General features: G+C 35.7%; 7 non-coding genes across 7 annotated transcripts; 6 read left to right on the forward strand and 1 right to left on the reverse strand.

Annotated features, from left to right (window-relative positions):
• Positions 1 to 1,683: 1,683 nt before the first annotated feature.
• On the forward strand, positions 1,684 to 1,754 carry Trnag-gcc (transfer RNA glycine (anticodon GCC)). Its single transcript has one exon. It is a non-coding gene; the product is annotated as a tRNA-Gly (tRNA).
• A 5,136-nt stretch (positions 1,755 to 6,890) lies between these two features.
• Trnag-gcc (transfer RNA glycine (anticodon GCC)) lies at positions 6,891 to 6,961 on the forward strand. Its single transcript has one exon. It is a non-coding gene; the product is annotated as a tRNA-Gly (tRNA).
• A 5,232-nt stretch (positions 6,962 to 12,193) lies between these two features.
• Positions 12,194 to 12,264, forward strand: Trnag-gcc (transfer RNA glycine (anticodon GCC)). Its single transcript has one exon. It is a non-coding gene; the product is annotated as a tRNA-Gly (tRNA).
• A 5,222-nt stretch (positions 12,265 to 17,486) lies between these two features.
• Trnag-gcc (transfer RNA glycine (anticodon GCC)) lies at positions 17,487 to 17,557 on the forward strand. Its single transcript has one exon. It is a non-coding gene; the product is annotated as a tRNA-Gly (tRNA).
• Positions 17,558 to 22,783: 5,226 nt separating this feature from the next.
• Positions 22,784 to 22,854, forward strand: Trnag-gcc (transfer RNA glycine (anticodon GCC)). Its single transcript has one exon. It is a non-coding gene; the product is annotated as a tRNA-Gly (tRNA).
• Positions 22,855 to 27,418: 4,564 nt separating this feature from the next.
• On the forward strand, positions 27,419 to 27,489 carry Trnag-gcc (transfer RNA glycine (anticodon GCC)). Its single transcript has one exon. It is a non-coding gene; the product is annotated as a tRNA-Gly (tRNA).
• Positions 27,490 to 36,674: 9,185 nt separating this feature from the next.
• On the reverse strand, positions 36,675 to 36,745 carry Trnag-gcc (transfer RNA glycine (anticodon GCC)). Its single transcript has one exon. It is a non-coding gene; the product is annotated as a tRNA-Gly (tRNA).
• Between the last annotated feature and the right edge of the window lie 35,344 nt (positions 36,746 to 72,089).

Consider the following 72,089-nt stretch of genomic DNA (forward strand, 5'->3'; position numbering starts at 1 on the left):
GTAATTATGTTTTGTTTTATCATTTTTATTCACAATATTCTTTTGGTGAATTTAGCACGTGCTGATGACAGTTGATAGCAGTTGTTTTCAGGCGGAGGCCGTCGATGCTAAGTAGAGATGTCCGGTGGACAGTGGACAAGAGAGGACAGGTGTTGCTTGGTTGGAGGTCAGGTTCTGACTTATGACTCTGTAGTTCCAAAAAGTAGTTCTTTAGGGGACCGATGAATCAATGCGCCCTGTCAGCCGAACAGCTTGGGGAGGGGGCATTGATTCACAAGAGAAACTAGGTCTTTGTGACTGCTACATCTTTGTTTAAAAAAACAACTAAATTGAAATTTTATCGGTGTAAGTTGTCGACAGCCATTTTCGATCTTATTAAGGTTAATTGACAAGCAAAGGAAACATTAACAAGGCTAATTACTTCTTCTCATGTTAAGAATGGTTTTTAAAATGTGAGTTGAATTTTTAAACAAATTGTGAGGAAATTCCACACATAGGTTTTGCCTCTGGCAGAATGAAAGGAAACCAATCAGGATTACAACAGGCTCACCTTTTAGACTCCAACGTAAATTTGATTAAAGCAAAAAGATCCAAGTTGCAAAATATGTGTTATCTTCAGCTATCTGCCGTTCGTAATGAGCTGATAACATTCCCAACGGGGTAATAGTTCATCTTCAATAAAAACTGGGTAGAAAACTCCACCGAAAAAGAACGCTGCACAGGTTGAAGAGTTGAGTGATATCTTCCAAGATGATTATTGCAAGTCGGGTAGCTTCGCGGAGTCCTCTGTAGATAACTGTCCAAATGACGGACAAATGACTGGTCAAACTGTTGACCTTATTTTCGTCTCTGACAGATATTATATTGTAATGATGAAAGTCAATTGATTCGCAAAGCACAGCAGCAGCGTGCAATAATAATTCGCACAACAAAAGGGTATTAGTGTTTGCAAATGATAATAATATTTCGCCCCACATTAGGGCATAAATACGTCTCAAAGAGACAAAGTAATTTTGAGGCTACAAGCCTCGAGTGAATTTCAAGTGTCCATCTTCAAGCGAGTCTGTATCGGAACTGATGATCTGAAAGGTAAATTTGGCGCCAAGCACATCCTCGGCAATTAGTAAATAACAAACCATCTGAATGGTTGAAACAAAATCGTGGGCGGACAAACCGACCAATAAGGAGCCTGCTTATTTCTGCAAAATTTCTCACAAAATATACTGGCTGAATTTCCGTAAATATTGGTGTACGGCTTCTTCTTTTTTTTTTTTTTTTACCTAGCAGGCAGTAAAAACATATTAAAGGTTTAGAGCATTTTACCTTTTAGGATATAATATTAATCTAGCGAAGTGAAGCAAAGCACTTCTATTCTCAGTAATTCATAAAATACATTTCTGTCGATTTTTCTCATTCAGCAAGAATCGCATTTTAATTCTCAACATGAATTATAATATATTTCTAAAACAACACCGTGGTTTATCTAAGATCTACGCTACAAATATTTTGAACCCGAAATTTCCGCTGTGCGACTTATACATTTTATACTATTCGTTTTAACTGCATATTTTTGCTTGAGATTTGATTCGTGTAATGCTGAAATGCATCACGCCGTGTTATATTTCTATTTACATTTTTCTACTGACTAAATAAGAGTTGATGTATTACGCGACCAATTGTCAAGCATCGGTGGTTCAGTGGTAGAATGCTCGCCTGCCACGCGGGCGGCCCGGGTTCGATTCCCGGCCGATGCATTAGAATTTTTGTTTTCATATATAACGTTTATATGCTCGTCGGCATTAAACGAATCAATTTACACGTATACCATGCATAAAAATACACGGTAAAATCTCTTATCGTATTAAGTATGAGAAATGACTAAAGTTGAAATTTGTACGGTCTTCCGGCGTTAACATTGTCTGACATTCGTTGCTCTTTCATGAATGAATAGTTTATCTCACTATGTGACTTATATTATTTGTATAACAGGTGCGCTGTTAAAGGGCTTAACTTGTGGAACATCAGCGGTTCGTTCACTGGTAGAATGCTCCCTTGCTACTCTAGCGGCTATGGTTCGGTTCCTTGCCGCTGCAGTTGCCTGTTTTTAAACTTGTTATATAGTATGGTCATCAATTAAAATAGGTAAATTAAAAAAACTTAATTTCAGGAAACGAAACATTAAAAAAAAAAAATACTTTTCATAAAATCGCATCTCATATATTTTTGTGTCCACCTTTTACTTTTAAGCTATTGCAACTCGGAACGTGAAATTCTTTTAAATGGAAATGGCTCCAGACAAGGCATGAAGTCACTTGATGTAAGGAGCTAAAAAATACTATTGCTTGAGATTTGATTCAGGTAATGCTGAAACGCATTTCGCCGTCTTTTATCTCTATCTACATTTTTCTATTGACTGAATAAGAGTTGACGTGTTACCCTAGCATACCATCAAACATCGGTGGTTCAGTGGTAGAATCCTCGCCTGCCTCGCGGATATCCCGGTTCGATTTCCGACCGATGCATTTCACTTTTTTTGGTTTTGTTTTTATAGATATGTTTATCATTAAAACTTCTGGCCTTGATGGAAGGGAGACAAAAACTTCATGTTATGGTTTCAAATGATCTGAAATAATAGTAAGGGAGACTTGATTTCTAATATTTCTCCTGTGTCATATCTTCCCCCTTTTGGAAATTGAGTACGATTCAGTGTCAAATAAGCCTTATACATTGTGAAATTTACTTTATGTATGAAAACCAAACAGGGGAGATTTAACGAATGGGAAATATTTGGAATTAAGTCTCCCCTTGCTGTTATTTCAGATCATTTGAAACCATAGCAACAAGCTTTTGTCTTCCCTCCATCAAGGCCGGAGGTTTTGGGGAAATATCAGATATTTTGTAATTTATATACAAAACTAGGAAAACAAATGACTGATTGAAGTATTAGTAAAGGTGCAGTATCTTTTCACCCAGGAAAAATCCTTTCAAATTATCATTATTATAGGTTTTCGATGATGCTGAAAACGAAAATAACAGGAAAACCCACAGGAAACGAGTAATTTCCAAGATATAAAAAAATTATAATTTTAAAAAGTGAATGATTACTTTTCTGTATTAATTTGACGTAAAATTGACATCCACTTTATAGCCAAGCTGGCTATAAAGTGGGTGCTGATTTTACGTTAAATTAATATAGAAAAGTGATCCCCATTTCTTAAAATAGTAATGTGCGACTTTGAGGGCAAAAGTCTCATAGCCCACTACAAAATTCAGGTTATTAGCTTTCCAACGAGCCTTCACTTGTTAAATTCTGATCAGTAGTTGTTGAGATTTAGAACTTATAAAATTGCAAAAATATTGGTGTATCTATATATGGATATATCTATACTCGTCGCCAAATTGAATATTGAAATCTTTGGTTCTATGGGCCGAAACTACATGAAATTTGTAGGCTTATAGAAGTTTATAACACTATTCTATGGTTAACATTTTATGACAATTGGCTAAAAAGAACCTATATTTTCAAACGAATAAAATATGCCCAAATTAGGATACATTTATATATATAGTGTCCTGGCACAAGCCAGCTTTAGTTTTGCTGCTTTGGAACGAATTTTTCTTTGGATTCTTTTGCTTGGTTCTTTCCCTTGTATCCTTGCCAGGCCACTAATATATATATATATATATATATATATATATATATATATATATATATATATATATATATATATATATATATATATTAGTTTATTTAGGCAGCATTCCTTCATTCAGGCAAACATTATTAAAAATAACAGAGATACCTTGCTTAATGATTCTTTTTTTCATTTTTTTGATCTTTCGTAAGATTTTTTTAACTTCAAGATGGAAGGTATTTACAATTGTTCCATGGTTCACACAAGCGCTTTCGATTCTTTCTTGAATCATCATCAGGTGGAGATAAAATATTAAAAATAGAAGTGAAATATATAGTTACGAATGATAAAAAGAGTCAATGAAAAGTCGATTAAAATATACATTTACAAGTGATAAAAAACTCGATTAAAAATTAGGATGATAAAAGGCAATGTTAGTAAAACCAGTCGTATACTGGTTATGTTAAACATTTCAGCACATTATTGCTACTTTCAAAATTAATGCTATTTATAGATGGGTGCTGGGTTTTTATATATAGTGCTTCAAGTATTTTAAATTTTTTTACAACAACCAAGATGAGGAAGTCAGTCCGACAATCTCAATCAATGAAAACACCTCATCTCAAAAATACAGACAATTACTTTTTTCTTTGTTCTTTGAAAAATCGGAGTGGTGAGCTGGTACATGGTGACAAAGTTTACACTTGCGTCGGCAAACAAAGCAACGTCCTCTTATTCATTTAATAAAATTTGGACTAAATCAATTTACTGTCCGGGTGTAGTTTTCATTTGCTCCTTTTTTATTCGGCCCTTCCTTTTATTAATCTTTTTTTTTTCTTTTTTTTACCATTTATTATTACCAGGAGATAGATATTGATGAAAAAGTTAAAAATAAAAGTAAGTTTTCTTTTTACTTTATAAATCTATATAAAATAAGAACGAAAACAAAATGGCTGCACATAAGCTCTAGATGACGCCCCTGGATGATCGCTCAAAAATCGAAAAATAAACCAAATACTAGTGGAACTTTACAGTTTCGGGTGCTTATGCAGTTGAGCAAGGATATTAAAAAACAAAAATTAAGAAAAATCTCTATTATTTACGCACCTGTTATGGAATTACATTATCATAAAAGAAAAATTGCTGAATTTGATCAATTATTTTTTTTACAGAGGAAAATTAAATTTTAGTTAGACTCCTCGCGACGAAGCTATCTTAACAATTTTAGCTTTGAGGTAGGGGTTGCTAGGGGAGATAACTCCATCTAATTCTTCAAGTCATTATATATAAAAAATATTTTTATGAAATCAACAGTAAGTTCTCTACACTGCAATATAGACTTCAATGTATTGTGGATTAAGTCACTGCAGAGGCACGTGAAGCTTCCTCTATGTGCACTGCAATGATCGCCAACTAGAGCAGGCAATCAATCGATTTGATTGAACAAAAATGGTCGATTTCACTGATTTCGATGACAATAAAAATATGGGTGTGTGAAACAGTCGTTGATCATCATTCAATCCCGAGTAACGTCAGGTCTCCCTGCTAGTAAACTCATAAGGATGTTTTGTTCAGTAATTATGTTTTGTTTTATCATTTTTATTCACAATATTCTTTTGGTGAATTTAGCACGTGCTAATGACAGTTGATAGCAGTTGTTTTCAGGCGGAGGCCGTCGATGCTAAGTAGAGATGTCCGGTGGACAGTGGACAAGAGAGGACAGGTGTTGCTTGGTTGGAGGTCAGGTTCTGACTTATGACTCTGTAGTTCCAAAAAGTAGTTCTTTAGGGGACCGATGAATCAATGCGCCCTGTCAGCCGAACAGCTTGGGGCGGGGGCATTGATTCACAAGAGAAACTAGGTCTTTGTGACTGCTACATCTTTGTTTAAAAAAACAACTAAATTGAAATTTTATCGGTGTAAGTTGTCGACAGCCATTTTCGATCTTATTAAGGTTAATTGACAAGCAAAGGAAACATTAACAAGGCTAATTACTTCTTCTCATGTTAAGAATGGTTTTTAAAATGTGAGTTGAATTTTTAAACAAATTGTGAGGAAATTCCACACATAGGTTTTGCCTCTGGCAGAATGAAAGGAAACCAATCAGGATTACAACAGGCTCACCTTTTAGACTCCAACGTAAATTTGATTAAAGCAAAAAGATCCAAGTTGCAAAATATGTGTATCTTCAGCTATCTGCCGTTCGTAATGAGCTGATAACATTCCCAACGGGGTAATAGTTCATCTTCAATAAAAACTGGGTACAAAACTCCACTGAAAAAGAACGCTGCACAGGTTGAAGAGTTGAGTGATATCTTCCAAGATGATTATTGCAAGTCGGGTAGCTTCGCGGAGTCCTCTGTAGATAACTGTCCAAATGACGGACAAATGACTGGTCAAACTGTTGACCTTATTTTCGTCTCTGACAGATATTATATTGTAATGATGAAAGTCAATTGATTCGCAAAGCACAGCAGCAGCGTGCAATAATAATTCGCACAACAAAAGGGTATTAGTGTTTGCAAATGATAATAATATTTCGCCCCACATTAGGGCATAAATACGTCTCAAAGAGACAAAATAATTTTGAGGCTACAAGCCTCGAGTGAATTTCAAGTGTCCATCTTCAAGCGAGTCTGTATCGGAACTGATGATCTGAAAGGTAAATTTGGCGCCAAGCACATCCTCGGCAATTAGTAAATAACAAACCATCTGAATGGTTGAAACAAAATCGTGGGCGGACAAACCGACCAATAAGGAGCCTGCTTATTTCTGCAAAATTTCTCACAAAATATACTGGCTGAATTTCCGTAAATATTGGTGTACGGCTTCTTTTTTTTTTTTTTTTTTACCTAGCAGGCAGTAAAAACATATTAAAGGTTTAGAGCATTTTACCTTTTAGGATATAATATTAATCTAGCGAAGTGAAGCAAAGCACTTCTATTCTCAGTAATTCATAAAATACATTTCTGTCGATTTTTCTCATTCAGCAAGAATCGCATTTTAATTCTCAACATGAATTATAATATATTTCTAAAACAACACCGTGGTTTATCTAAGATCTACGCTACAAATATTTTGAACCCGAAATTTCCGCTGTGCGACTTATACATTTTATACTAATCGTTTTAACTGCATATTTTTGCTTGAGATTTGATTCGTGTAATGCTGAAATGCATCACGCCGTGTTATATTTCTATTTACATTTTTCTACTGACTAAATAAGAGTTGATGTGTTACACGACCAATTGTCAAGCATCGGTGGTTCAGTGGTAGAATGCTCGCCTGCCACGCGGGCGGCCCGGGTTCGATTCCCGGCCGATGCATTAGAATTTTTGTTTTTATATATAACGTTTATATGCTCGTCGGCATTAAACGAATCAATTTACACGTATAACATGCATAAAAATACACGGTAAAATCTCTTATCGTATTAAGTATGAGAAATGACTAAAGTTGAAATTGGTACGGTCTTCCGGCGTTAACATTGTCTGACATTCGTTGCTCTTTCATGAATGAATAGTTTATCTCACTATGTGACTTATATTATTTGTATAACAGGTGCGCTGTTAAAGGGCTTAACTTGTGGAACATCAGCGGTTCACTGGTAGAATGCTCCCTTGCTACTCCAGCGGTTCTGGTTCGGTTCCTTACCGATGCAGTTGTCTGTTTTTAAACTTGTTATCTAGTATGGTCATCAATTAAAATAAAAATTAAAAAAACTTAATTTCAGGAAACGAAGCATTTTTTTTTTAAGAAGAAAAAAAAAAATACTTTTCATAAAATCACATCTCATATATTTTTGTGTCCGCCTTTTACTTTTAAGCTATTGCAACTCGGAACGTGAAATTCTTTTAAATGGAAATGGCCCCAGACAAGGCATGAAGTCACTTGATGTAAGGAGCTAAAAGATACTATTGTTTGAGATTTGATTCAGGTAATGCTGAAACGCATTTCGCCGTGTTATATCTCTATCTACATTTTTCTATTGACTGAATAAGAGTTGACGTGTTACGCTAGCATACCGTCAAACATCGGTGGTTCAGTGGTAGAATCCTCGCCTGCCACGCGGATATCCCGGTTCGATTTCCGACCGATGCATTTCACTTTTTTTGGTTTTGTTTTTATAGATATGTTTATCATTAAAACTGAAAAAAAGAAAGATTATTTTTCATGAAAAACACATCTTATATATTTTTTGCGTCCGCCTGTTACTTTTAGTCTATTGCAACTCGGAACGTCCCAAAACTTCTGACCTTGATGGAAGGGAAACAAAAGCTTTCTGTTATGGTTTCAAATGATCTGAAATAATAGTAAGGGAGACTTGATTCCAAATATTTCTCCTGTGTCATATCTTCCCCCTTTTGGAAATTGAGTACGATTCAGTGTCAAATAAGCCTTATACATTGTGAAATTTACTTTATGTACGAAAACCAAAGAGGGGAGATTTAACGAATGGGAAATATTTGGAATCAAGTCTCCCCTTGCTGTTATTTCAGATCATTTGAAACCATAGCAACAAGCTTTTGTCTTCCCTCCATCAAGGCCGGAGGTTTTGGGGAAATATCAGATATTTTGTAATTTATATACAAAACTAGGAAAACAAATGACTATGATTGAAGTATTAGTAAAGGTGCAGTATCTTTTCACCCAGGAAAAATCGTTTAAAATTATCATTATTATAGGTTTTCGATGATGCTGAAAACGAAAATAACAGGAAAACCCACAGGAAACGAGTAATTTCCAAGATATAAAAAAATTATAATTTTAAAAAGTGAATGATTACTTTTCTGTATTAATTTGACGTAAAATTGACATCCACTTTATAGCCAAGCTGGCCATAAAGTGGGTGCTGATTTTACGTTAAATTAATATAGAAAAGTGATCCCCATTTCTTAAAATAGTAATGTGCGACTTTGAGGGCAAAAGTCTCATAGCCCACTACAAAATTCAGGTTATTAGCTTTCCAACGAGCCTTCACTTGTTAAATTCTGATCAGTAGTTGTTGAGATTTAGAACTTATAAAATTTCTAAAAATATTGGTGTATCTATATATGGATATATCTATACTCGTCGCCAAATTGAATATTGAAATCTTTGGTTCTATGGGCCGAAACTACATGAAATTTGTAGGCTTATAGAAGTTTATAACACTATTCTATGGTTAACATTTTATGACAATTGGCTAAAAAGAACCTATATTTTCAAACGAATAAAATATGCCCAAATTAGGATACATTTATATATATAGTGTCCTGGTAAGCCAGCTTTAGTTTTGCTGCTTTGGAACGAATTTTTCTTTGGATTCTTTTGCTTGGTTCTTTCCCTTGTATCCTTGCCAGGCTACTAATATATATATATATATATATATATATATATATATATATATATATATATATATATATATATATATTAGTTTATTTAGGCAGCATTCCATCATTCAGGCAAACATTATTAAAAATAACAGAGATACCTTGCTTAATGATTCTTTTTTTCATTTTTTTGATCTTTCGTAAGATTTTTTTAACTTCAAGATGGAAGGTATTTACAATTTTCCATGGTTCACACAAGCGCTTTCGATTCTTTCTTGAATCATCATCAGGTGGGGATAAAATATTAAAAATAGAAGTGAAATATATAGTTACGAATGATAAAAAGAGTCAATGAAAAGTCGATTAAAATATACATTTACGAGTGATAAAAAAACTCGATTAAAAATTAGGATGATAAAAGGCAATGTTAGTAAAACCAGTCGTATACTGGTTATGCTAAACATTTCAGCACATTATTGCTACTTTCAAAATTAATGCTATTTATAGATAGGTGCTGGTTTTTTATATATAGTGCTTCAAGTATTTTTAATTTTTTTACAACAACCAAGATGAGGAAGTCAGTCCGACAATCTCAATCAATGAAAACACCTCATCTCAAAAATACAGACAATTACTTTTTTCTTTGTTCTTTGAAAAATCGGAGTGGTGAGCTGGTACATGGTGACAAAGTTAACACTTGCGTCGGCAAACAAAGCAACGTCCTCTTATTCATTTAATAAAATTTGGACTAAATCAATTTACTGTCCGGGTGTAGTTTTCATTTGCTCCTTTTTTATTCGGCCCTTCCTTTTATTATTCTTTTTGTTTTCTCTTTTTTACCATTTATTATTACCAGGAGATAGATATTGATGAAAAAGTTAAAAATAAAAGTCAGTTTTCTTTTTACTTTATAAATCTTTATAAAATAAGAACGAAAACAAAATGGCTGCACATAAGCTCTAGATGACGCCCCTGGATGATCGCTCAAAAATCGAAAAATAAACCAAATACTAATGGAACTTTACAGTTTCGGGTGCTTATGCAGTTGAGCAAGGATATTAAAAAACAAAAATTAAGAAAAATCGCTATTATTTACGCACCTGTTATGGAATTACATTATCATAAAAGAAAAATTGCTGAATTTGATCAATTATTTTTTTTACAGAGGAAAATTAAATTTTAGTTAGACTCCTCGCGACGAAGCTATCTTAACAATTTTAGCTTTGAGGTAGGGGTTGCTAGGGGAGATAACTCCATCTAATTCAAGTCATTATATATAAAAAATATTTTTATAAAATCAACAGTAAGTTCTCTATACTGCAATATAGATTTCAATGTATTGTGGATTAAGTCACTGCAGAGGCACGTGAAGCTTCCTCTAGGTGCACTGCAATGATCGCCAACTAGAGCAGGCAATCAATCGATTTGATTGAACAAAAATGGTCGATTTCACTGATTTCGATGACAATAAAAATATGGGTGTGTGAAACAGTCGTTGATCATCATTCAATCCCGAGTAACGTCAGGTCTCCCTGCTAGTAAACTCATAAGGATGTTTTGTTCAGTAATTATGTTTTGTTTTATCATTTTTATTCACAATATTCTTTTGGTGAATTTAGCACGTGCTAATGACAGTTGATAGCAGTTGTTTTCAGGCGGAGGCCGTCGATGCTAAGTAGAGATGTCCGGTGGACAGTGGACAAGAGAGGACAGGTGTTGCTTGGTTGGAGGTCAGGTTCTGACTTATGACTCTGTCGTTCCAAAAAGTAGTTCTTTAGGGGACCGATGAATCAATGCGCCCTGTCAGCCGAACAGCTTGGGGAGGGGGCATTGATTCACAAGAGAAACTAGGTCTTTGTGACTGCTACATCTTTGTTTAAAAAAACCCCCAACTAAAATGAAATTTTATCGGTGTAAGTTGTCGACAGCCATTTTCGATCTTATTAAGGTTAATTGACAAGCAAAGGAAACATTAACAAGGCTAATTACTTCTTCTCATGTTAAGAATTGTTTTTAAAATGTGAGTTGAATTTTTAAACAAATTGTGAGGAAATTCCACACATAGGTTTTGCCCCTGGCAGAATGAAAGGAAACCAATCAGAATTACAACAGGCTCACCTTTTAGACTCCAACGTAAATTTGATTAAAGAAAAAAGATCCAAGTTGCAAAATATGTGTTATCTTCAGCTATCTGCCGTTCGTAATGAGCTGATAACATTCCCAACGGGGTAATAGTTCATCTTCAATAAAAACTGGGTACAAAACTCCACCGAAAAAGAACGCTGCACAGGTTGAAGAGTTGAGTGATATCTTCCAAGATGATTATTGCAAGTCGGGTAGCTTCGCGGAGTCCTCTGTAGATAACTGTCCAAATGACGGACAAATGACAGGTCAAACTGTTGACCTTATTTTCGTCTCTGACAGATATTATATTGTAATGATGAAAGTCAATTGATTCGCAAAGCACAGCAGCAGCGTGCAATAATACTTCGCCCAACAAAAGGGTATTAGTGTTTGCAAATGATAATAATATTTCGCCCCACATTAGGGCATAAATACGCCTCAAAGAGACAAAGTAATTTTGAGGCTACAAGCCTCGAGTGAATTTCAAGTGTCCATCTTCAAGCGAGTCTGTATCGGAACTGATGATCTGAAAGGTAAATTTGGCGCCAAGCACATCCTCGGCAATTAGTAAATAACAAACCATCTGAATGGTTGAAACAAAATCGTGGGCGGACAAACCGACCAATAAGGAGCCTGCTTATTTCTGCAAAATTTCTCACAAAATATACTGGCTGAATTTCCGTAAATATTGGTGTACGGCTTCTTCTTTTTTTTTTTTTTTACCTAGCAGGCAGTAAAAACATATTAAAGGTTTAGAGCATTTTACCTTTTAGGATATAATATTAATCTAGCGAAGTGAAGCAAAGCACTTCTATTCTCAGTAATTCATAAAATACATTTCTGTCGATTTTTCTCATTCAGCAAGAATCGCATTTTAATTCTCAACATGAATTATAATATATTTCTAAAACAACACCGTGGTTTATCTAAGACGCTACAAATATTTTGAACCCGAAATTTCCGCTGTGCGACTTATACGTTTTATACTAATCGTTTTAACTGCATATTTTTGCTTGAGATTTGATTCGTGTAATGCTGAAATGCATCACGCCGTGTTATATTTCTATTTACATTTTTCTACTGACTAAATAAGAGTTGATGTGTTACACGACCAATTGTCAAGCATCGGTGGTTCAGTGGTAGAATGCTCGCCTGCCACGCGGGCGGCCCGGGTTCGATTCCCGGCCGATGCATTAGAATTTTTGTTTTTATATATAACGTTTATATGCTCGTCGGCATTAAACGAATCAATTTACACGTATAACATGCATAAAAATACACGGTAAAATCTCTTATCGTATTAAGTATGAGAAATGACTAAAGTTGAAATTGGTACGGTCTTCCGGCGTTAACATTGTCTGACATTCGTTGCTCTTTCATGAATGAATAGTTTATCTCACTATGTGACTTATATTATTTGTATAACAGGTGCGCTGTTAAAGGGCTTAACTTGTGGAACATCAGCGGTTCACTGGTAGAATGCTCCCTTGCTACTCCAGCGGTTCTGGTTCGGTTCCTTACCGATGCAGTTGTCTGTTTTTAAACTTGTTATCTAGTATGGTCATCAATTAAAATAAAAATTAAAAAAACTTAATTTCAGGAAACGAAGCATTTTTTTTTTAAGAAGAAAAAAAAAAATACTTTTCATAAAATCACATCTCATATATTTTTGTGTCCGCCTTTTACTTTTAAGCTATTGCAACTCGGAACGTGAAATTCTTTTAAATGGAAATGGCCCCAGACAAGGCATGAAGTCACTTGATGTAAGGAGCTAAAAGATACTATTGTTTGAGATTTGATTCAGGTAATGCTGAAACGCATTTCGCCGTGTTATATCTCTATCTACATTTTTCTATTGACTGAATAAGAGTTGACGTGTTACGCTAGCATACCGTCAAACATCGGTGGTTCAGTGGTAGAATCCTCGCCTGCCACGCGGATATCCCGGTTCGATTTCCGACCGATGCATTTCACTTTTTTTGGTTTTGTTTTTATAGATATGTTTATCATTAAAACTGAAAAAAAGAAAGATTATTTTTCATGAAAAACACATCTTATATATTTTTTGCGTCCGCCTGTTACTTTTAGTCTATTGCAACTCGGAACGTCCCAAAACTTCTGACCTTGATGGAAGGGAAACAAAAGCTTTCTGTTATGGTTTCAAATGATCTGAAATAATAGTAAGGGAGACTTGATTCCAAATATTTCTCCTGTGTCATATCTTCCCCCTTTTGGAAATTGAGTACGATTCAGTGTCAAATAAGCCTTATACATTGTGAAATTTACTTTATGTACGAAAACCAAAGAGGGGAGATTTAACGAATGGGAAATATTTGGAATCAAGTCTCCCCTTGCTGTTATTTCAGATCATTTGAAACCATAGCAACAAGCTTTTGTCTTCCCTCCATCAAGGCCGGAGGTTTTGGGGAAATATCAGATATTTTGTAATTTATATACAAAACTAGGAAAACAAATGACTATGATTGAAGTATTAGTAAAGGTGCAGTATCTTTTCACCCAGGAAAAATCGTTTAAAATTATCATTATTATAGGTTTTCGATGATGCTGAAAACGAAAATAACAGGAAAACCCACAGGAAACGAGTAATTTCCAAGATATAAAAAAATTATAATTTTAAAAAGTGAATGATTACTTTTCTGTATTAATTTGACGTAAAATTGACATCCACTTTATAGCCAAGCTGGCCATAAAGTGGGTGCTGATTTTACGTTAAATTAATATAGAAAAGTGATCCCCATTTCTTAAAATAGTAATGTGCGACTTTGAGGGCAAAAGTCTCATAGCCCACTACAAAATTCAGGTTATTAGCTTTCCAACGAGCCTTCACTTGTTAAATTCTGATCAGTAGTTGTTGAGATTTAGAACTTATAAAATTTCTAAAAATATTGGTGTATCTATATATGGATATATCTATACTCGTCGCCAAATTGAATATTGAAATCTTTGGTTCTATGGGCCGAAACTACATGAAATTTGTAGGCTTATAGAAGTTTATAACACTATTCTATGGTTAACATTTTATGACAATTGGCTAAAAAGAACCTATATTTTCAAACGAATAAAATATGCCCAAATTAGGATACATTTATATATATAGTGTCCTGGTAAGCCAGCTTTAGTTTTGCTGCTTTGGAACGAATTTTTCTTTGGATTCTTTTGCTTGGTTCTTTCCCTTGTATCCTTGCCAGGCTACTAATATATATATATATATATATATATATATATATATATATATATATATATATATATTAGTTTATTTAGGCAGCATTCCATCATTCAGGCAAACATTATTAAAAATAACAGAGATACCTTGCTTAATGATTCTTTTTTTCATTTTTTTGATCTTTCGTAAGATTTTTTTAACTTCAAGATGGAAGGTATTTACAATTTTCCATGGTTCACACAAGCGCTTTCGATTCTTTCTTGAATCATCATCAGGTGGGGATAAAATATTAAAAATAGAAGTGAAATATATAGTTACGAATGATAAAAAGAGTCAATGAAAAGTCGATTAAAATATACATTTACGAGTGATAAAAAAACTCGATTAAAAATTAGGATGATAAAAGGCAATGTTAGTAAAACCAGTCGTATACTGGTTATGCTAAACATTTCAGCACATTATTGCTACTTTCAAAATTAATGCTATTTATAGATAGGTGCTGGTTTTTTATATATAGTGCTTCAAGTATTTTTAATTTTTTTACAACAACCAAGATGAGGAAGTCAGTCCGACAATCTCAATCAATGAAAACACCTCATCTCAAAAATACAGACAATTACTTTTTTCTTTGTTCTTTGAAAAATCGGAGTGGTGAGCTGGTACATGGTGACAAAGTTAACACTTGCGTCGGCAAACAAAGCAACGTCCTCTTATTCATTTAATAAAATTTGGACTAAATCAATTTACTGTCCGGGTGTAGTTTTCATTTGCTCCTTTTTTATTCGGCCCTTCCTTTTATTATTCTTTTTGTTTTCTCTTTTTTACCATTTATTATTACCAGGAGATAGATATTGATGAAAAAGTTAAAAATAAAAGTCAGTTTTCTTTTTACTTTATAAATCTTTATAAAATAAGAACGAAAACAAAATGGCTGCACATAAGCTCTAGATGACGCCCCTGGATGATCGCTCAAAAATCGAAAAATAAACCAAATACTAATGGAACTTTACAGTTTCGGGTGCTTATGCAGTTGAGCAAGGATATTAAAAAACAAAAATTAAGAAAAATCGCTATTATTTACGCACCTGTTATGGAATTACATTATCATAAAAGAAAAATTGCTGAATTTGATCAATTATTTTTTTTACAGAGGAAAATTAAATTTTAGTTAGACTCCTCGCGACGAAGCTATCTTAACAATTTTAGCTTTGAGGTAGGGGTTGCTAGGGGAGATAACTCCATCTAATTCAAGTCATTATATATAAAAAATATTTTTATAAAATCAACAGTAAGTTCTCTATACTGCAATATAGATTTCAATGTATTGTGGATTAAGTCACTGCAGAGGCACGTGAAGCTTCCTCTAGGTGCACTGCAATGATCGCCAACTAGAGCAGGCAATCAATCGATTTGATTGAACAAAAATGGTCGATTTCACTGATTTCGATGACAATAAAAATATGGGTGTGTGAAACAGTCGTTGATCATCATTCAATCCCGAGTAACGTCAGGTCTCCCTGCTAGTAAACTCATAAGGATGTTTTGTTCAGTAATTATGTTTTGTTTTATCATTTTTATTCACAATATTCTTTTGGTGAATTTAGCACGTGCTAATGACAGTTGATAGCAGTTGTTTTCAGGCGGAGGCCGTCGATGCTAAGTAGAGATGTCCGGTGGACAGTGGACAAGAGAGGACAGGTGTTGCTTGGTTGGAGGTCAGGTTCTGACTTATGACTCTGTCGTTCCAAAAAGTAGTTCTTTAGGGGACCGATGAATCAATGCGCCCTGTCAGCCGAACAGCTTGGGGAGGGGGCATTGATTCACAAGAGAAACTAGGTCTTTGTGACTGCTACATCTTTGTTTAAAAAACCCCCCAACTAAAATGAAATTTTATCGGTGTAAGTTGTCGACAGCCATTTTCGATCTTATTAAGGTTAATTGACAAGCAAAGGAAACATTAACAAGGCTAATTACTTCTTCTCATGTTAAGAATTGTTTTTAAAATGTGAGTTGAATTTTTAAACAAATTGTGAGGAAATTCCACACATAGGTTTTGCCCCTGGCAGAATGAAAGGAAACCAATCAGAATTACAACAGGCTCACCTTTTAGACTCCAACGTAAATTTGATTAAAGAAAAAAGATCCAAGTTGCAAAATATGTGTTATCTTCAGCTATCTGCCGTTCGTAATGAGCTGATAACATTCCCAACGGGGTAATAGTTCATCTTCAATAAAAACTGGGTACAAAACTCCACCGAAAAAGAACGCTGCACAGGTTGAAGAGTTGAGTGATATCTTCCAAGATGATTATTGCAAGTCGGGTAGCTTCGCGGAGTCCTCTGTAGATAACTGTCCAAATGACGGACAAATGACAGGTCAAACTGTTGACCTTATTTTCGTCTCTGACAGATATTATATTGTAATGATGAAAGTCAATTGATTCGCAAAGCACAGCAGCAGCGTGCAATAATACTTCGCCCAACAAAAGGGTATTAGTGTTTGCAAATGATAATAATATTTCGCCCCACATTAGGGCATAAATACGCCTCAAAGAGACAAAGTAATTTTGAGGCTACAAGCCTCGAGTGAATTTCAAGTGTCCATCTTCAAGCGAGTCTGTATCGGAACTGATGATCTGAAAGGTAAATTTGGCGCCAAGCACATCCTCGGCAATTAGTAAATAACAAACCATCTGAATGGTTGAAACAAAATCGTGGGCGGACAAACCGACCAATAAGGAGCCTGCTTATTTCTGCAAAATTTCTCACAAAATATACTGGCTGAATTTCCGTAAATATTGGTGTACGGCTTCTTCTTTTTTTTTTTTTTTACCTAGCAGGCAGTAAAAACATATTAAAGGTTTAGAGCATTTTACCTTTTAGGATATAATATTAATCTAGCGAAGTGAAGCAAAGCACTTCTATTCTCAGTAATTCATAAAATACATTTCTGTCGATTTTTCTCATTCAGCAAGAATCGCATTTTAATTCTCAACATGAATTATAATATATTTCTAAAACAACACCGTGGTTTATCTAAGACGCTACAAATATTTTGAACCCGAAATTTCCGCTGTGCGACTTATACGTTTTATACTAATCGTTTTAACTGCATATTTTTGCTTGAGATTTGATTCGTGTAATGCTGAAATGCATCACGCCGTGTTATATTTCTATTTACATTTTTCTACTGACTAAATAAGAGTTGATGTGTTACACGACCAATTGTCAAGCATCGGTGGTTCAGTGGTAGAATGCTCGCCTGCCACGCGGGCGGCCCGGGTTCGATTCCCGGCCGATGCATTAGAATTTTTGTTTTTATATATAACGTTTATATGCTCGTCGGCATTAAACGAATCAATTTACACGTATAACATGCATAAAAATACACGGTAAAATCTCTTATCGTATTAAGTATGAGAAATGACTAAAGTTGAAATTGGTACGGTCTTCCGGCGTTAACATTGTCTGACATTCGTTGCTCTTTCATGAATGAATAGTTTATCTCACTATGTGACTTATATTATTTGTATAACAGGTGCGCTGTTAAAGGGCTTAACTTGTGGAACATCAGCGGTTCACTGGTAGAATGCTCCCTTGCTACTCCAGCGGTTCTGGTTCGGTTCCTTACCGATGCAGTTGTCTGTTTTTAAACTTGTTATCTAGTATGGTCATCAATTAAAATAAAAATTAAAAAAACTTAATTTCAGGAAACGAAGCATTTTTTTTTTAAGAAGAAAAAAAAAAATACTTTTCATAAAATCACATCTCATATATTTTTGTGTCCGCCTTTTACTTTTAAGCTATTGCAACTCGGAACGTGAAATTCTTTTAAATGGAAATGGCCCCAGACAAGGCATGAAGTCACTTGATGTAAGGAGCTAAAAGATACTATTGTTTGAGATTTGATTCAGGTAATGCTGAAACGCATTTCGCCGTGTTATATCTCTATCTACATTTTTCTATTGACTGAATAAGAGTTGACGTGTTACGCTAGCATACCGTCAAACATCGGTGGTTCAGTGGTAGAATCCTCGCCTGCCACGCGGATATCCCGGTTCGATTTCCGACCGATGCATTTCACTTTTTTTGGTTTTGTTTTTATAGATATGTTTATCATTAAAACTGAAAAAAAGAAAGATTATTTTTCATGAAAAACACATCTTATATATTTTTTGCGTCCGCCTGTTACTTTTAGTCTATTGCAACTCGGAACGTCCCAAAACTTCTGACCTTGATGGAAGGGAAACAAAAGCTTTCTGTTATGGTTTCAAATGATCTGAAATAATAGTAAGGGAGACTTGATTCCAAATATTTCTCCTGTGTCATATCTTCCCCCTTTTGGAAATTGAGTACGATTCAGTGTCAAATAAGCCTTATACATTGTGAAATTTACTTTATGTACGAAAACCAAAGAGGGGAGATTTAACGAATGGGAAATATTTGGAATCAAGTCTCCCCTTGCTGTTATTTCAGATCATTTGAAACCATAGCAACAAGCTTTTGTCTTCCCTCCATCAAGGCCGGAGGTTTTGGGGAAATATCAGATATTTTGTAATTTATATACAAAACTAGGAAAACAAATGACTATGATTGAAGTATTAGTAAAGGTGCAGTATCTTTTCACCCAGGAAAAATCGTTTAAAATTATCATTATTATAGGTTTTCGATGATGCTGAAAACGAAAATAACAGGAAAACCCACAGGAAACGAGTAATTTCCAAGATATAAAAAAATTATAATTTTAAAAAGTGAATGATTACTTTTCTGTATTAATTTGACGTAAAATTGACATCCACTTTATAGCCAAGCTGGCCATAAAGTGGGTGCTGATTTTACGTTAAATTAATATAGAAAAGTGATCCCCATTTCTTAAAATAGTAATGTGCGACTTTGAGGGCAAAAGTCTCATAGCCCACTACAAAATTCAGGTTATTAGCTTTCCAACGAGCCTTCACTTGTTAAATTCTGATCAGTAGTTGTTGAGATTTAGAACTTATAAAATTTCTAAAAATATTGGTGTATCTATATATGGATATATCTATACTCGTCGCCAAATTGAATATTGAAATCTTTGGTTCTATGGGCCGAAACTACATGAAATTTGTAGGCTTATAGAAGTTTATAACACTATTCTATGGTTAACATTTTATGACAATTGGCTAAAAAGAACCTATATTTTCAAACGAATAAAATATGCCCAAATTAGGATACATTTATATATATAGTGTCCTGGTAAGCCAGCTTTAGTTTTGCTGCTTTGGAACGAATTTTTCTTTGGATTCTTTTGCTTGGTTCTTTCCCTTGTATCCTTGCCAGGCTACTAATATATATATATATATATATATATATATATATATATATATATATATATATATATATATTAGTTTATTTAGGCAGCATTCCATCATTCAGGCAAACATTATTAAAAATAACAGAGATACCTTGCTTAATGATTCTTTTTTTCATTTTTTTGATCTTTCGTAAGATTTTTTTAACTTCAAGATGGAAGGTATTTACAATTTTCCATGGTTCACACAAGCGCTTTCGATTCTTTCTTGAATCATCATCAGGTGGGGATAAAATATTAAAAATAGAAGTGAAATATATAGTTACGAATGATAAAAAGAGTCAATGAAAAGTCGATTAAAATATACATTTACGAGTGATAAAAAAACTCGATTAAAAATTAGGATGATAAAAGGCAATGTTAGTAAAACCAGTCGTATACTGGTTATGCTAAACATTTCAGCACATTATTGCTACTTTCAAAATTAATGCTATTTATAGATAGGTGCTGGTTTTTTATATATAGTGCTTCAAGTATTTTTAATTTTTTTACAACAACCAAGATGAGGAAGTCAGTCCGACAATCTCAATCAATGAAAACACCTCATCTCAAAAATACAGACAATTACTTTTTTCTTTGTTCTTTGAAAAATCGGAGTGGTGAGCTGGTACATGGTGACAAAGTTAACACTTGCGTCGGCAAACAAAGCAACGTCCTCTTATTCATTTAATAAAATTTGGACTAAATCAATTTACTGTCCGGGTGTAGTTTTCATTTGCTCCTTTTTTATTCGGCCCTTCCTTTTATTATTCTTTTTGTTTTCTCTTTTTTACCATTTATTATTACCAGGAGATAGATATTGATGAAAAAGTTAAAAATAAAAGTCAGTTTTCTTTTTACTTTATAAATCTTTATAAAATAAGAACGAAAACAAAATGGCTGCACATAAGCTCTAGATGACGCCCCTGGATGATCGCTCAAAAATCGAAAAATAAACCAAATACTAATGGAACTTTACAGTTTCGGGTGCTTATGCAGTTGAGCAAGGATATTAAAAAACAAAAATTAAGAAAAATCGCTATTATTTACGCACCTGTTATGGAATTACATTATCATAAAAGAAAAATTGCTGAATTTGATCAATTATTTTTTTTACAGAGGAAAATTAAATTTTAGTTAGACTCCTCGCGACGAAGCTATCTTAACAATTTTAGCTTTGAGGTAGGGGTTGCTAGGGGAGATAACTCCATCTAATTCAAGTCATTATATATAAAAAATATTTTTATAAAATCAACAGTAAGTTCTCTATACTGCAATATAGATTTCAATGTATTGTGGATTAAGTCACTGCAGAGGCACGTGAAGCTTCCTCTAGGTGCACTGCAATGATCGCCAACTAGAGCAGGCAATCAATCGATTTGATTGAACAAAAATGGTCGATTTCACTGATTTCGATGACAATAAAAATATGGGTGTGTGAAACAGTCGTTGATCATCATTCAATCCCGAGTAACGTCAGGTCTCCCTGCTAGTAAACTCATAAGGATGTTTTGTTCAGTAATTATGTTTTGTTTTATCATTTTTATTCACAATATTCTTTTGGTGAATTTAGCACGTGCTAATGACAGTTGATAGCAGTTGTTTTCAGGCGGAGGCCGTCGATGCTAAGTAGAGATGTCCGGTGGACAGTGGACAAGAGAGGACAGGTGTTGCTTGGTTGGAGGTCAGGTTCTGACTTATGACTCTGTCGTTCCAAAAAGTAGTTCTTTAGGGGACCGATGAATCAATGCGCCCTGTCAGCCGAACAGCTTGGGGAGGGGGCATTGATTCACAAGAGAAACTAGGTCTTTGTGACTGCTACATCTTTGTTTAAAAAACCCCCCAACTAAAATGAAATTTTATCGGTGTAAGTTGTCGACAGCCATTTTCGATCTTATTAAGGTTAATTGACAAGCAAAGGAAACATTAACAAGGCTAATTACTTCTTCTCATGTTAAGAATTGTTTTTAAAATGTGAGTTGAATTTTTAAACAAATTGTGAGGAAATTCCACACATAGGTTTTGCCCCTGGCAGAATGAAAGGAAACCAATCAGAATTACAACAGGCTCACCTTTTAGACTCCAACGTAAATTTGATTAAAGAAAAAAGATCCAAGTTGCAAAATATGTGTTATCTTCAGCTATCTGCCGTTCGTAATGAGCTGATAACATTCCCAACGGGGTAATAGTTCATCTTCAATAAAAACTGGGTACAAAACTCCACCGAAAAAGAACGCTGCACAGGTTGAAGAGTTGAGTGATATCTTCCAAGATGATTATTGCAAGTCGGGTAGCTTCGCGGAGTCCTCTGTAGATAACTGTCCAAATGACGGACAAATGACAGGTCAAACTGTTGACCTTATTTTCGTCTCTGACAGATATTATATTGTAATGATGAAAGTCAATTGATTCGCAAAGCACAGCAGCAGCGTGCAATAATACTTCGCCCAACAAAAGGGTATTAGTGTTTGCAAATGATAATAATATTTCGCCCCACATTAGGGCATAAATACGCCTCAAAGAGACAAAGTAATTTTGAGGCTACAAGCCTCGAGTGAATTTCAAGTGTCCATCTTCAAGCGAGTCTGTATCGGAACTGATGATCTGAAAGGTAAATTTGGCGCCAAGCACATCCTCGGCAATTAGTAAATAACAAACCATCTGAATGGTTGAAACAAAATCGTGGGCGGACAAACCGACCAATAAGGAGCCTGCTTATTTCTGCAAAATTTCTCACAAAATATACTGGCTGAATTTCCGTAAATATTGGTGTACGGCTTCTTCTTTTTTTTTTTTTTTACCTAGCAGGCAGTAAAAACATATTAAAGGTTTAGAGCATTTTACCTTTTAGGATATAATATTAATCTAGCGAAGTGAAGCAAAGCACTTCTATTCTCAGTAATTCATAAAATACATTTCTGTCGATTTTTCTCATTCAGCAAGAATCGCATTTTAATTCTCAACATGAATTATAATATATTTCTAAAACAACACCGTGGTTTATCTAAGACGCTACAAATATTTTGAACCCGAAATTTCCGCTGTGCGACTTATACGTTTTATACTATTCGTTTTAACTGCATATTTTTGCTTGAGATTTGATTCGTGTAATGCTGAAATGCATCACGCCGTGTTATATTTCTATTTACATTTTTCTGCTGACTAAATAAGAGTTGATGTGTTACACGACCAATTGTCAAGCATCGGTGGTTCAGTGGTAGAATGCTCGCCTGCCACGCGGGCGGCCCGGGTTCGATTCCCGGCCGATGCATTAGAATTTTTGTTTTCATATATAACGTTTATATGCTCGTCGGCATTAAACGAATCAATTTGCATGTATAACATGCATAAAAATACACGGTAAAATCTCTTATCGTATTAAGTATGAGAAATGACTAAAGTTGAAATTTGTACGGTCTTCCGGCGTTAACATTGTCTGACATTCGTTGCTCTTTCATGAATGAATTGTTTATCTCACTATGTGACTTATATTATTTGTATAACAGGTGCGCTGTTAAAGGGCTTAACTTGTGGAACATCAGCGGTTCACTGGTAGAATGCTCCCTTGCTACTCTAGCGGCTCTGGTTCGGTTCCTTGCCGCTGCAGTTGCCTGTTTTAAAACTTGTTATATAGTATGGTCATCAATTAAAATAGGTAAATTAAAAAAAACTTAATTTCAGGAAACGAAACATTAAAAAAAAAAAATACTTTTCATAAAATCGCATCTCATATATTTTTGTGTCCGCCTTTTACTTTTAAGCTATTGCAACTCGGAACGTGAAATTCTTTTAAATGGAAATGGCCCCAGACAAGGCATGAAGTCACTTGATGTAAGGAGCTAAAAAATACTATTGCTTGAGATTTGATTCAGGTAATGCTGAAACGCATTTCGTCGTGTTATATCTCTATCTACATTTTTCTATTGACTGAATAAGAGTTGACGTGTTACCCTACCGTCAAACATCGGTGGTTCAGTGGTAGAATCCTCGCCCGCCTCGCGGATATCCCGGTTCGATTTCCGACCGATGCATTTCACTTTTTTTTTTGTTTTGTTTTTATAGATATGTTTATCATTAAAACTGAAAAAAAGAAAGATTATTTTTCATGAAAAACACATCTCATATATTTTTTGCGTCCGCCTGTACTTTTAGGCTATTGCAACTCGGAACGTCCCAAAACTTCTGGTCTTGATGGAAGGGAGACAAAAACTTCCTGTTATGGTTTCAAATGATCTGAAATAATAGTAAGGGAGACTTGATTCCAAATATTTCTCCTGTGTCATATCTTCCCTCTTTTGGAAATTGAGTACGATTCAGTGTCAAATAAGCCTTATACATTGTGAAATTTACTTTATGTACGAAAACCAAAGAGGGGAGATTTAACGAATGGGAAATATTTGGAATCAAGTCTCCCCTTGCTGTTACTTCAGATCATTTGAAACCATAGCAACAAGTTTTTGTCTTCCCTCCATCAAGGCCGGAGGTTTTGGGGAAATATCAGATATTTTGTAATTTATATACAAAACTAGGAAAACAAATGACTATGATTGAAGTATTAGTAAAGGTGCAGTATCTTTTCACCCAGGAAAAATCCTTTAAAATTATCATTATTATAGGTGTTCGATGATGCTGAAAACGAAAATAACAGGAAAACCCACAGGAAACGAGTAGTTTCCAAGATATAAAAAAATTATAATTTTAAAAAGTGGATGATTACTTTTCTGTATTAATTTGACGTAAAATTGACATCCACTTTATAGTCAAGCTGGCCATAAAGTGGGTGCTGATTTTACGTTACATTAATATAGAAAAGTGATCCCCATTTCTTAAAATAGTAATGTGCGACTTTGAGGGCAAATGTCTCATAGCCCACTACAAAATTCAGGTTATTAGCTTTCCAACAAGCCTTCACTTGTTAAATTCTAATCAGTAGTTGTTGAGATTCAGAACTTATAAAATTGCTAAAAATATTGGTATATCTATATATGGATATATCTATACTCGTCGCCAAATTGAATATTGAAATCTTTGGTTCTATGGGCCGAAACTACATGAAATTTGTAGGTTTATAGAAGTTTATAACACTATTCTATGTTTAACATTTTATTACAATTGGCTAAAAACAACCTATATTTCTAACGAATAAAATATGCCCAAATTAGGATACATTTATATATATAGTGTCCTGGCAAGCCAGCTTTAGTTTTGCTGCTTTGGGACGAATTTTTCTTTGGATTCTTTTGCTTGGCTCTTTCCCTTGTAGCCTTGCCAGGCCACTAATATATATATATATATTAGTTTATTTAGGCAGCATTCCTTCATTCAGGCAAACATTATTAAAAACAACAGAGATACCTTGCTTGCTTAATGATTCCTTTTTTTCATTTTTTCGATCTTTCGTAAAATCTTTTTAACTTCAAGATGGAAGGTATTTACAATTGTTCGATGGTTCACACGAGCGCTTTCGATTCTTTCTTGAATCATCATCAGGTGGAGATAAAATATTAAAAATAGAAGTGAAATATATAGTTACGAATGATAAAAAGAGTCAATGAAAAGTCGATTAAAATATACATTTACGGGTGATAAAAAAACTCGATTAAAAATTAGGATGATAAAAGGCAATGTTAGTAAAACCAGTCGTATACTGGTTATGCTAAACATTTCAGCACATTATTGCTACTTTCAAAATTAATGCTATTTATAGATAGGTGCTGGGTTTTTATATATAGTGCTTCAAGTATTTTTAATTTTTTACAATTACTTTCTCGTTGCAAAATCCTTTTTTATTACATGTTACTTTGGCGTTTCATAAGTTTAATGCTCGCAAAGGGAAAAATTTGCAACTAAATTTATTTTGAATAATATCTCTTCTTCGTTTCAAAGCAAGACCTTTATATTTTATTCTTTATCCCACCCCTTTTTAATTCCATACTGTCATTTTTTTTTCAGGTTAGTTACTTTAGCGTCGAATTTATCTGGAAGCAAGATCAAATTCCGACAATATAGAAGGAGTATAGAATGCAGGTAGATGTATAGTATATCTGTCATGGCGGGTTTAATATATGTGGACATACCTAGAACCATAATAAATTTATGATTCCAATGGGAAGCATCGGTTTTTGGTCAGAAGTGCGAATAAAATATAAAAAAACTCGTAATTTCTCTTTTAAAAGTGGGTTGTTTATTTTCAGTTGTATAAAAAGTAATAGAAATATTATTATTTTAATTTTTAGAAAACAGTAATGAAATTAATTTAATTTTACGAGTTCAATATTTTTCAATTTTTAAACTTTAAAAATCTATCCAAATTTTTCTATTGATTCTATTTTTACGAGATTTTCAGGGTCAATGTGAAATTTTATGCTCTTTCCAATAAACCGAATATAATATTTTAGACAAACGTTTTTTTTAAATTCACGCCTCCTCCTATTTTGAAATGTCTATTAAAAAGTAAATAATTAATTTATGTACCAAAGTTTTATATATCACAAATTGAAGATAAAAGATTAATAAATAATATATTCTAATTTAAAACAACAAAAAAAAGAATAGTTTTTTGGAAATTTACCTGTAAAGTCCGAATTTTAAAACCTTTTTTTTTTAACCACATTGTTTGTATTTTTATTTTTTTTTTAAAATGAAACCTTAGTCCTTGGTCCTTGCGCCTTTAATTGAAAAAAAAAGTTAGCGTTTGAATTACATTTTTTCGAGTAGTTACAAGCTTGGAAAGATAGGGGGTCGAATTAATTCAAGCCCCCCATTTTGAAATGTCTATTAAAAAGTAAATAATTAATTTACTCACCAAAGTGTTATATATCACAAATTGAAGATAAAAGATCAATAAATAATATATTCAAATTTAAAACAAAAAAAGAATAGTTTTTTTTTTATTTTTAGAAATTTACCTGTAAAGTCCGAAGTTTAAAACCTATTTTTTTTAAATCGCTTAAAATTTTTTTTTTTTTTTAATAAAACCTTGGTCCTTGCTCCTTTAATTGAAAAAAGAATTATGTATGAGGATGGAGCATACCCCTGAAATATATTTGTGATAAATTTCAAACAAGTAAAATATTTGTTTATTTTCCTAATATTACATTGTGATTTGGCTTTCAAGCGCATTTGATGCGTATTTTATTTTATGCTATTACGTATTTCTTTATTTAAAAAAAAAAACACTTGATTCGAGAATCTTAAGTAGGACGACCCCCTGTGTTGCTTGCAGTATTAGAGTGAATTATGAGAACTTTAGTTAGAAACCGAAAAGGTGGAGTGACGAGGATGACAAAAGACCCCCTCCCTTCTTTCCTAATTTTTGAGTGCCTTATTTTTGATTTTTCTGTTTTGTTTTTGTAACATTTCATGAAAATAAAAAATATATAACTCAATTTTTATTTAAATTCTTACCTCTCTCCTCTTCCCCCTCTCCCTCCCTCACTCTATGTCTGTCTGCCTGTCTGTCTGTCTGCCTGTCTGTCTGTCTGTCTGTCTGTCTGTCTCTCTCACTCTCTCTCTGTCTCTCTCTCTCCGCCTCTCTTTCATAATGTGCAAACAATTCCTCTTTCTTTCTCTCCTTTTTTGTGGAATCCGCTGAAGTACAGAGCGATGAGTCAAATAGTCTTGAAAGTGAAACGTGGGGAAATCACAGCAATTTCTTCGGAAATCATACTTTATAGTCCTTGAATGAATTTCACCGGGTGATTTTATATACGAAATGTGTGTAAATTGATACGTTTATTGCTGACGAACATCTCAACAGTCAAAACGATATATCTCTAGCATAATCTCTTTATTGCCTGTATAAAATGTGCTCCGTTTTAAAACCATTGTGTCAAGCATCGGTGGTTCAGTGGTAGAATGCTCGCCTGCCACGCGGGCGGCCCGGGTTCGATTCCCGGCCGATGCATTACGTTTCTTTTCCTGTCCTTTTTTTTTTTTTTAATTTCATGTTTTATTATCATTATTATTATTATTATTATTATTATTATTATTGCATTTTCACCCCAAACAAGGCACATTGCCAATTTGATGTAGTAGTCTACTATCTGGGACATAATTCGCAAGGATACTATGTAGGCAGTTGAGCAGCAAGATGTCTGTTCACATTACACTTGAACTTCTGCATATCAGTACAGTCAGGAAAGCAGGGACCCGAAAGAGAATTCCAAAGTCTAGCAGTCATAGAGAAGAAACTATTAGAGTAGACGGCTTTCTGGAGACGCTATTTTACAATTTGTCATTGTTCCGAGGGAGACAACTCTCTTTTACTAAGAGATTCGTTCATTTTTTCATTTCATAATTTAGGACGCTAATACACCGTGAGTATGTTTTTAAGAGCAGTCTACAAAAACATGCTTATATGTGTTTCATTCTTTTATTGAACTTGTATAGCTTTTAACAGGTGCTTCTGCAGATTGATTAACGCACCGACATTAACCGAGTAGAAGAACCGTTTAATATTTCACAAAAATTCTGTTTACATTGGGGAGGCGTTTACATTGGGGTTGTGGCGGCCAGCGCCATAACCCCAATGTAAGCAGAATTTTTGTGAAATGTTAAACGGTTCTTCTACTCGGTTAATACCTACGGAAAAACGATTAATTAAACTGCAGCAGAGCAGCACCTGTGGCCGCCACAACATCCCTGCCCCTCACCACCCCAGTACCCCACTCCAATGTAAACAGAATTTTTGTGAAATATTAAACGGTTCTTCTGCTCGGTTAATGTCGCCGCGTTACGTACAGAAAAACGTTTAATTAAATGCAGAAGAACCACAACACCCAACGCCTCTTCACCGCGCCCCCCCCCCTCATGGTAAACGGAATTTTTGTGAAATATTAAACGGTTCTTCTGCTTGGTTAATATCGGCACGTTAATTACGGAAAACGGTTACTTAAACTTCAGAAACACCTGTTAAAAATCATAAAAGTTCTATAATAGAATACCCCCTCCAAAAAAAAAAACCAAAAAAACAAAAAAACAAAAAAAAATAAATAAAAAAAAATAAAAATAAAAAATAAAAATGAAAAAATAAAAATAACAAAAGCATAAAAGTATATTTTTGTAAACCGCTTGTGAAAACTTATTTTTGTCTCCATTCCACTACAGACTGGAGTGTAATGTTATGACCCATTGGGCTGTGATCATAGCGTAGCATCTGTGTTAACTGTTGCAAGCAAGGCTAAGGGTCAAAACATTATTATTATTATTATTATTATTATTATTATTATTATTAACTGATTTGAGCGACGGCTGGCCACTGGATCAATTATTATGATTAGAAGAATAAACAATTAAATTGGGGGAAAAAAGGATTGACATATAAATCGCAAAAGGAATGTGAAAATAGAAAATAGATGAAAACATTATTTTTGGTTTTGCATAAACAAATAACTAGATTGGGGTTACATTAGGTTGGTCTGAAACATGTAATGATGTGACGTAAAGAAACACGTGATATATGTAGATTTGGGGAGATTCTAATGAGTCGTTAGCTGGACATCAGAGAGAACGGACGACCAAGATGACGTGGGAAGCGGCGTCACTTCAGACAGCCAAGATGTAAAGAACGTGTAATCTCTGAAAATGCCGGCCAGATCGTGAGAATAAATGTTCATAAATAATTCAGATATGTGTTTTCCCCCACTCTTTATCTGTGCCTAAATCAAAACGTGGATTCCACGAACAAAGCTTCTTTCTTAGAACTGCACACCTGTGGAACTCTGTTCCGTCTGCCTGCTTCCCACCTGACTACAACTTGGATGTCTTCAAGTCCAACGTTAACAAATTCCTAATGAACCGCCCTCTTAAGTAAACAATTCATCAAATCTCAACACTAACGTACTGTACTTGCAATAACCCTTATCCCTGAGTGGCTTCCGGGCCTTGATAACTGGTGACCACCGTGTAAAAAAAAAAAAAATATGTGTTGTGTTATTTACATGTTAAAAAAGAACTGTTGTGTACAACTGTTTCGATGCATCCACATCAATCGTTCCCTGTTAGAACTGTTGCATAAATATTAAAATATACACATTAGACGATCAACTAAATAATACGACGTATATGCATACACGCATTTACACACACACGAATATACAGAAAAAAAAAGATAAACCCAACTATTAAACGTGTACGTCGTTATGGAAAATATTCACATACAACATATGCCACGTTTTATAATATATATCTCCCACCTGACTATATAACAGGAAGTCTTCCTCTAGAACAGGGTTTCTCAAACTTCAGGACACCATGGAGCCCCTGAGCGGGGCAAAAGTTTTCCATGGAGCACAAACAAGATAATTTTTAAAATGAATATGGAAAACAATTTCAAATTTTAACAATTTTTTGATTAATTCAAAATTGTTGCATTTTTTGTTAATTTATTTTTTATTTTCTTTGTTTACATGAACCATCGTGAGACCCTTTACACTTTTATTTATTTATCATGTCTATTTCGAGTAAAAAAAGGATCAATAATTAAATGTCTGCAGCTATTTAATTTTTACATATAAAACATTTGGTCCTCTTTAAGAAAGGGGGTCCGAAGCCTCTCAGCTTCACTCATGCAGCCCCATGGAACCTCATGGCTCTGCAGAGCACACTCTGGAAAACCCTGCTCTAGGATTTCTGCCATTGCCTTAGATATGTGTTCATTCGTTTCCCCTCATGCATGTTATAGAGCGTCGTGTCATCAGCAAATATACCCATTTTAGAGATTATTTTATCAAGGAGGTCATTTATGAAGATCAGGAATAATAAAGGTCCAAAGATCGACCGCTATGATACACCCGCATTTATAGCATATTGTTTAGATGTACAAATGTCAAGGACAACCTGGATTCTTCTCTTATGTAAGAAGGATTCAATTATGTTAAGTATTTGTCCAGTGATACCGTATGATTTGATTTTCCTGAGGAGACCATTGTGCCATACCCTGTCAACAGCCTTAGATATGTCTAGGGCTACCGCTCTACCCTCCCATATTTTATCCAGTGTATGGTATATATGTTAAGAGATTACAGTTAGGATATCTGCTGTAGAACTGGCTTGCCTAAATCCATGTTGTTGACCAATCAGAAGTTGACCAGCTGTAAGGTGATGGACTAAAGCTTAATTTATTAAGGACTCAAATATTTTGGTGGAAAGGAGGAGGCTAATGGGGCCATAATTTAATGGGTCAGTTTTTTCGCCAGAATTCTTGTAAGCTGGTACCATAGAAGCAGTTTTCTAGCAGTCAGAAAAGCAAATTCGTTAAGGCATTTGTTGAAAAGTTTGGAGAGAACTGGAACAACCTCAGCGGAGGATTTTTTTAATAGCAAAGCTGGGATGAGATCAAGTCCACATGCTTTTGAAGTATCTAGGTCTTTTATGATATCATGCACCTGAGTAGGGGTGATTTTCAGATCGTCTAGTGTGTTTTCTATCCGTAAAGGAAAATCTGAGAGGGAATGGTTTGCTGGGTCCAAAGTAGAGTTTGAGGCAAAACGACGGGTAAGCAGGTTAGCTTTCTCGGTTGCCGTGCAAACAACCTCATGATTGTTGGATAGTGGGGAAATTGTTGATTGCCCATTATTTACTACACTGTTGCAGATTTACCAGAAATCATGAATTCCTAATTTCTGTGCTTCAATGTGTTTTCTGGTAATTTCAGTGTAATCTGTCTTAGCTATTTCTTTCTTACAATTACTTCTAGCTTCTATAAACTTTTGTCTGTTTGCACTGAACATTTATTAGAAACTAGCAGGCTACCTCGTATTCCCCGGTCGTAAAATACGCTCGACAACTATAAATCTGAAGAGACAATTGACCCAGGAACAAGAGAGTCGACGGATATATGTTATTGTAACTAATAGAACAAAAGGGATTGAAAAACCAAATATTCAACAAATAAATGTTATCAACTGCAAGATAGGTTACTCTTCTACCTATCTGGATAAATTTATTTTGTTTTAACTTATTTAAAAACGTTTTTGTTCAAAGCAAACCGAATGCCGACTCTATGAAGTTACAATGAAAAAGAAATCGTTACATATCAGTTCTGTGTAAGAACTCTTGATAATTGCTCAAAAATCGTAAATTAAACGTGATACTGATATAAACACATCTAATGAATGTCACCAATCGTGAGGAAATGTAATGTTCGATCTGTATTTTGTTTAAGTTTCGATTTTTGCGTGATTATCAAGGGTTTCCTGCAGAGTTGATGGGTAACAATTTTTTATGTTTTAACTTAATAGAGTGGACTATGTTTGCTTTGAACAAAAAACGAAAAAAAAAGTCTTAGAATAAGTAAAATAAAAACAAACAAACAAATAAACTTATCCACGTAGGTAGAAGAGTAATTTATCTTGCCTTTGGTAACATGTACTTGTTGCATATTTCTTTTTTTTATGCCTCCTTTTTTTGTTCTGTTAACTATAGCAACCGCAACCCACACTCCATTTTCTTTTGATTTTTGTGAAATTTTGTTTAAAAAAAAAAAATATGAATGATTACTACGATATTATCCCATTGATTATTTTACACGGAATAACCCCTATCCCCGACTGGCTTCTGGGCCTTGATAAGCAGTGACCTCCATGTAAAAAAAAAAAAAGGTGGTGATGGAATATGTCATACATTCAAACCGAGAGATATTTTTAAGATTCTAACCGTCCGTTTAAGTACAATTGTTTATATCTCTCTTGCACTTGATTCACTGAGCATATTTTCCAGGTAGGTTCTGAAATTCTTTTTCATGAGTCCAATAGAAACACACTAAATAAATGTCAACCATCATACAAAAATATAATTTTCTGCCCATATTTTGTTTCATTTTCGATTTTTGAGTGATTATTAAAGCTTGACTAGGGTTCTAATGAGACCACAATTTTATTTTTCGTTCCCAACTTGACAAGCTTTTACACTACCTTAATCTTCAAGTGAAAATCACTTTAAAATAAATTAAAACCCAAACTTATGTAGGTAGAAGAGTAACTTAGCTTGCCTTTCGTAACATTTAATCGTTATATTTATTTTTTCACCTCATTTTTTTTTATACTTTGCTGGCTATTCTAAAAATCAACTAAATTGTTATTATAACCCTTTACACCGGGCCGCATCCGTCAGTTGGTTGGTTGTTTTTGTTTTACGGCATATCAACCCTTTCCAGGTTATTTAATGCCGAATCCAGTCATTTTGAAGAAAATTTTTTTAATAGAATATATTTGTTTTTTGCAAGTCGGTTTCTATTTAACCCATAGTTGGGACCCTAACAGGTACTACCTCTCCGGGTCAGAGTGGACCTGGGAGCAATGGCAATTAAAGGGTGGCTCCACACTCCCCAAAGCCTGCAAGCTGGGGCCTCACCAACGGATATAGTTAAAGGTCATATCCAGGACCGCATCCGTCGGATCCTGGTTCACGGGAGCATACTTGTGATGTACCCCTGGCCATGTTCGTCGCTCCCGGCTTACAGGATCATAAATGCAACCCGGCAGGGCTACATTCTTAACTGTCTAGTGGTTGACCCCTCAGGGTGACCAGACTCTCACTGGTCACTGGAAAATACTGCTCTGCTGCTCAGGGCACACGAAATGTGCATGACCCTAAGTCCGTGTGGCAACATTGTCCACTTCGGCTGTCGCTTGGCTTCGTGCTGGATCTGATCCATCTCTTCCATCGTCTGGCGTCAGGGCATACCTAAAATAAACTGCATCTTCATCATTCTACCGCCCGAGAAGATATCTCACTCTCGACGCAATCTTATACCAGCATAAGAGCCAGATACGTCCTAACATTGATTACTGTCACCATATCTGGGCAGGATCTGCTCGGACCACCCTATCCTGTCTTGACAGAGTTCCAAACCGGCTTTGAAATCTAGTAGATGATACAATTTTTTCTTCCCTGCAACCTCTTTCGTTGCCAGTCTGTCTCTGCTCTATCGTTATTTTCATGGTAAATGCTCGACTGAGCTTCAATCTGTGGTTTCCTCCCCCGTGTCAACTTTCATAAAAAAAACACTCGTCTAGCTACAGCAACTATCAACAGTTGCTTCCACACTCTATCTCTGCTTAAATCTAAACACAAATTCCATGATCAAACCTTTTTCCTAGAACTACTTATCTGTGGAATTCGGTTCCTCTGGCTTGTTTTCCAGCTAACTACAACATGGTTATCTTCAAGTTCAATGTAAACAAGTTATTTGTTGAAACGTTCCCTTAAATAATTTAATTCTGCCTAATTTCCACTACTACCGATCACTATGCTGTTGTCTCAGTGACCACCTTACCTTATTTTCGAGTTGCTTATAGGCCTTAATAAGTGGTAACTCTCTTGTAAAAAAAACAAGTAAAGCATGCATGGTCCCCCATGAGAGCACAGTGAACGAGGCATAAAAAAATGACTAAGTTCAGCATTTGTCCCCCCACCCAATTTAGCCGCAAAAGTCCCCAGGAGCTGTCAAATCTTGGTGAAAATGAACAAACGGTGCAGTTTTAGGCCTTAACATATGTAAATTTGAGTTCTCCACCATGAAAAACTGCTAAATAGACATACACAGAAAATTTTGGACAAATATGGTAAAATAGTCCCCAAAATTGAGCGTTTTTATTAGCCCTAAAAGAGCCCCTGGGGCACATCCAAGAGTTATTGTGAAGTATAGACAAACAAAATTATATAGAAATCACTTTGTCACAATTTTTCAGAAAGTTTTATAAAAATCCATGGCATCAATTTTTTTTAATAAGCGCACAAGTGTCAATTTTAGCCATTTTAACCCGAAAGGCATCCTTTTTTTTTGGGTGGGTGGGTGGGGGGGTAACCAGATGTTTTCTGGAAAATCCGTTCTGTTACTTTTTTTTACTCATATCATGTTTAATGTTTGTGCAAAATTTAAAAAAATTCCAAGACGTAGTTATTGAGAAAAGTGCAGACAGACGAACGGACAAGGGTGAATTTGCAGGTTCATCCACCTTTTGCAGGGGTGGGTGGGTGCAAAAACAGAAAAAAAAAAAAAACGAAAAACAAAACAAAAAAAAAAAACGTGGTGTTCGTTCCTCTATGTATGATCGAGTATATCTTGTATTCGTCTCATAATTAAATGTAGTTTTCCTTTGTACACGTTCTTTTTGGTATATGAAATCTAAAATATCGATCAATTTCTGTTCAAATTCTCACTCGTTTCTCTTTTGTCCTTTTTCCTCTTCTGGGTGTCTAGTGTACTTATATTTTGTGCAGTATATCTGGTTAGAGGTCAGACTCAGGTGAAAAAGGTTTAAGCGTGGTAAATGCTGAAAGGCTTCTACAATGCTTTCATGACTAAAAAAGACTGGGTTTGGCAAGTTCGAATCACTAGAAATATTTCCATCAAATCCACACTTGACCTTGTGTTTAACTTCCTGGAAATTAGGTAAATATAATAATGAATAATAAAAAAAGATGGACGGTTGGATTTGAAATTCATCCCAAGATTCGAAAAAGACCGTTTACGGTCATTATAATTATTAGTATTTAAAAAAAAAATTAACTACAACTCACCGTTCACATTCAAAATGTCGACTTTTATGTACGGGTAAGCTGACAACAAATATCACAGTTAAATTTGGGGCTGATAAGTAGTTTACTAGATATGGAAACATTTGTTATCCAATGTAAAAGCTACTGTAAACCTCCATCCTCCTTGACCCTCATTATTTGGTAAAATATGTTTTTTTAAATTATACAAGTGCTTTAAAAAAGTTTCCAGACTTTTTTGTACAGGCATTTAAAATTGTCGCAGACTCTTGAAAATTCAGTATGTTATTGCTATAATTCGCATGAGATGACCAACTAATTTTTATGATTTCAAGTTCAAATGAACAGCTACAATAAGAATTGGAATACACTCTATTAAAGCATAATTGTCATAGTTGTTGAATTTCAAAAATGCAATCTGGACGTGAGGACAGTTTAGAAGAACGATATGCAATAAAATTCTGTTTTAAACTTGGAAAAAATGTCACAGAAACGTATGGAATGCTTCAGACTGCTTTTGGACCATCTTGCATGAATCGAGCATCAGTTTTTGAGTGACATAAGAGATTCAAGGAAGGCAGGGAGTCTGTGAGAGATGATAAGAGGTATGGGAAGAGTAAGGAAGTCAGAACACCAGAGTTGATTGGCTAAATAAAGAATTTCATGGATAAGGACCGTCGTGTGTCTATAGAAACAATAAGTGTACAATTTGGTGTCAGTGTGGGAACCGTACACACAATTATTCATGAGGAACTGAAGATGCAGAAGATTTGCGTGAAGTTTGTCCCAAGAGTGCTCCATCTTTGTCACAGACTATTTGACCAAGATGGGCATCAAGACAGTTCCTCACTCTCCCTGTAGTCCAGCCCTTGATCCATGTGGCTTTTGGTTATTCCCTAAGCTCAAGGAAAACCTTAGAGACTGCTGTTAAGAGATAATTGATGAGAAGAAAGAGGCTGTGATGAAGGTCAGTGACATGCTCGCACAAGAGGACTTTCATGAGACCTTCCAGAAGTTGCTGGAACTGTACAACAAGTGCATTGCAACCGGAGGAGATTACTTCGAAAAGGACTAGAGTTTCATAAATAATTGAAATTAATTAGTGCTCATACGAAAAAAGTCTGGAAACTTATTTAAGGCACATCGTAACTCGACCAAGTCCAGGAACCACCCTACTAATACAACTATCCCAGGCCTTACCACTACTTTTTGGATGGGAATGGTGAAGTATCTGTGCTGTGTCCATGAGATCATCCTTGCTTGCATTATCTCCTGTTTTTTTGAGTGTGTAGCATATGTTAGTTTATGATGATACCAATTACCCAGGCATTAACTCCTCTTTGAGGGAAAGCAGTGTAGTAGCTGTTTTCTTTTTATGTTACAATTCTTATGAGAAGGGGAGTAATATAGTATTTGTTGTGTTGCTAAAACATATATTACTCTGCATGCAGTGTAGTACCTGTTTTTCTGTGATATGCCTTGCCTCTTAACAATTAACTAATTAGCAAAAATGCAGAGAGTATATAATAGGATTATCTCGGTTAACTTCAATTTACTACAAATGCCGTTTGACAAAACATAAAACACTAATGCATCGGCCGGGAATCGAACCCGGGCCGCCCGCGTGGCAGGCGAGCATTCTACCACTGAACCACCGATGCTCACTCTTTCACATGGCTTTACATTTATATTTCAAACCGTTTATTTACATAGATTTTAAACGTAATGCGTGTACGTTTTTTTTTTTAATCATACGCAGAAACTTGAATACACATTTAATTATAAAAATAAATGCAATGAAAATTTAAAACGTTTCATTTTATGAAGACATTTAATTCTGTTTTATGATTGAACAGTAAAAAGCGAACACGTCATAGAATTGCTGCGCTGAATTTGTAAGTCCAAGGGAAACAACTCTTGTTTACTTCGTTCAAGTAAAAAAAAAAAAAAATACAAAATAACATTTTTTTGAGTGAAAGCGTGACCATCGGTAGCCACGGTGAAAGTCGAGTCCTACGCATAAAATAACAGAGTGATGAGTGAAAACCGTGAAAGTGGAGTCTCGTATCAGATTGACATTTGAAGCAAAACACAAAAACAAAACAAAAACAACCCCCCCGCAAACTGCCGAGTCAGTAAAACTTAGTTAAAAATATCGACACACACAAAGAAAGCAGATGACACAGTTGACCCATCAACTAAAAAGGAAAAGTCACTAAATTACGGCGTGCGAGGCTTACGAACAACAACAAAAAAACAAAAAAACAAAACAAAAAAAACAAAACAAAACAAAAATAAAAATCTGTGTAGGGATTAAAATTTTAGGTAAATATAGGGATACGCTACAACGAACACCGACCACTCTAATTTGTTGTTTTAAAGGTAATCGAGGTCGCTGACAACGAACATGATAATGAAACCCGTCGCAAAGTTACCGCTGGCATGATATTAACCCCTGAACCCATTTTATTTTCCAGCTTCTGTTTACGCTACGCGCAAGCGCGCGGTAACATAAACGACGGCTATTGAATGTGCCTGCACGTAGCAAGCTGCCTTTTCACATGGCGTACGAATTTTTTGTGGAACATTTAAAATTATATGAAAAAGAAGAAAAGCACTCCAAGTGGGGTTGAAGACATTTTTTTTTTTCAGAACAGAATTTTCAGTCTAAAACAAAATTTAAAAAAAAAAAAAATACATTATAGTATTTTTTGGATATATTTTTTTTTTTTTTTTTTTGTCTTACGTAGTTTTTTATGCATTTAAAAAAAGTTTTCACGAGCGGTTTACAAAAACATAAGCACCAAACATTTTCATGTTTTTCGTCCTTTTTTTGGTGGTGGGGGGCAATTATAGAACTTGTGTGGCTTAACAGATGCTTCTGCTGCTTAATTAACCATTTTTCCGTAAGTAACGTAAATGGTTTTCTAATCGGTAAATGTCGCCGTGTTACTTACGGAAAAACGGTTAATTAAACTGCACAAACACTTTTTACTGTTTACATTGGGGGAGGAGGCGGGTCTGAACACCACCTCCGCCTTATCCCCCAATGTAAACAGAAAACAGTAAAATCTCCTAAAAATGTTAAAATGTATTCTAATTGGTAAATGTTGGCGCGTTACTTACGGAAAAACGGTTAATTAAACTGCAGAAGCACCTGTTAACGCACACAAGTTCTATAATTGAATCCCTTTCACCAAGAAAAAAAAAAAACGAAATACATAAAAATGTTTGGTGCTTATGTTTTTGTAAACCGCTTTAAAAACTTGTGGGAGCCTTTTCTAGTCTCACAGAAAAACACGCGTTCACATCTCGAGCTATATTCAAATCATTTTTCATATTTTGTACGACTGGTGGATGTATAATATATCCACCAGTCCACCACAATTTGGTGACCGTGACGTGATGATGAACACGCATTTCCTTCTGTACACTAGACAGCTACAAAATGGTGACACCCGAACATGAGATGAACATACATTTCATTTTAAACCACAAGTCCCGCAACAAACTTGCGCCCGACTGACGTGAAATGAACACGCATGGTGACCCTACTTTTTTTGAAAGGAATTGTTTTGAGCGAGACGCGCGTTTTATTTGATAAAGAAAAAAACGAACTTTTCAACAAAGAAAAACAAGTGAACTTCTACCGACAAAAACCTCAACGAACTACAATGACGAATCCTCTTGTCAGACTTGACAGAAAAATAAACACGGAGCTGTCGACTTCATACCGAATTTAAAAAAAAATTTGAGCTCGACAAACATTTTTCACGGTTTTCTGACATTACCCTGCAACAAACGCGAGGAGCAAAATCACATAGGCCTATGCAATTCTCTCCCGTACAGCAGACGCAACAACAAAGAAACAATTACAGGACATCCCTATCAACACATAGGAAGAAGTTGAATTAACAATGAGTTGAGATGCACCACACACACGGATAAACTCACAACTGGAAGTTTCGTTGACACCGGCAACTAGAAACCCGTTCAAAACGAACAAATGCACAACAAACGCCTGTACAGACAATGTACACACACTACCACAGACTCACATGCGAAGACAACGGCAACTGGAAACCCATTAAATATGAACGAATGCACAACAAATGCCCATACAGACAATGTACACACACTACCGCAGATTCACTTGCGAAGATACCGTCAACAGACACATGACGTCAACACGAAACAAAGATTTTCCTTCCAAACGAACAATTCACTTCACTTTCCAAGCAACTCGTTGCACATGTCAGCAAACCAAAAAAACAACCAAACAAATATCACCCTAAAAAAAGAATAAACGCTTTTTCCACGCATAAGCAAATACTTTTTTTTTACGAACACACTCCGTTTTTGACATTTTTTTTAAACAACCACACCAAAAAAAAAAAAAAAAAAAAGAACAGGATGAAAAGTCAACTGCCGAAAACATTACTTACAAAAAAATAAAAATATACACTGCATATTTTTTTTCTTTCCTAGGAAGGAGAGTACTGTGGAAGCCTTTTCTAGTCTCGCGCAAAAACACGCGTTCACATCTCGAGCTATATTACTTGTCATATACATACGCGTACACAAACATACGCGCATGTCCACACACGCACATTATATTGACGTTCGTATATATACACTCACATTCACGTGTATACACACACACGCTAACGTACGCACATGTACACACAGATGGACGATGTCACTTCCCTTTCAAAGGAAATCCACACATGCACAAAAGACCACCGGAAACAATTATAAAAGCAAGAGACAAGCTGTTTCCAACCTTTTTCAGACCAGCTCTCGAGCTGACAGGTTCGGCTAACCAGCCGCCTCCCGAAAGAGAGGCGCACGCTCGCGCGCGTCACGTCCCCTGCGACTATGTATGGGGCACGAGCTAACAGACAGTATGTACATTTTATATGCTTTCTCTCTCCATGGCCTGGATTGACTTTTTCTCATTTTCTCTCTCTCTCTCTATACTACAACAGACTTTCTCTCCTCACCAGTAAACAGCGTGAGACGAACGCGGACATGAACCAGTGTTGTACCCTTTTCTTTCACTTGTTTCTGCACGAAATAGATCCTAGTTCGTTTAATTCAAGTAAACGCGTTGTTCGTTCCTTCCTCAAAGCAATTCATTTTTCCTTTCCCAATTCAAATCATTTCTCATATTTTGTATGACTGGGGGATATGTATAATATATCCACCAGTCCACTACAAACTACGTAAGACAAAAAAAAAAAAAAAAAAAAAATCCCCAAAATGTACTATAATGTATTTTTTAAAAATTTTATTTTAAACAATTTTTTCTTCGAATTTCGAAAAAAAAAAAAAAAGGCCACCAATGTCTTAACAATAATTTATGCACTTGAAGTGCACATTTAGAAAAAGACCCCCCACCCCTAAAAACGGCGGCCAAAATCATGGTTCCATGCAAGAGTGTAAAAAAGGCCAAATCTGGCAAGCCTTTTTTTTTTTTTTCACATAGGCATCACCACTTATCAAGGCCAAGAGGCCACTCAAGGATAAGGGATAAAGAGTGTACAGTAGAAATTGGACAACATAGTAATCATTAGTAATGAAAATTTGGTAAATTTGATAATTTATATAGAACGGCTCATCAAGAACTTATTTACGTTAGACTTGAACACAACCATATTGTAGTCAGCCAGAAAGCAGGAAAACGTAAGACAATTCAACAGGCGTGCAGTTCTAATTAAGAAGCTTTATTCATGGAATCTACGTTTAGGTTTAGGCACAGATAAAGAGTGGGGGGAATTATTGAAAGGCCAAATTTGCAAAACAAGATGGCGGCCTCGATTATCGTACATTTAGTCTAATGAAAAAAAAAAATAAAATTTAAATCTTTCAGGTTTTATTTCAGCCTTAGGGTCTAATAATGTTTTTATATAAAAATAATTTTTATAAATTTTTGTCTGTCAAATAATTTACGCCGCTGAAATACACATTTACCAATATTATTAAACTACCAGCGTTGGCCGAGTGTTTGGAGGTATGTGTTGAGCAAAAAAAAAAAAAAAGAAAAAAAGTGCAGTCGGCAGGCAGGCTCGAACCAGTTTAAGGGTTTAGAATGCTTTTAGGACACAACCTAATAAAATAAATAATTCCATACAAGCTTCTGAAATGACGAACGCAACAACTTCATAAAAGGTAACACAGAAAAGGTTTATTAAGGAGAATGTGATATATTCTTTGTCAAAAACTGGATTCTGGCTACCCGGTGCTATCCCAGTGGAATCATCGATACCTGTAGAAATAACACAGAGGTGGAGAGAGTGAAGAAAAGGTGTCTGTTCCGTTTGGTGTCTCTCTCAGTAAGGACGAGTTCTAATTCTTCAAACCGGATGCTGTCCGAATTCCTTAGGAGATAGGAAGTATCAATGCGCCATACCCCTGATTGGTCAGTATGTGGCATTGATTCGTTAAAAGAAAAAAGTTCCATTCGTTTCTGCTACACAGTACCGGAGGAAAAGACCGTAAAAAAAAGTGACGTCTTTGCTGGGCCGCCCATCGCCAAGCCGAAAGTGGAAAAGGTTTTAATTAAGGATAGTCAATCGGAAAGAGGGGATGACTTTCGAAAATATCGGCGAAAAAAGTGACCCCCTCCCTGTAAAAACGTGCCCAGGTGAGGTGAAGGAATTAATGTTTTTAGCCAATTTTTCGATATTTGTCGTCTGAAGGGTCGAACTTCAAAATGATACCAATCTTGTGAAAATCTGTCGCCAGTTTCGAAAGTTTTAGGAATACATACATACATACATACATACATACATACATACATACATATGTTGCATACTGGGTGTTATTAAAGAGATGGTGTATATATTCGTTATTCATATTAGAGAGAGAGTCTTAGAGTGTTCATGTTTGTGTGCAGATATATTGCGTATATATAAAGAGAGAGACAATTCTATATATATAAAGAGACAGGGTGCATGTTAATACAGGAGAGCCGACGGAATGTAATACACAATGAGGAGATTTGATATATAGATAGATAGACCGAGAGATTGTGCATTTGACATTTATACGTTTGACAGTTTTGTGAACGGGAGTATTTCTATAACATTGACACATATATTTCTTTGCCTATTTTTGAGATGATGATTTTCACAAAGTTCTTATAATATAAATTGACAATACCTTTTCTGTTGAATAATATAACACGAAGACACAGATACAAAAGGATGAAGTTGTTCGTTTATTCCATTTTGACCGGTCAATGGCTTTGCATCAAGGAATTCAGGTCTTTACATGATTATTTTCTCCCCTTCGCTTCCAAGGTTCCATGTCAGCTCTGTCTCTGACTCCTCTCTTCTCCCCTGACTGACTGACTCTGACTGACTTACCCTTTGCCAAGCTCTAACTATATTGAAAACTCATGACGTCATTGCATGACCAACTCGTGCATATCAGACACGTGGCCTGACATGCCTCACATTTCCACAAAGCCGACTCTCTAACCTAATTTTTGATTAACCCATTTTACAAACATTTTCCATTGTCCGTTTTTAAATTCCTTATTTTAATTTCATTTCTTTAACAGAAACAAAATTACATCATTACATTCCTTTTTCAATAAACAGATATCTAACTATTTTATGTGAACTTAACAATGCTAATTCTACATTCCATTTTCAATAACATTCTGTATTATTTATTTTAACTTATGATCGGAATCCTCAATTCCAAATCTAGCTTCGCAGGTTCGAATTCTCGGCTATCCTGTCTCATATTTACTCACTTACAAGAATAGACGGCTGTTCTTTAACACATACATTAAACAGACAGGTGAGAATTATATTATAGACTAGCCTGGGTGCCCGGCGTTGACTGGGTGCTTGAATTTGTGGTCTAAGCAAAAAAAAAAATAAAAATGGTAGTAGGCAGGCAGGCTTGAACATGTACTGTGGAGGAGGAAAAGAACATAACCCCCCCCAAACGTGAGTCTTTGCTGTTGCACCCATCACCAAACCGGAAGCGACATAGCTTTAAATTAAGGCTAGTCAATTGAAAATACTTTTGAAAATATCCGCGAAAAAAGCGACCCCCTCCCTGTAGAAAAGTGCCCAGTTGAGGGTGAAGGAATTAATAGTTTTGGCTAATCTACATAATTATAAAACCCAAATGACCTTGTAACAAGTGATGTAACCCACTTTCCGGTTTATGACATCCGGTTGCGCATGCGCGCATAAACATTAACCTATAACAACGTAAACAAATAAACACAAATCGCTTCTTTTGCAGATTTTGACCTGCGCACTGAAATATTAATGTTATTATTTCGAAATTATTATTTAACATGAGAAGAGTGAAGGTGTTTTGCAAATATTCTTTATTACAACTATACTGTCGCTATTTTCTTACAACTAAACAACTTTAACCCGTTGACAAACATAAGAACAATTGTTGTAAAGCCAAGACTACTACTACTACTACTACAACTACTACTACTACTACTACTCTCTATCCGTCCCTTTTCCTTCCTACTTTTTTTATTTTTTGTTTACATTTCTAGATACCAAATAGTTGCGTGAGAATAGTGAATTTGTTGACACATTTACTAATCTGTTTCAATATTAGATTTTATTTTACTTTTTTAGGTTTTATTTTTTTGCTTCAGGTTTATTAATTATTATTTTTTAGATTTTAAGATTCCAATATGGGTTTTTCATTCTTATATTTCTAGGTAGGTTCATGTGCGTTTTTGCTGCTAAATGACTTTCATCAGCGTTCAATTCATAGGAAAATCATGTTTAATTTTCGATTTTTGAGCGATTATTCAAAAAATAGGTAACTTTACACGAATAAGGAGGATTTTTTTTTTTTTCATGTTTGAGTGATCTGTCCGTGATTTTTCATTTTAATATACTTTCATAGAAATGTTTCTTTTATGTCAAAAAGAAAACTATTTTCTTTACGTCACAAGTGTCACGCACATGTGTGAATTCCATAGCTAATATAACATACTGATCCAACGGGTCACGGGTAGTCTAGTTTTTCAATATATATTTGCCGTCCGAAGAATTGAGCTTCAAAATGATACTGATCTCGTGAAAATCTATGACCTCTGTCAAAAGTTTTAGGCAGACATACATACATACGTACATACATACGTATATACATTTAAACAGACAGGTGAGATTTATATTATAGATGAGGAAAAATTTCGAGTTAAAATCCATTGAGAAATACACACTTTAAATGTGTAAACATCAGGTAAAAATAACAAATTATCCAATACGACCGTCGGGTTAGGGTTAGGGTTAGGGTTAGTTATCCAATACGACCGTCGGGTTAGGGTTAGGGTTAGTTATCCAATACGACCGTCGGGTTAGGGTTAGGGTTAGTTATCCAATACGACCGTCGGGTTAGGGTTAGGGTTAGGGTTAGTTATCCAATACGACCGTCTTGTGAGAAATGTGGGTCGACATAATAACCAATCTGTAGTCGCAATCCGTTGATATTAGAGATCATGATTGCAGGTGTAGGGATATCTATGAGTCAAAAATGGTGGATGATCACTGGGATCGTTAAAGATAAATTTAACAAGATCTCCGATTTACAGAAAGGTTTTACCGAGTCACATCCACATCCACATAAATTTAAAAGACGTGAATAATTTTCGGAAAAATAACGACATCCAACAAAGAACTCGAGATTGCCGTACTAGGATAAAATAACATTTATTGACATGTTTGAGAGACAGTAATTCAGATCATTTCAACATCAAGGTTTCTGCAAGAAGTGTTTATTAGACAGTCTTTGTTAATGAGTGCCTCATAGAAAAGGAAAAAGTTAATGAGTACAGATTTCCATGTTGAGAGGGAGCACATGTGGTTATTTTCTGGAGGAAAAAGAAAATCAAGTTCTTAAGTGACATGCGTGTGCGCGTGCGTGCGTGTGTGTGTTCAATACATATGCAAACAGCAATGCTAAATAACTTGCGGAAAAGAATTAATTCTCGTTTGATATACTGAGAATTTAGGTGTATGGTGTGCGCAAAGTCACGTTGGTGATTTTACGTCCCACAAGACGGAGTCGAGCAGCGGTGTTGTTATTTGTAGAACTGCATCCTAGACTGGTTTGATTTACGTGAGCAAAAGCTTATATAGGCAAATTCTAGAATGTTCCAAACTATTTGTTGCATTACTGCATGTGATGCGTAACATAGTTCCTTTATCACATGTATGCAGATGGGCAAATTACGACATGTCATTACGCTTTCTGAAATCCGTGAGTGTTGACATGATGATTGCTATGTCTCTGCCGAAGATGTGTTACGGTTGTATATAGCGGATGCTACAGTCTCATTTAGGTTTATGATTCGAAACTGAACCGGAAAATGAAAAGAGGACTTTCTTCATTATTCTACAAAATGGAACCCAAAGGAAGCAATAAGCACAGACTCGGAGGAACCTTATTATGAATGATTTTTAATGATGAAGATTCCATATGGATTGAAAAAATAATATTAGTTTTGGCTTTGTTTTCAATTTCAGATTAAAGGGTTTTGCTTTTTACATCATTGACACAGTCATTTTGGGTAATTTATAATTTTTCAATTAATCTTTACATATTTTGATTGTGCATTTTTTAATACAAAATGTGTATTTCTCAATAGATTTGAACTCCAAATGATTCCTCATGTAATAATATTTAGCACCAACAAAAAATCATTTTCTCTCGCAACTCACTAATGCCATACATGTGACACATATATACATGTGACACATATATACATGTGACACACATGCATGTGACACACATGCATATGACACACACACAGAAAGCAGACAACATATTGTAGCAGATGAAAATTGCAACAAATACAAGCAGGAGTAAATTCTCGTGGCTGGAGATTTTGAATCCACTTTCTTTCTGGCTTATCCAATCAGAAGCCATCTCACAGTCACGTGACTGAGTGTATAAAAGGTTTAACCAGCAACAGACTCTCTCTCTCTCTCTCTCTCTCTCTCTCTCTCTCTCTCTTCCCGGCTCTTGCTGGCAGCAGACCTCACCCAGGCTATTTGGGCCCCGGTATAGTTTGAGTACATAGAAGCCAACATGGCGATCTCCAACACACGTATCCACAGAACACTTTTCTTTTTCATTTTCATTAAACAAGCCTGTCTAATCTACGTCTCTACATCAGAAACTCTTCCCACGACGACTATAGATACAAACGCACATAAACACTATTCTTTTTCAACAAGCCTTTCTAATACTTAATCTACGTTTCCACAAAAGAACACTTTCAGCTACTAACCCATTTCTCTCCTGTATTCTTATTAATGAAGATAACCAATAAAGTTGATTTGAAATGTTAAAATGAGACTTCCTTTTCATGTCATTATTCTGTTAGAGAATTGCAGATGACTGTTCAAGATGGAAAGGCACCTTGCATTTGATAAACGTTGCTGTAGAGAAGCGCGACTGCAGAAATGAGAATATCATCGCCAACAACCCAGAAATCGCAAATGTGTGTAACCTTTGTGGCAGTCTGCCACTCCCAAATTCGTTTGTTTAGCTATAAGCAGTTCTGTTCCAGCGAAGCAGACAGCCAAGGCAATTAGGGTTAGGATGTTTCATTCATGATCGACCCTGACCGTAGGGGATCTGCTATCAATGCTGACTCCAATAATTTAGAAAAAAAAATATGGGTGTTTGCTTAGACTTGCACTTATTTAGGAAAACAAAATTAAAAAAAAACTCTGTCTTGTCAGAGTATGAAGATGTCATTTTCCAAAAATCACAAAAAAAGATCAAATAGTTTTCTTTTTATTGAGGAAAAACAAATTTTATGATTTTAACAGTTAAGTATTTTTAGCAACTATTGATGAGGCCTTGATTCTGGAGAGGTTATTAAGCACGCATTAACACTATTCTCTTTCAACAAGCTTAATATTCAATGTACGTTTTCCACACAAGAACACTTTCAGCTATTAACCTGTTTCTCTCCTATATTATTACTAACGAACATAACCAATAAAGTTGATTTGAAATGTTAGAATGAGATTTCTTTTTCTTGTCTTTATTCTATAAAATGGAGGCCTGTTGAAAGAGAGAAGAGTTCCGAAAATTAGGAGAGAAGTTGCAATTACCTTTTACTTTTTATTTTATTATATCATGATGGAATTTTTAGATTGTGTAATCATGCACGTATGCGTTTTATTTTCTTTTTATGAATTGATAGGTGCTTATTCTTCTGAGAGGTTAAGGGCAGAATAGATTCATTGATTGGTATAATAATTAAGTGAATGATTTTGCGCTATGAAACAGTTGCTGTCAAGAATTGTATATGTCAACATATTTAAGGGAATAAATTCTAAGATGGTCAACATCTTGAAATTTTGGATAAACATTTATCATCACGGTAAGATTAGCTTTGCGCAGAGGCACAGAGGCTGTTCTTGGCCTTCGGGCCAGGAGCTGAAACGGAAGTAATCAGTTCTGGTCAATGTGGGGGCAACCCTTCATATCGGACAATTGCTTTTTAAGTCAATTAGTTTGGTCGAGGTGGGAGAAACCCTTCATATCAGACAATTGCTAATTTTGGACCCTGCCTAAGTGCCCCCTTGGGGGAGCTGGTTTTTCCTCCCCACATTAAAAAACGACCTTGTGCCTAATTTGCTCAGTGGAGAAGCAAATAAATAAAAATGACCTAAATTGTCACGTCGCTTTCAGATGATTTTTATGCATGACAATGCACCATCCATCCTTCTAGGGCGACTGCAGCCTTCCTTGAATATATGGGCTTCTTTGGAGAAACTCATATGACCTGACCACCGTATTCTCCAGACCTTAACCCCATTGAATATCTCTGGTCAATATTAAAAAGAAGAGTTTATGAGGGAGGAGAGCAATTTACTTCAAAGCATGCCATGTGTAGAACATAGTTGATATTGCTTGAGCCATAACACATCCTTGAGATCAACCAATTGACTTCCCTGGGGAACAAAATGTTGTTTTAAGTTATTTGAAAAAATGGTGGATATGTCGATACATAACTAATTTATTTGAGGCTTAGCACCTAGGATGTGCTTTTTCTCATTATTCTTTGACAGAAAAAATATAATAAAAAATAAAGTTCGTATCATAAGACATTGTATTTTTGCCCTAAAACAACATTTGAAGAGACCTGCAATAAAGTGGTGGTCAGTGTAAATTCCACAATAAAGAATAAAATGTCATAACTTTTTGAATATCGCCTGAATTTGAATAAATTTTTTTGAAAAAACTCACCTTGAAGCAGTCGATTGATGATATAATTTTCATTTTGTTGTGACGTATATATATTTTTTTACACAGGCATCACCACTTGTCAAGGCCAAGAGGCCACTCAAGGATAAGGGTTAAAGAGTGTACAGTAGAAATTGGACAATATAGTAACCGTTAGTAATGGAGATTCGGTAAATTTGTTAACTTATATGGAACCGCTCATCATGAACTTGTTTACATTAGACTTGAGGACAACCATATTGTAGTCAGCTGGAAAGCAGGAAAACGGAAGACAATTCCATAGGCATGCAGTTCTAAGAAAGAAGCTTTGATCATGGAATCTACGCTTAGGTTTAGGCACAAATAAAGAGTGGGGGAAATTATTGATAGTGTTTTCTGCTAGACGGGTCTTTCTTGTGAAAGTTTGGCGATTGGGTCTATAGAATGGAGCTCAGCCGAGCACCTGCTATGAAAATAACGATAAAACAGAAACAAACTCGCAACATCTCTTCTTTGAGAAAGAGGTTGCAGGGAAGAGAAAAGGTCATCCCCCACAAAGCTACGAAGTCTATTTTGAAGTCTATCAAGGCAGGATAAGTCCTTTCTAGCAGCTCCTGCCCAGATGTGGCAACAGTATTCCATCCTTGGACGTACCTGACTCTTATGTAGATAGAGAATTGCATCAGCAGTGAGATATCTACTGGATCAATAGAAGGATCCCACCATTTTTCCAGCGGCCTTGGCAACGGATTTAATGTATGTGTTCCCTTTAAGATCAGGAGTAAAGGTCAAGCCCAGAAGCTTGTCAAAACATGAGGCCTCCCCAAGACGAGAGCCATTCATTTCAATTGATGCCAGATGGGGATCAGAGCGTTGATGATGTAAAGATAAAAGCTTGGTTTTAGATGCATTAAAAGTAACACGCCACCTCTTTCCCCATTGTACCACTTGCTCAAGATCAGAGGAGAGAGAATCAGAGAGAACTTGGTCATTTATGGTCTTAGATGTGCTACCATAGATAGTAGTGTCATCAGCATAGATGTCTACGAATGATGTAAGGATGTGATTTGGAAGATCATTAATATAGATCAGGAAGAGAGTTGGGCCCAGGATCACCCCTGAGGGATTCCAGCATTAATACTAAGAGCTTCTGATTTCTGCCCATCAACCACTACTCTTATGAACCTACGTTGTTTACGTTAGACTTGAAGACAACCATATCGTAGTCAGCTGGAAAGCAGGAAAACGGAAGACAATTCCACAGTCGTGCAGTTCTAAGAAAGAAGCTTCGTTCATGGAATCTACGTTTAGGTTTAGGCACAGATAACGAGTGGGGGGAATTATTGATCGTGTTTTCAGCTAAACGAGTGTTTCTTGTGAAAATTTGGCGAGGGGGGACCATAGACTGAAGCTCAGTCGAACACTTTCCATGAAAATTACGATACAGCAGAAACAAACTCGCAACATCTCTTCTGTGAGATAGAGGTTGCAGGGAAGAGAAATTTAGTGAAATATTGATATTTTACTAATCTGCAATAAAACGATTGATGCAGTTTGTATGAAGAAGACAATCTTTCCCTTTATTGCTGATTACTCATTCATTTTCATGTATTTTTGAAATATCTTTTTTATAATTTTTTAAAATTTATTTATATACACATATATACAATTTATACACACATACATATATACATGTGGAGATGTGATCAAGATGCATCAATTCCTATTTTCTGTGGGAACGAAGGTGGCTCTTCAGACCAGCCCTGCTTTTACACAGTCTGTTGCAAAGGTCACACTTAAACTGAGATTAAAGGATGCCAACTGGTGCTGCTCTACTGTGGACGCTCATATGACGCTTCAGGCCTCCACTCGATTTACAGACCACAGAGCAAACAGAACATCTGTGCCCTGCAATGTTTTCCCCATCAAACAAAGATTGATCTCCATGTGAACGCTTGTGGCTAGCTAGGCCAGCTCCGGATAAAGTCATTTTACTGCATAAATCACAGGTGTAGTGCTGCATGAAATCCTCCGACAGACCTGACAGATTTTTTTTTATCACGCTTCATTTTTGCATGCTCATATTTTTTCTTCTCAAAACTATCACAGCCATGATAGACCAAGGAGCGCCACTTTTTACGATCATTGGAAGCACTTTCCCAACTGAACACAGTGATAAGATGAAGAATTTCATGAACAAGTTTATCACCCCCATGTAAGAGGACTCCCACAGGAATACCATCAAGCCCTGGAGCCCTTCCAACGTTCACTTCCTTGATTGCATCTCTAATTTCATTCTCAGATGGGAACACAGACATTTGATGGATAAGCTTCTGTTGTGATAAAAATTCATTGATGACGTCCTCATCAACATTAGAGGGGTTGTCAAAGAGATCAGAATAATGCTCGGTCCAACAAAGGAGAACCTTGTTAGGATCCTTTATAAGGGCAATTCCATCACTTGAGAGATAAAACAATTGACGCAGTTTATATATATATATATATATATATATATATATATATATATATATATATATATATATATATATATATATAAGAACAAGTAGTTAATAAAACATGTTAAAAAACACTTTGAAAAATAGTTAAAAACATATTTAATTTTAAAAAGGAAACACTAAATAAATGGATAATCCTTAATCCGTGGAGTTTCGAAGAAATACTTTCCTTTTCATCAGAGGTTAGGATTTAGCAAAATGCGGGGATCGGATTTTGCTTGCAAAGTATTAAATGAAACTACAAGTAAGTCATAGATCCTACTTGATAACAACAAGTGAAGGTGAGGGAATATGGTGAATAAAAAAGTGATTTCACGTTAATGGATTGTTTGGTGAAGAGTAAAATTTCCAATGACGGTAAAATCCAAAGATGCAGAATCCAAGAAAGTTAGTTAAAATTTCCATTTGCACAAGTAAAATTCAAGGGAACCGCGTGATAGGAAGATGATCCAAAGTAATCCAAAAGCTGGAAATCCGTGGAATAATTCACAAGTAGGAACGAGGAAATGGGAAAGAATTTCAATAATATTATTAAAAGAAGGATAAAATGTGCGTAAAAAAGAAATGAATCCTCGACAGCCGAGCTGCATATTTGATCCATTTCGTTTTTACGCACATTCTATCTTTCTTTTAATAATATATTGGAATTCTTTCCCATTTCCTCGTACCTATGTACAGAGACAGAAAGAAAATACGCCTTTCGTCTGATGATGGATGCTTCTTATAATGAGGATGTGTCTTTTGTCAACCTGCCACTTTAGATTGGTCAGCTATCATGCTGTCATTGATAGAGGGCAGAGAGAGAGAGAGAGAGAGAGAGAGAGAGAGAGAGAGAGAGAGGAGAGAGAGCAACGAATATTTAAAACCTGACTTTATGGAAGTTTTTGCTTGGATCTCTGTCTGTCTATGTGTCTGTCTGTCTGTCTCTCTCTCTTTATATATATATATATATATATATATATATATATATATATATATATATATATATATAGTTAGTAAGTTATAAAATATATATGGCGATTATAGTTAGTAAGTTATAAAATATATATGGCGGAATATTCCGTGTTTCATCTACTCTAAGACTCTTCAGGCTGGTGTGATGAGTGGATGAAACGCGGAATATTCAGTGTAGCTTAATCGCCATATATATTTTATAACTTACTAACTAGCTCTACCTACATATTGAGCACTTTTGAAGTAAATACTTAAAGTTTATGCATAAATTTATACCTTCGTATATTAATTTTATGTGAGTAAATGAAGTAGTTATATATATATATATGTATATATATATAGGCGTTTTTGTTGTGAATCCAACGTTCGTTTAATCAATTCTGACTTAAATGTGTCGTATGTAACTAATTCAGGTGTGACCATGATTAAGTCGTGCACTTCAGCCAATACTTGATGTGATAGTGAAGCCAAGTGTGGATCCTTTGAGTTTAAAATTGGGCTTCTACATGTGCGAACCAAAGTGCAGGGTTGTCAGCTCAAAAAGGCAGGACTTTTACTAACGCAAATGTAGTCGAATTTGATGACACAGAGTCATTCTTTATTATGTGTTGCATGGGTGTTCTAATCTGCCACTGTCATCCGATTATTCCGCAATTACTGTCCGCATGCCGCAGGAGTTATGATTTATCAAATTAATAAAATGTTCGCCATTGTTATTTTACTAGTGACGTTTTTTTGAAATGAGTGATCCGTATTACGACTGAGTGTCCAAACTCCAAATTCACGTGAGAGTCACTACTTGTAGGGATGCAAGCTAGGGTACACTACTTGCAGGACTCACGATGGAATCACCGCGTATAGGAAATGTGGTTTGGTAGGATAACCAATTTATAATCGGGATTTATCAATTTTAAGGGTCGAGGTTGCATGTGCTGCAACTTTATTGAAGTTGAAAGTAGGAGTGTATCCATAGGACCATTAAAGGTAAATTTAACGGGATTACCGATTAATAGAAATTTTCACCAATCCACATCCTTATATAAATTGGACTTATTGGTCTTATAAATCCACGTTTATTTGGTATATATATTATTTTTAATTGGAATTAAAATAAATTAATGAGTATTATTTATTAATTTATTTATTGCAAACTATTATTCTCATTTTTCTTAGATCAAAACATCCAACTTTGATTGCCCTTCTGGGTCTGTGGCGCAGGTGATAGAGACATTGAATCTCTATGGTTCCAGGTGAGAATTGTCTGAAGAAAGCGGTTTCAATTCTATCCAAAGCCGTCCAAAACGTAGTGAGATTGCAACAACTACGGATGGCAGTAATTGCTGAGAATGCAGTTAGGAGATTCAGAGTTCCTATCCCGTCGTGGTTACTACCTACCAAAGGCCAGGGTAATAATTGGCTGAAACGTCGTAAAACAACAACTAATAAAAATGAGAATAATAGTCCGCAATTAATAAATTAATAAATAATACTCATCTCAATAATGAATTCCAATCCAAAATAATCTTTATTTATGTGTTATATTAGTTTAAATTGTTCCAGTATAAATTTTTTCTTGTTTGGAATGTTCATAATGGAGGATTAGTGAAATTGGGATCTTGTCAGATTTTGAAATTACTGATTTTTATGATCTGGTGCTATACGTGGGCTTGAAGTTAATTTGGTTATTTTCTGAGAAAAACAGTCCATAAATCATATAAGCGAATGCATGTGTTGTTTCATATTGGAAGAAATAAAATTGTTTAAAGGAAGATTTAAATTCTCGTTCAATATGGTACCTTTCCATGGTGGGAATTAAAGTTCATGCGCATTGCACGTAATATCAGAGCGAGGGGTTTGACGTCTCTTGGTGAAGGAGTTATCCTTAACATGTGCTGTTCTTGAGAAATCAAAGAGGAAACGAACTTGATTTTTGGCGTGCAAATCTTTAAATACAGGCCTTCTCACACGTTTCAGGTTGTTTACTATGTTTCTACGTGAGGGAGCGCAACATCGTTCCTTTTGATTTATATATGCGCGTGGCCGCATCACGATGTCATGTACCTACATGTTCTTCATAGACGTGGGCATAGAAACAATGATCGCTATGAAATGTTTCTGCAGAGGACTTATTCTAGCCGGGCATAGCGCCGTTGCTACAATCTATCTATCTATCTATCTATCTATCTATCTATCTAGTTAATTTAGTTGAAGTTTAGGATAGCTATCTTCATAAAATTGTGCGACTACTTCTCGTGTCTCTGTTTGTATTTATCTTGCGTCAGCGTAAACACATATTTTATTAAGTAAAACGAATAAAAAAAACATTCCCCAAAATAATTACGAAATTAAATCAACCAGAATTAATTTCAACTTATTGGAAAACAAGAATTTTAATATTTTATAAATAAATTACATTTGACTTCAAAATGCAATTAAAAAATGATTTGTAAAATAAAAGATGCAGTTAAAATAATAATAACAAAAAGATTCTCGAGAAACACGAAATACTTTCAAAGACAGAATTAAAATAAATCCAGTCAAGGGGAAAAAACTCATGCAATTTTCAACATAGTTATCTCCCTTGGAAGACGCTGATTCAAAAATTCTAATTTAACAAATTTATGTCGACGAGAGTGTAGGACATTATGATGTTAAAAATAAATAAGATAATAATACTTTATTTGAAGAATATTTCAGTAATATTGCAGCTAAATCACCCTCACCTCCCAAAAATGAGATTCTACTTTTTAAAAGGCGATTACGTAATAGAAGTGAAATATAATTACTTATAATGGGAGATTAGTTTAGGAAAAAAATAGTTTTTTTTGTTTTTTTTTACACGGTGGTCACCACTTATCAAGGCCCGGAAGCCACTCAGTGATAAGGGTTATTGCAAGTACAGTACGTTAGTGTGGAGATTTAATGAAGTATTTACTTAAGAGGGCGGTTCATTAGGAATTTGTTAACGTTGCACTTGAAGACATCCAAGTTGTAGTCAGGTGGGAATCAGGCAGACGGAACAGAGTTCCACAAGCGTGCAGTTCTAAGAAAGAAGCTTTGTTCATGGAATCTACGTAACCCAGTCGGCATTCCCCGGTAGAGGCGCCTCAGGCAGTAAGCGATAAACTTACTCCACCGGAAAGCCCAGTGGCAAGGCCTGGGAGGGTGGGCCTCCTAAGTATTACCAGGCGGTGCTCTTTTTCAAAGTGTTTTTTAACATGTTTTATTAACTGTTTTTTTTTTGTTTTTGATTTTTTTACAAGGTGGTCACCACTTATCAAGGCTCGGAAGCCACTCAGGGATAAGGGTTATTGTAAGTACAGTACGTTAGTGTGGATATTTAGAGTGTCTACTTAAGTGGGAGAGCGGTTCATCAGGAATTTGTTTCCGTTGGACTTGAAGACATCCAAGTTGTAGTCAGGTGGGAAGCAGGCAGACGGAACAGAGTTCCACAAGCGTGCAGTTCTAAGAAAGAAGCTTTGTTCATGGAATCTACGTTTTGATTTAGGCATAGATAAAGAGTGGGGAAAGTTTTTGACAGTGGATTTAGCTAGACGAGTGTTTTTTGTAAAAGATTGGTGAGGGGGGACCAGAGATTGGAGTTCAGACGAGCACTTACCATGGAAATAACGATAAAACAAAGATAGGCTTGCAACGTCTCTTCTGTGGGAGAGAGGTTGCAGGGAAGAGAAAAGGGCATCCCCCAGTAAGCCACAAAGTCTATTTTGTACTCTGTCAAGGAAGGATAAGTTGTTTTTAGCAGCTCCTGCCCAGATATGGCAGCAGTATTCCATCCTCGAACGTACTTGGCTTGTATATAGATAGAAAATTGTATCAGTAGTGAGATATCTTCTGGAGCGGTAGAAGGATCCCACCATCTTTCCAGCGACCTTGGCAACAGATTTGATGTACATGTTCCATTTCAGATCAGGAGTAAAGGACAAACCCAGAAGCTTGTCAAAACATGGGACTTCTCCTAGACGAGAGCCATCCATTTCAATTGATGCCAGATGGGTATCAGAGCGTTGATGATGTAAAGATAGGAGTTTGGTTTTAGATGCATTAAAGGTAACCAGCCACGTCTTCCCCCACTGAACCACTCGTTCGAGATCAGAGGAGAGAGAATCAGAGAGAACTTTGTCATTTACAGCCTTTGATGTGTTGCTGTAGATGGTCGTGTCATATCAGCATAGATGTCAATGAATGATTTAAGTATGTGTTTAGGGAGATCATTGTTGTAGATCAGGAAGAGAGTTGGGCCCAGGATGGACCCCTGAGGGACTCCAGCATTAATACTGCAGGCCTCTGATTTTTGTCCATCGACCACTACTCTTATGTACCTATCGGAGAGAAATGATTTAATGATTGAGAAAACATTTCCAGTTATACTGCAGCTGGTAAAATTATCCCCTACCTCTGGACCATTCTAGTGTTTTAGCGCAGTCAACTACCTATTTTTTGTTACTATTGGAGATGAATTCTGTACAATGTTATATTTTTTCAGAGGAGGGGTACTTTTTAGGTGTGCACGGGGGTTTCAACTTTGCCAGTCGGATTTAGTGTTCGTAGTAAAATAATAATAAAAAAAAATAAATAAAAAAATTCTACTGAAACGTTAAAATGGATCGTTTTACGTTAAATTTATATTCGAATAATAATATAATTGTTTCTGCTGCTTTTTGTTTACTTTTTTCTGCTAATTTTTTTTCAGGGTGTTAACAGATAGTCGCCTAAAAAAGTAGAATTTATTTTTATGTGTGTGTGTGTGTGGAGGAGGGTATTTATCTGAAGGTGTTAATCTATAAATTTACATGTTTCTATCTATCTATCTATCTATCTATCTATCTATCTATCTGTTTACATATAAGAGCAAAAAAAAAAAAAAAAATTTCCTGTCTTTTTCTCTCTTTCTTTCCCTCTCTGTACTGCTCTAACCAAGTATGCCGACCTGTTCCACAAATCCCAAACCTCAACATGAAAGATCTCAAAAAAAAAAAAAAAACTCAAATAAACCTAGAACCCCTTCTTCCAACGTAGACCCCTACTACCATGTCTCCTTCTTCAACATCAGGGGTCTACGTTCCAACCTTCCAGAGGTTGAAACCCAATTACAGGAGACGAAACCGGACATATTCTTTCTAAGCGAAACTGGAATAGAGCCGACCACTTCCCTAGATGAGTTCATAATTAACGGATACTCTAACATAACATCTAAATCTGACCCCCAAGATAGCCATGGGCATGGAATATGTGCCTACATTAAAGATGGCTTACCATGTGGCAGGGATATCTCTAGAAAAGATCCTAATTTACCTTATATGTGCTTCCGGGTTGCACTTGCTTACACCACAGCATTTATATTTGCCCTCTATCGGCCCCACAACAGCGGAGTTACTATCTTTAAGAGCATATCTGAGAAAATAAACCACATTCTGTCTGCACATCCCTCGGCTAACATCCACATCTGTGGTGACTTCAACGTCCATAACGTGGAATGGCTGACCCACTCAAATAAGACAGATGATGAGGGGATGTTCTGTCATGATTTTGCCATTGCTTATGACCTCACTCAGATTGTTCGCAAGCTCACGCATGTACCCGATACTACAGGTCAATATGCAAGCCTCCTAGACCTTTTTCTCTCAAATTCCCCTGAGCTATGTTCATGTTCCGTTCTTTCTCCTCTAAGATTCTCCGACCACTCCGTTGTGTCAGTTAAGATAAAAATGAAATGTAATAAGTCCCCAGATGTACTCCTCCCCCGTACTGTATACCGATACTCCATGGCTGACTGCGATAGCTTCCGTACATTTATATCTGATCTACCTCTGCATTCCATGTTTAAAAAGGATGTGTCCTCTATAGTATCAGACCTGACCGAATGGTTAATTGTATGCATAGACCGATTCATATCATCTAAAAAATTTACCAGCCAGCCATGGTTCTCCCCAGAATGTGCTGCTGCCATCGCGCACAGACATCACTTTTTCCATAGCTACCAACGTAATAGATGCACTGAGACTAAAGCTGCTTTCAGGAACGCCAGCAACCACTGTAAAAGAGTAATAAAAAATGCAAGTGAGCTATATGCCCAGTCTGTTAAATCCAAAGTAGCTGATCAGCGGCTTGGATCCCACCAGTTTTGGCAAATAACAAATAGGATCCTGAACAGAAGTGTGCATTCTATCCCAACCATTATCAACGGACCAGAGGTCATCTCCTCAGCTTCAAACAAGGCCAAACTATTTGCTAAGAACTTTGCAGCTAATTCTACCCTATGCGATGAAGGCCATCATCTCCCCATATTTCCTCCTATAACACAGAACACGCTAGGTAACATATAAATATCGGTGCATGAGGTCGCCAAGCTAATCAAGAACCCTGATTCCAGTAAAGCAACTGGCCCTGACGGCATCCCAATTATAGTGTTAAAAAAGCTTCAACCAGAACTTGCTCCCATACTTACGAAACTGTTTAAATGTTGCCTTAAGGAGAAGTGCTTTCCAACACCCTGGAAAATCTCATCAGTATGCCCTGTATTTAAGAACTCAGGTGATAAGTCATCTCCCTCTCAGTACAGACCAATAAGTCTCCTGTGTGTTATGAGTAAGTTGCTGGAATCCATATTAAATAGAGAAATAGTCAACCACCTCAGCAGAAACAACCTTCTTAGTGACATGCAATATGGTTTCTGTTCTGCAAGATCTACTGCAGATGTGCTAACGCTTATATCTCATAGGATTAGTGAATCTCTTGACAAAGGCTTCCTTTCCAGGGCAATTGCTCTTGACATATCAAAGGCCTTCGACAAGGTATGGCATAAAGGCCTACTTCACAAGATCTCCAGCTACGGTATAACTGGACATATTCTCTCTATCATTAAATCATTTCTCTCTGATAGGTTCATAAGAGTAGTAGTTGATGGACAAAAATCAGAGGCCTGCAGTATTAATACTGGAGTCCCTCAGGGGTCCATCCTGGGCCCAACTCTCTTCCTGATCTACAACAATGATCTCCCTAAACACATACTTAAATCATTCATTGACATCTATGCTGATATGACACGACCATCTACAGCAACACATCAAAGGCTGTAAATGACAAAGTTCTCTCTGATTCTCTCTCCTCTGATCTCGAACGAGTGGTTCAGTGGGGGAAGATGTGGCTGGTTACCTTTAATGCATCTAAAACCAAACTCCTATCTTTACATCATCAACGCTCTGATACCCATCTGGCATCAATTGAAATGGATGGCTCTCGTCTAGGAGAAGCCCCATGTTTTGACAAGCTTCTGGGTTTGTCCTTTACTCCTGATCTGAAATGGAACATGTACATCAAATCTGTTGCCAAGGTCGCTGGAAAGATGGTGGGATCCTTCTACCGCTCCAGAAGATATCTCACTACTGATGCAATTCTCTATCTATATACAAGCCAAGTACGTTCGATGATGGAATACTGCTGCCATATCTGGGCAGGAGCTGCTAAAAACAACTTATCCTTCCTTGACAGAGTACAAAATAGACTTTGTGGCTTACTGGGGGATGCCCTTTTCTCTTCCCTGCAACCTCTCTCCCACAGAAGAGACGTTGCAAGCCTATCTTTGTTTTATCGTTATTTCCATGGTAAGTGCTCGTCTGAACTCCAATCTCTGGTCCCCCCTCACCAATCTTTTACAAAAAACACTCGTCTAGCTAAATCCACTGTCAAAAACTTTCCCCACTCTTTATCTATGCCTAAATCAAAACGTAGATTCCATGAACAAAGCTTCTTTCTTAGAACTGCACGCTTGTGGAACTCTGTTCCGTCTGCCTGCTTCCCATCTGACTACAACTTGGATGTCTTCAAGTCCAATGTAAACAAATTCCTGGTGAACCCCCCCCCACTTTAGTAGACACTCTAAATATCCACACTAACGTACTGTACTTACAATAACCCTTATCCCTGAGTGGCTTCCGAGCCTTGATAAGTGGTGACCACCTTGTAAAAAAAACAAAAACAAAAAAAAAAAACAGTTAATAAAACATGTTAAAAAACACTTTGAAAAAGAGCACCGCCTGGTAATACTTAGGAGGTCCACCCTCCCAGGCCTTGCCACTGGGCTTTCCGGTGGAGTAAGTTTATCGCTTACTGCCTGAGGCGCCTCTACCGGGGAATGCCGACTGGGTTACTCAGGCAATTTTTACAATTGCAGGAGTGCTCCTCCTTTAGGGGAGCCTGCTGGTTTCCCACTTTCCGCCTTGTGCCACATTTTGCTGAGGTGGGCAGCAAATAAATCTCTACCCCCATTAGTCATTAGGAGTCAAAAACATTTTACAAAATAACAAGATTGTAAGCAGAATGCTTTGGGTTCAATCCTTGATGGATGACACATGTCATAGTTGTCACTCACCTTATGATGACAGCTACCGCCCCCCGATCTCTTGATCACACGTGATGTCGAATGATGGTGGCTTTTTGATTTGTGTTTAATAGTTTAACACCAGACTCACTACTTTCCTCATCATTTTTCCTGTGGTTGAATATTCCGCCCCCAAAACAGGGCATAGATTGCATTTGTAACGTGGCATTCAATCAGTCATTACAGATTGCTGACCAACCACACGAGTCACTCACCCCAGTTTGAATTTGGTGGTACATGAGCAGTATGTTACGAGGTGCCATTCAAGACATTTTTTCGTATGGCCACTTTTATTGATAGACCACACATGAAACTCTAGTCGCCTTCAAAGTAATCTCGTATATACTTGTTGTACCATTCTAACAACTTCTGGAAGATCTCATGGATGTCTTTTTGTCTTAGCGTGTCAGTGACCCTCCTCGCAGCCTTTTTTATGTCCACAATTGTCTCATAACGACAACCCATAAAGTTTTCCTTGAACTTAAGAAAAAAACAACAGTCTCGGGGACTATAGGGAGAGTGAAGAACTCTCATGAAGTCCATTTTAGTTAAATAATCTGTGACAAGGATGGAGTTGTGGACTTGTGCATTTGCACAAACCTTCTGCATCTTCAGTTTCTAGTGAATAAACTGTGCACTTATCGTCTCTATAAACACACGACGGTTCTTATCCATGAATTGTTGTTCTGACTTCCTTACTCCTCCCACACCCCTCATCATTCCTCACAGACTCCCTGCCTTCCATTGAATTTTTTATGCCACTACAAAAACTGATATTCGATTCATAAAAGATAATCCAAAATCAGCCTGTACCATTCCATAGGTTTTGGTGGCATTTTCCCAAGTTTTAAACAGAATTTTATTGCATATCATTCTTTTAAATTATCCTCATGTTCAGATTGCGTTTTGGAAATTCACCAGTTGTGACAATCAGGCTTTAGTAGGGTTTACTCCAGTTCCTGCTGTAGCTGTTCATTTGAACCTTGAATCATAAAAATTGGTCAGTCATCTCATAAAATGCTTAGAAATAACATAGTGAATTTTCAAGAGTCTGCGACAATTTTAAATGCTTTACAAAAACGTTTGGAAACTTATTGAAAGCACCTCGTACTTGTATTTTATCTGCTGTTCACTTTTGATCTTCCCTTCTCAACTTTCTCTCTGATAGCATCAATGCAGCACTCTCATTAGATCGGAGCGCCGAAATGCATATATTTGGGGATTATAATGTCTACGAGTATTGCTGTTAGTTTTAATCTTAATAAAGATGACCGAGTGTTAGGAAGATCCTAGTGGATACATAACAGAGTATGAGCTCAGTTCAGGGCAGGAGGTCAGATAAAGATCCAAAAGGTTTGCAATTTAATCATTGGCGTTAAGAACGTGGGTGGATTCGTCAATAATCTGTTAAGAGAGAACTCATGGCATAACCCCCTTCATAATCTGCCTTGGACCAACCATTCAACATTGTGGATGTTGAAGTCTCCACAGGCATGAATGTTGGCTGTGGGATGGACAGTCAGGATGTGGTCAATTTGATTTGTGATACGCTCAAATAGCGACCACTATTATATATTAGGTACAATGTAATAATGAATAGAGAAATGGCACTAATAAATACGAAATTTGCATAAAGTGAAATTGTCTGTCTGTGTGTGTGTACATTCCCTACGAAACTACTCTGTCAATTTTCAGTCTACAGACTCGAGATTTAACATAAGGGGTATTGAGATTTGAGAAAATCTTTTTAATCAGCTTTCAGCCAGAATTTGACTGTTAAGGAATCAAAGTTCAACGATTTGACCTTTGGAAATTCTACCAAACTCCTCCGCCAATTTTGAGTTAAACACTTGAAATTTTAGATGTAGGTTACTTGGACACGAGTAAAACTTTTTTAAATATATATATATATTTACATATGCACATAAAGTTATGAACAGTAAACAGTATATAGGGCCCGAGCAAAGCCGAGCTGAACTGCTATTATATATATATATATATATATATATATATTAGGCACCCCCAAAAATGGCCGAAAAATGAAGTTGTTGTTGTTTTTTAAAACGAAATTACATTTATTAAAAACCATGATTTCTGAGTAACTTTTGTTTTCCAGAAAGATAAAACCCTGAATTTTATCATATAGAAAGCAGAATAATGTAAAACTTTTTCTACTATTTTTAATTAAATTTTAAATGTTAAAATTTCCCCAAAAGTTAACAACTGACATTTTTTGTCTTGCACAAAAAGCATATATAAATATTTTAAAAAAAAGGTTTTTGAAAGAATTAAGTTGTTTATTTTTAGTCTAACTAAGATTTAGGGTGATTTTCTATGAATATATGCAAAAATATTATAATATAAGTAGCTGGATTTCAAATAATTCCCCTTATTCATATAGGCAACCAGTTACTTCGCGTCCATCTAGAGTCCAGATCGACAATATTTACGTTTGTGTTTAATAAAAAGCAAACTATGGAAGACCCAACAGGCCAAAAAAAACTTATTTTTCAGTGACGAAAATTTCAATGTATTATTAACGCTGAGGCTGGCCAGTACCAGATGGGTGACCATTTGTATGAGTTTGGTTTTTAATGTGTATGTGTGGGGGTTATGCTCCCAAAAATGGGGGTGGGGTAAAGCAGAATAAAAATTAAAATTGACCCAGTCTATAAAGATTTCTCCTTCATTGAACGAGGAAGAACTGTAGGGTTTTTTTACTACATAAGCAACCTCGAGGCTGGCCAGTACCAGATGGGTGACCATTTTGATGAGTTTGGTTTTTAATGTGTATGTGTGTGGGGGGTCAGGCTCCCCCAAATGGGGGAGTGGAATTCAAAGCAGAATAAAAATTAAACTAAACTACATAAGCAACCCTGAGGCTAGCCAGTACCAGATGGGTGACCATTTTGATGAGTTTGCTTTTTAATGTGTACGCGTGTGGGGGGCTCAAGCTCCCCAAAATGGGGGGGGGGATTTAAAGCAGAATAAAAACTAAACTACATAAGCAACCCTGAGGCTGGCCAGTACCAGATGGGTGACCATTTTGATGAGTTTGGTTTTTAATGTGTATGTGTGGGGGTTAGGCTCCCAAAAATGGGGGGGGGGGGGTAAAGCAGAATAAAAATTAAAATTGAAACGAAATGCAATGAAAAGAGAAACGTCTCGTTTCTATGTGAGTGTTGACCAACATAAATTGTACTGATTATTCACGCTTGCACCGGTTTTGGCAGTCATGAAGATCAAACAAAATTATTTCAGCGCGTATGGTCCACCGTAGTCGAAAAGCGGCAAACGTTATCAAATGGGATCGAAAAACTGATGATATTTTTTAACACAAAGGGCACAATATTTATCGATTTTCTTTTGTATCGATTCTTCAAAGAATACCCTGTTTAATAATGGTCATGCATTATTCGGCTCGCTAAAAAAAAAAAAATTATTAATTTATTTATCAAAGATTTTAAAATGGCTTTTTTCGTATAAATATTTAAAAAATTTTTTTTTTTTTTTTTGCTTAGCTTAAATTAATTATTTTACTTAACATATTCACCGAATTTCACACTCCAAAAGTCAAAAGCGGAATAATTAAACACAATCAAAGTTCTGATATTCAGACGTCAAAATAAGGTATGTAAACGTGTTTTTTTTTTGTTTTTTTTCTAATCTATAATCCTGTCCCTTACAACAACGGAATATGTTTTATTTAGTTTCAGATGATTATTTTAAGCATATTTGTTCCCACTTCAAAACAAGGGGGGGTTTTGTAAGTAAAAAAAAAATATATATATAAATATCGTTTATGAAAAATAAGTACACTGTTATAAAGTTCATTCTTCTTTTAATAATCGCTGAAAATTTCGTATTGATTGGATAATTACCTGATTTTTGGTAGATTTTTAAAAAGACGGTCCGTCAAAAAGTACTTACCTGCCCCCCCCCCCCAGTTTTGGCGGTGCCTAATATATATATATATATATATTAATTTAATTTGAGCCCCAAACAATAAATGTTAAGAGGTCAAAATTTGGGTTAAAGTAAAAAAAAATGACCTCTGCAGTCTCCACCAAATTACTCAGCCAATTTTGGGTCTAAACATTTGAAATTTACATAACGTGTAAAAGTGTATTCAGACATAGAGTAAACTGTTTAATAGGTTTTTAGCTGAAAATTTGGCTGTCAAGAGGCCAAAGTTGAAAGAGTTGACCTTGCAGACTCTACCAAACTCCTCTGCTAATTTTGGGTCTAAACATTTGAAATTTTATATGTAGGTTACCTGGACATGAGTCAAACTTTTTAATATATATATACATATGCACATAAAGTTATGAACAGTGAACAGTACATAGGGCCCGAGCAAAACCAGGCTGAACTGCTAGTATATATATATATATATATATATATATATATATATATATATATATATATATATATATATATTTAAAAGAGTGTAGCCATCAACAATTGTGGGTTTTTTTTAAAGGTTTTCATCATATTTTTATTTTAAAATATTTTTATAACGCGTTTCGAGCTTAGGGTGTGCTCTCTTCAGATGTTTTTGTAAAAAGTTTTTCTTTAAAATGGGAGTTTGTAGAGTTATTTTTACCTCCGCTGATACTAAATGTGTTTTTCAGAGTGATGTGTGGTCTCAGACATTCTGACTCCAACTGTAAGTGTTCAAAGTGTCCGGTCAAAGTTAGATTCAAAGAGGGGCTTTTGGTCCATTTGGTGAAGGTTTTTATGTTTTTTTTAGGGTTCTTTGTAAAGACTTTCTTTCCCCATGTATAGCACACACTCACGCACAATCACACACGCATACATATACATTCATGTACATGTACACATGCACACGCACACGCACGCAGGTACACACACATACACACACGCACATACATAGAAATATATGTAGGAGCATACATATATACATACCCACCTACACACTCACACACGTACTCACACACATCCTCCACTAACACGTCAATTATTTTTATTTTTTTATTTTTTATTTTTTATATATATATACATATATATATATATATATATATATATATATAATAATAAATTCCACATATATAATAATTTCTCACATTCTGAAAATCATATATATATATATATATATAGATATATATTTTTTCCCAACCAAAACACGCATGTATATATGCGCTTAATCATTCAGACATAAGTACACGCACCCACACACACACAAGTAAGATGGAGAATAGGTAGGAGAAGATATATATATATACACACATATACACGCACATACACACATATATATACACACATACATGTATGTGCATATACACTCACAAACATCCACATACTATGTAGGCACATACACATACACACACACATGCACACACACAGACAAATGCAGGGGCTCACACATACGCGTATATCCATATCCACACTTACACATTTACCCACTCATACATATGCATACATATGTATATATATATACACACACATACGGATGCGTATACATTCATCCACCCATATATATATATATATGGGCACATGCACTCACAATCACACATACGCATACATATTCATGCATCCCACCTTATGTATATATTGGTTGAAGTTTTCTTTCTTTTCTAATCCAAGCACATATGCATACATGGATTCGGTCACCCAAACATAAGTGCACGTATACACACAAACAAGATGTAGCATAGATAACAGATGATATATATATATATACACACACACGCATACACAATCATATGTATACACTCACACACACACATATATACATGCACACACGTGCGTACATGCACATACATACGTATAATTTCTAATTGTTTGTTTAGTTTAGAGAAATGGTACTGTACTGGGTATGGACGCGCGTACCCGTGAAAGTGTGCGTGTGCTTTATTGTGCTTTTTTTGTTTCGTGTGTGAGGGTGCACATTTACCCCAGTATTCATGCGTGTAAGTGTATTTTGTGTTTTGCCTATTTATGTGTATAATTATGGAGAGATGTTTAAGGCGGGGTTAAACTTTGCTATGAAGTTTTTTTCTTGTGTTAGCAAGAAGTAGTTGTCAGTTTGGAAGATGGGCATTATCTCAAATTTGCCTCCACTGCATGTGTGTATATGTTGTGATACATGCAGGTGTCTATTTTCCGCGATTTTAATGTTGGATCGGTGTAGGGCTACTCTATTACTAAGGTTTTGTGTAGCGCCTATGTAGGATTTATCGCATGCTGGACATTTTATTACATAAATCACGTTTTTGGAGGTGCAATCTAGGATTTTTAATTTTGAATGTCTGTATGGGGTTCGTAAATGTGTATGTGTTTCCCTCTAATTTTTTCTCTCGTTGGAACTACACAACCATAACTTTAAATATATATATATATATATATATATATATATCACTTTGAACTGTGCAGTTGCTATTTCTTCTGAAGAGTAAAGTTTTTCTGTCTTAACTAAACCGTACTTACAATGGTTTCTAACACCAGTATCCCTTCGTTTGCCTGGAATTCTACAAATCTGGCAGAAGCATTTCAATTGTTTAAACAAAGATTTCAATTTTATTTCATAATTAATAAAATAAAAACACAACAACAAGCAAATTATATTTTATTACAAGTCAGTAGTAAAGGACTAAAAAAATGCAACACGTGTGTTACATATGGAGTAAAAACAAGTTATCTCCCTTTGACTTAGTAACTGCCACCGTCACTCTTCGCTGCAACCTCCCACTACCGTTGAGTGACACTCTGTTTTGTAGTAAACTGCTTTGTTTCTAATCAGTGTAAATAAATTCCTAGTTGCGATACCACGTGTGCTTCGTCTCTTCAATGAATATTTCACTAACAAATTACTAACATGATTCTAACTAATATTCACATGTATCAACCCATAATATAAAATGGTGTTAGGATAAAACATTGGACCGTCAACACTCACAGCCGTATATCAATATCTTCTCGAAAAAAAAAAATGAAATTTTTACCACATCCCAAAGAATTAAATTTTTCTTTGGATAATCTCGGACAGGAATGGGAAACTTGGAAAAATCAATTTCAATTGTTCCTGCAGGCTACAGAGTCGGACAAGAAACCGGAGAAGGTAAAAACTTCAATATTGCTGACCTGTATAGGAAATGAGGGAAGGAAAATATATTATACGTTCAACTTTGAAAATGACGACGAGGAGCTAAACTTGAAAAAAGTAATAGAAAAATTTGACGCGCACTGTCAACCAAGAAAGACCTGACGTTTCTCACATATCAATTTCTCACGTGCAAACAGAAAGAAACTCAGAGATTTGATGAGTACGCAACGGAATTACGACAAAAGGCAAACAAATTTGAATTCAGTGACCTCACTGAAAGATTAATAAAAGACATTCTAATTTGTGGCGTTAACGACAACATGTTCAGAGAAAGAATGCTAAGAGAATCTTCACTGGATTTACAGAAGGCGATACAAGCAGGCCTGAGTGCTTAAAAAACGAAGAGACACTGCAAGATAATGGCTACATGCGAAACAGAAAATATTTCAACAATTCGCAATCCAAAGAAAAACAAGCTGTCTTCCAAGGTCATGTTCAAACGTGAAGACAAAAAGCCCGCCAAAACACAACAGTGGATTGAAACATGTATCTACTGCGCTGGGTCACATCAAAAAGGAAACTGTCCAGCATACAATAAAAACTGCAAAACTTGTGGTAAAAAAGGACATTTCGCTCGAATGTGTCGAACGAAAAAGAAAAAAATCTATACAATGTCAGAGATTCATACAATTCAGACCACGTGGAGCAAAACTATGTTAACATGGACGCCATATTGAAAAAAAATGTAGACGCACTACAAACTGACAAAGGGAAAATAAAGATTCGAGGCAATGAAACACTCATCAACTTCAAAATCGATACAGGTGATGAAGTAAACGTATTACCAACAAAAATATATAAAACTATTGAACCAAAGCCAGAATTAAAGAAAACGTCTATAAAATTAACCGTCTACAACTGTACGCAAATTCCCACGATAGGGAGCTGTGTTATACAATTACAAAATAAAAATATAAAAATAAGTTCGCATTTCATTGTGGCGAATACAAATGCAAACGCAGTAATTGGCGCAGAAACAATGGAAGAGCTAGAACTGATAAAAAGAACGTATGAAATAAATAAGACGGACATAGAAACATTAAAAGAAAAATATAAAAATTGCTTTGGTGACATCGGAAAATTACCAGTCACACATCATATAACCATAAATCCAGACATAAAACCTGTCATAAATCCTCCAAGGAACATACCGTTTGGGATGAAACCAAAATTAAAAAAAGGAGTTAGAAAAAAATGACAAAAATGGGAATAATAAAACCCGTTGAAGAACTGACAGATTGGGTAAATTCTCTTGTAATAGTGGAGAAACCGAACGGAAAATTAAGACTATGTTTGGACCCTAGAGACCTAAACAAGACCATAAAAAGAGAACACTACAAATTACCCACTGCCGAAGAAATATCGGATACAGAAATGGACAAATATATCCATACCATTCTAAAACAATACCAAATGAGTGACCAAAAACTTCAGGAGACCCAACACTAAAAATGCTCATGAAATATGCGACATCAACTTGGCCAGAAAATAAGGACGTGCTACCCACAATAGCACCATACATGCCAGTTCACGATGACATATCGGTCGTGAAAGGACTAGTATTAAAAGGTACACGAATAGTGGTCCCAACCTTCCTAAGGAAGAAAGCTCTACAAAAAATCCATACTGGACATTTAGGCATAGAAAAGCGCATTACAAGAGCGAAAGAGGTCGTATATAGGCCTAACATAAAAAATCAAATAAAAGAAATGGTTAGCACATGCACACATTGTGTAGATCACAGAAACCGACAACCGTCAGAATCACTAATACACCATGAAATACCCGTAACACCATGGACAAAAGTTGTGACAGATGTATTTTACTTATATAGTGTATATGTAGTGATAATAGACTACATGACAAGATATTTCGATATCCACAAACTTGATGATTGCAAATCAAGTACAGAGATCAATAAAATAAAGAACACCTTCGCAAAATCTGGCATTCCACAAATAGTGATTAGTGACAATGGACCCGAGTACCGATCATCAGAATTTAGACAATTTGCTAAAAATTGGGATTTCAGGCATATCACGACAAGTCCGAACTACCCACAGTTCAATGGCTTAGCAGAAAGAAACATTCAAACAATTAAAAGAACATTAAAGAAATCGTTTGAAAGTAGACAAGATCCATACCTAGCAATGTTAGCGTTACGGACTTCACCATTAAAAGATAAAACCCCATCACCAGCCTAACAGTTGATGAAAAGAACGCTAAGGACAAATCTTCCAAATATCATGCATAACAAAACAATGAAAAAGCATGAAATAAATAAAAAGTTCAAAGAACTACCAAAACTAAAGAAAGACGATACTGTCCGTATTCTTTCACAATCAAAAATGGAACCTAAAAGGTAAGATTGTGAAAAAAAGAAAATCAAAAGTTTAAAGTCAGACATGACTATGAAAACATACTTAATGAAGAAAATAGTCAAAAACAAGTTGTATCAAAAACAAGCTCAGAAAACAAAATAATACCAAACTCCACAAAGAAAGGGAAACCAATTAAACGTCCAGCCCGATACAGAGACTAAATGAGAAAATTTAAAAAATAAATATACTTTTATTTTTCAGTACCCCCCCCCTCGGAGATGTTACATATGGAGTAAACACGAGTTATCTCCCTTTGACTTAGTAAATGCCACCGTGAGGCAGGTAGTACTGGGTTACATGGTACCAGTAGCATATGACATGACCTGACTATATATATATATATATATATATATATATATATATATATATATATATATACTTTAAAATCTATTTAACTGTAGACGAGAAATAGCAAACAACTGTGTTCACAAAATAAAACTTACTCTAGGATAGCGATACAAAATAGCTTTAAAACTAACAAAAACAATAGAAAACAAACAAATAAATAAATTAAATAAACATGAATATACATAAACGATCACACATATATGTATGTATATATATATATATATATATATATATATATATGTGTGCATGTATGTGTGTACACATATGTATATTTATATATAAAAAAAACGAAAGGAGGAAAATCGTCTGCCTTAAACCACTAACCTAGTTCTAAAACAGCTCCTTTGTTCGATAAAGTGCATGCCCATTGGCTGATAGGAAGGGGCGCGGTGGATACTAGAAAACTGATTGGCTAACTAAAATCCTCAACATATATAAAAACGAGAAACAACCACAGAATTCGCGCATAAGCCTGACGAATCCTATAGTGGATGAAACGCAGAATATTCAGTGTAGCTTAATCGCCATATATATTTTATAAATTACTATATATATATATATATATATATATATATATATATATATATATATATATATATATAAGGATTAAAAATAAGACCTTCCAAAAGGCAAAGGAACCCTTTTTCGGGGTCAACGGCCAACTAGCACCATGTGTGTTTGTGTGTATGTGTGTTGGGGTGGAGAGGGTTCCCGTAAGCCGTGGTGAAGGCAACCTTTCTAGGAGAAGCAAGTCTCTGATTTAAAAAACTATAAAGCGGGATATTAGTACCCGTATTAAGCTGGTCTGCAGTTTAACTTGTTGCTGGCTATCTTGCTCTTGCTTGTTGCTGGATCTCAACATTTTGAACCGAGAGAGAGACTTAGCTGTCGTACAAAGCTAAGATTCTATAACATCATCTGTGTATAGATACTCCCTCAGGCATTCGTCTATAAAGATGGTCCTGTGGCGATGGAAGTCATTTTTGGGCTAATGGACTTTAAGTGTCTGAGGGAGTAGCACTCGTCTGACAAGAGTATATATGTATGCCTTCCTAAAACTTCCGACAGAGGCGACGGATTTTCAAGAGATCAGTATCATTTTGAAGCTCAACCCTTTGGACGACAAATATCGAAAAATTGGCCCAAAACATTAATTCCTTCACCTGCAACTGGGCAGTTTTCTACAGGGAAGGTCGGTATTTTCGCTGACATATTTTGCAAGTCATTCAACTCTCGACGTCGCATAAAAGGCATCATTTCGACCGTCCATGACGTCACAACCACAATAGGCACATCGATAAGACCGTTTTTTTTTTGTTTTCACCTTTTTCCTCTGGCGTATTATGGTTTGAAGCTGCTTACTACTATTTCTTTTTGCGATCGCAATTTTCCATTTTCTCTTTTAGCTCAACCAACACCCTTACATACACCTCTACTTTCTTTTCTGCCTTCGCGTCATGGGTTTCAGCCTGCCTTCCTATTATTACAACTTTTTTTTTCTTTTTTGCTCAACACAAACCTCCAAACACCCAGGCAATGCCGGGCACCCAGGCTAGTCTTGTATATATGTTAACAAAACGTTAATAAAACAACAACGCCTCCGTCATTTAATCAACCCATTTTAACATTACTACCTCTGTAAATATATTAATGGATGCAGGGATTTCAACTTTTCTCTATCCTCAAAGGTTGTGGAACTCTTTAGTAACAAAGTCTATCTTCTGCATAGGAAAAATCAGCAGGAGCAGTCTCAGGATGAGGCAACCTGTATCGTTATGTAGTGAGAGACATGACAAATAAAGCAACGCGTTGAAGCATAGCGATCATGCGTTGTGTTTTCTTCCAGATGAACACCCTTTACCATGCTAGAAAACATCTCATACCTGCTAGTATCCGATATCTCTACAAAGCCACCATTCGCACATGCATTGAGTATTGTTGTCACGTTTGGGCTGGTACACCAACTGCTAGACTCTCCCTCCTAGACAGGACCTGAAAAAAAAAGTTGCTAATCTAATAGATGCCACACTGTTTACCAAG

The sequence above is a fragment of the Euprymna scolopes genome, chromosome 6 (genome assembly GCF_053919585.1).
Source record: "Euprymna scolopes isolate OS-2025 chromosome 6, ASM5391958v1, whole genome shotgun sequence".
In the NCBI taxonomy this organism is placed as follows: domain Eukaryota; kingdom Metazoa; phylum Mollusca; class Cephalopoda; order Sepiida; family Sepiolidae; genus Euprymna; species Euprymna scolopes.